At 39.4% G+C, this 72,089-nt stretch overlaps 2 protein-coding genes across 2 annotated transcripts in view; one reads left to right on the top strand and one right to left on the bottom strand.

The window, feature by feature from the left end:
- Positions 1–13,516, top strand: part of OPN3 (opsin 3) — a 19,443-nt gene extending 5,927 nt beyond the window's left edge. Inside the window, exons 2-4 of the mRNA XM_026044799.1 lie at positions 8,709–9,028; positions 10,411–10,662; positions 12,575–13,516. Of these exons, the coding sequence (XP_025900584.1) occupies positions 8,709–9,028; positions 10,411–10,662; positions 12,575–12,838 (836 nt within the window). The 3' untranslated portion in view covers positions 12,839–13,516. The remainder of the gene's footprint in view (positions 1–8,708; positions 9,029–10,410; positions 10,663–12,574) is intronic.
- Positions 13,517–46,273: 32,757 nt separating this feature from the next.
- PIGM (phosphatidylinositol glycan anchor biosynthesis class M) lies at positions 46,274–48,087 on the bottom strand. Its single transcript, XM_026044800.1, has one exon. The coding sequence runs from the start codon at positions 48,085–48,087 to the stop codon at positions 46,492–46,494; it is 1,596 nt and encodes a 531-aa protein (XP_025900585.1). The 3' UTR covers positions 46,274–46,491.
- Between the last annotated feature and the right edge of the window lie 24,002 nt (positions 48,088–72,089).

Genomic DNA, 72,089 nt, shown 5'->3' on the forward strand with positions numbered 1-72,089 from the left:
CTAAGTTATATATTGCTTGGAGAAGACTGAAGCAATCGTAGTTCTTATTTTTCGAACTGGTTGAAAACTGTCTTCCAAAGGCTTTGCAATAGATTGTTAGGGATTATAAAGTCAGAATGTGCATATGATGAATGGGACAATATGGTGCAATTCAGATATGTGTGATACTGCCTTCCCTGTTGACTGACACTATGTGGCTGGAAGTAGTTGATAATGTATCAATGCGCATGGGACTTCTCTGTGGAAAAACACTGCCACACCTGAGAGATAATCTAACCGAGTTAAAGTATTTTAATTAGAAAGTAATAAAAAATGACAAAAATTAGATTTTTCTTCCTTTTTTTTTTTTTTTTTTAAGAAAGATATATTTCTTCATCAAATAATAGTTACCCATTCAGCTGTAATGTTGAGTGCTAGGAGAAAGAACTGCAACATAGAAACAGAAGACATTTTTTATTTTGCTTACACTTGACCTACACAGTTTAATTGGGAGTGACCCCATCCATGGTAGTGTAATTGCTGAGGCTTAAATCAGAACTAAAATTGGCATCTGTATTTCCTAAACAGTGAAACCCCAAGAGTATTTCTAATCAGTACTCTTGAAAGAAAGATGATTCTCTGAGATGAAATTCTATAGATCAGATGAGCATTATCTGTAAATTCAGATCAAGCAAGTCTTTCAAAAGGAGTTTCGAAGTCTTTGATTTGGTAATAGGTTAAAGCACGCCTCAAAACTTTGAAACTTTTCTTGAATCAAAATATCTAGATCTCAAGAATAAATAGCTTTAAGCTTAACAAAATCCATTTCAGATAAAATACTAAAAAAAGTTTTGAAATGCGTATTTTTCCTCAGAGAATCAAAGTAATGAATTCCCATATTTGCCTCACATTTATGAAAAGTATAGTTTGTCATACCAGGGGCTAATACCCAAACAAAAACCATAATGGCCTTCTGTAGCTGGTATTTTTAAAATCTGTGCATATTTAGTCATTCTAAACCACACAACTCATTCAGAATGAAATTTATATTATTTACAGAAAAAAAGCACGTGTAAAATTGTGTGCTTTCCTCTGTTTTAAGCCAAACAAGACTGAATTATATCAGGAAGATGAATGAAGTCGTTCATGTACCAAAACCTCATATATAAGGCTATCGGAAGCAGCCCAGGAACGTAAATGACATGCATACCTACTGGCCAAAGCTGGCAGGGGTTTTGCAGGTTAGAATTGCCACTGTTGCTCCTGAGCAAAGTCTGGCATTATGCAAGGCACTGCATTTCTCTAGGGACAGCACAAGAAACCTCCAATCATTGTGTTCATAGAAGGTCCTAAGCAAATCTCCACCAAGGCTCAGCTTACCTCTAGTAACACTGCCAGTTTCCCTGGGTGTGATTGTCCTGACCTGTTGCTCACCGGACACTCAAGCCTCACCCCCAAATCTATGTATTTTGGTAGTGAAAGAAGGGAGAAAGGTAGAAACCTCTGTTTACCTTAGAACTGCGTCAAACCAAAGATTTGTGGTTACTTCTTAGAGACTGTAATAGATTAATTTGTTGAAAGGACTGGTCTCCAGGAAGTGGCACTTAGAAGTAGTGAGAGAGTAGCAATAGAGACATCTCACTCAGCATATGTATTATTATATAGATGCTTTGGGGATTCGTTATCCTTGGACAGATGGACAGTATTCTTGCATATTTAACAGCAGGACAAAACTTAGAAAAACTGTGACTTAAGACCCTTATTATCCTAGATTTGACTTTCCAGTTTGATTTCTGAGCATGCAAATAAGAAAATGAGCAGATGTACTTTTCTGACTGCCATGCAATTCCATGTCATCCTTTCCTGCAAGATGTGAAATATGAAAGAACATATTTATAGGCAGCAGGATTGAAAAAGAAACATAGAAGATGGAGAATTCAGAAGATGAGGCAGGTTACATTTATTGAAGTATGGAAAAAGGACAGAAATAGCTCTAAGAACAGACTCTAGAGAAATTTTGAAAAAAATATTCCATATTTTATGAGTTGTTGTTGTTGTTGTCTAGTTTGAGGTACTCCAAGTCTAAGATTCCTTTACTTACCTGCAGTGCAATCTCAAAATTTTAGGAGTTAATTTTCAACTCCTACTGCTCAAGAGAGATGTTATTCCACCTAGAAAGTGCCTGCTCAGTGCTTATGAGGGAATTATGGCATCAGAAGATTGACATCGCAGATGTATTCAGCACAGAGGAATCAATATTAACTATTTCTAACAGTATTATTCAGTGTTAAATAATCCCTACTGCAAAATATAGCTATGTTTTTGTCTATGAGATCCAAAGCCAGGAGTTTATCTTCTGACTCTTGTTAGCAGGTGTTTTTCAGCTCTTAGCTTCTCTGTAGTACAAACTGCTAATACAAACTTCAACCTTGTCTTCATCTCTGTTTTAACATGAATTAGCTGAGATTAGCCATGCTGAATTCATTATAAATTTTACAGTAGAAGCAGACTTTCAAATCTCTGTGTAATCTTGAATCTGAATACACAACGGTCACTCTTACAACTGTGCAGTCCTGTACTACTACTGCTTAAATTTGCCTACAGTTGAATTAATGACGAAGCAATAGTGGGATTTGTTTATAAACCTTTGGGTAAAGTAAGTGGTGCTGCTTTTAGGTGTTTTGTTTTGATTTCCAAATATAGCGGGACATGTCAATTTTTCTCTAATTTAAAAGTTCAAACAGCCTCTAAACTAGATTAAGATCTTTATGGAGGTTTACATTCTGTTTAAAAATCAAGGTAGCTACAATTAATAATTAATAATTAATAATTAATAATTAATAATTAATAATTAATAATTAATAATTAATAATTAATTATATTACGCTTGACTGTTTTTAAATAGAAGATATCCCTACATTAGAATAAGGTCTAATGAAAAAAAATGCTGAGATTCTTTGATGCACAGAGTGGATTTCTCATCAGATCTGCCATATGTACAGTTATTTGATCGTCCCACTACTTAGTTCAGTGTCATATTTTGGAGAGACTTCATTTCTCTTTACGATGAATTTAACAGGTTTCTCTGAACTACAAATAACCAACGTCTTTTATTGCTTCATACACAATCCTGCATTTAAGCTTCTTAACTGTGACCTTCCATCCCCTCTATACATCCTTCCTGACATAAGGATTTAGTGGTAATATTGGGCAAAGATACAGAACTCCGAACTCACCATAAAGAGTGATCTCTTATGATACAATATAACTCTTGTGGACAAGAAGAGTTATAAATTTGTTTCAGGCTTTAACTGTATATCTGAACCCCCTTTTATTATCTTGCAGGAAAAATATCAAATTGAGTGTATTTATAGAAATTATTTTGATATAACAGCTTTGGATTCAAGGGCAAACTGTTCAGTGTATATATTGTAGGGTTCCGTAATAGTGATTGATTCAAAAATAGTTTTCTCTACAGATGGAAGGCTTGCTATCTGATTACAGACTGTCTTGCAGACCTCTGCAAATATATCTGTTTGGGATATTCAGGAATTCCTTAGAAGCAGCTCCCTTAATAAAGTGAGAGCTTGAGTCCGTTTGTGAGCTCTTTCAAGAGAAGTTACAGCTAAACAGTTCTTGAGAAAATAAATGATCTATTGGACAAAAGCTACAACTTCTCTTTTTTTTTTTAATATATGCAGAATTAGTAATTCATCTTTAGCTGTATTTTTAGATGTCATATTTTCTGGTTATCTTGTTCTTTGCATTAATAGGTTAGTAGTGTAGATTTGTAGGAGCCTAGATTAGCATGAAAAGAAGTCAATAACTTGAGATATTGGCAATAGTTTAAAATCTCAAAAGGAAATACATCCATCTTATTTGTTGATCATAATCAAGAGCTATAGAAGTTTAAGCAGTACTTTATTTCTAGTATGTTGAATATACTATAGCAGCTGCTTGAAACCTTCCCTTGATATCAGAGCTAATTTCCATTTGTGTTAATTTCACTTGCCAAAATATAGATGTTCCCATGCCCACTTCAATTTAATTCCACTTTCCTCATTTGAGAAGAAGTCGCACATGCAACATAGCTGACATTCCCAACAGTTGGGACACTCAGATAAGGTACAATATTTCCAGAGTTTGCTTAAGGTTAGTCACAGATAAGAACGTTAAGTTCCCAGTTACTTTAAGAGTATATCCTGGAGGCTCTTAGAAAGTTACATGAGCTCCTCTGTGCTCTGTCTTTCTCAAAGTTTATGTTGATGTTTGTGTTCATGTTAGTTTGTGTTTGCTTCCATATTGATGCAGTTTATGAAAAAAATATGTAATGGTGATTTTTTTTTTTTTTTGACTATACTCTTGCTATTATGTATGGAAGACCTATTTAATAATGAGGAAAATCTCACAAAATGGCAACCAGTTTGGACCTCATGACTCAATGGCTTTGAGTGGAACATAAGCTCCAGAGTAGTTTTGATACGTTTGAAAACTGTACTCATTGAACATTATTTATACTTTAACGTTAGCCATAAAAGAAATATTTGAAATGTTTACAAGCTGGAAGGCTATTGCCAAGAATGAGCCATCATTCCTACTGAAAGCAACAACTCCTCAGTTTGTGGTGTAACTGTGAGCTGTGCAGCTGCTTGTATTTTGAAGAGGCAAAGAGCTTGTGATAATAACATCAGAAAACTTGAAATCATGGATCTAAACTTAAAATTGCTTAGACTTGGCAAAACCAAAAAAAAAAAGCTGTGTTCTATGCAGATTTTTCTAACCTTTATTACTCTTCTATAATGAAAATAGACCGATTAACTTATTAGCTTGTATGTTATATGTATATTGGATCAGTTCTGAAAAAAGAAGAAAGATCTTTATAGAGTAATGACTAAGTCACAAAAAAATATTGTATTTTTATACATAAATATGGGCAAGCAAACTTACAGTTGTAGTGAAGTTTTATACATTTTATGGAATTGCATTAGTGTTTCGTACGCTTATAATCTTCTCCAGTCTGATGTGATTTCATGCTGCATATATAGCAAACATTGCATAGGCTTAATGTTAATAAGATAAAGATGATGGTTGCCTTCAAAACCTTTGAAGCTGTATCGCTTTGAAATCTCTTTATGACTGTGTTCTTTCTCCTGTAAATTCTTCTAACTGAGGTAGTCAGTGACTGACACTCAGTTTCATTTTGGCCATCCAGATGCTCCTAATTGTGTTTACTTGTTTATTTTAAGTTGTGTTGACACCCATCCATCCTGTTCATCTACTGCTGTTAATGACGACAGGAAATATTTTTTTTGTAACATTAAAAAGGAGAAGGCAAAAAGGCAGTACACTAAAAAGATTCCTGTTCCTGTGAGTTAAATTGCTTCTGAAATGCTCATGATATTACCCAGAAGTTGTCCCTTTGGCTGTTTTTGTTCCACTCAGTGGTGTCTTAATGTTGAGAGAGGCTGCCTGTAGTTCAGTTCAGTTCATTTGGTGGGACTAGCTCCTTGGTATCCCTTATCTGAGATAAAAACAGATTTTTTGACTGTTTAAAAAAACATTCAGTTAGATGCAATGCAGAGTCTCGAGGTAGCTTCTGCCCTTTGAACACACTGAGTGTTTTCTTACAAACTCATCTGTAGTGTAACAGAAATGGCACCGAAATAACAAGAACAGCAAAGCCCAAATAAGTCCTGAACAGCACCATCCCACAGCACCCTCCACCAGAACTGATGTGTTGCCTCCTCCCATCAAGATAAAGCTTGTGGGCTTTATCTTTCTAATACGTATGTTATGACTCACTCCCCTGTGACCGATRTCAGTGTTGCTGTTCTTACAGGTACTTCTGCATGTCGTCTCTCATAGGCAGGTAGCCATGGAGCCACAGCAGCCAAGGGGCTTCTTTTGGACACCCCCACACAGATACAATTTATATTATCCCATGGTGCATTTTGTATTTCTTCACTTAACTACTACAAGCTCTCTTCGTAGAGCTACAGCCTAGTACAGCGGAGACCCTGCACCTTAGAGAGGAATTTATTGTAATATGCAGTGACCTTCATTTCTTGCCTCATGCCTGCTTGATAGCAGGCATTTCCTGGTATTCAACAGAACAAGTATTTGCATTTTAATACAAACTGCCCAACTGGCCGACCAAGGTCCATCTTAGGATTCAAGCAGAAAACTCAAGTACCTCTTTTAAGCATTTTAACTGCAGATTGCAAGGGACTGCACACCTGGTTTGCCAGTGTGTAAGTGCCAATATTGAGAGGTGCTGTGCTCCCACTGACTTCCTTGAGAATGCCAGTGACTCAGTTGGTTGCCAGCAACTGTGGGTCCTGCACACCTGCGCTTTCAGACTGTTCAACCAAAACACATGCTTTTGATTATTTTGTACAGCCAGAACTTAGTACTCCATGTACAAAAATAGATGTGAAATACTAAGAGTACATGGAGATGTTGTTTTTTAAATACAGCTGTAGAATCTCATTTACCTGGTTAGTCCTCTCAGCCCCCACTAGGAAGGAAAGAATTATTCAGAGAGTGGTAAGAACAAGGGATCCACTTAGGAATTTTGACTTTGGCGAGGAGCTCATCTTTCTCTCCACTGATCACAAAGCCTCAGTAAACTGAGCGGTGTGAATATGCCCCCCATATTCCAATGCCCCCACATCCCAAACATGTCTGTGGATGATTTTAACACCCATCAGGTAAAATTTTGTAATCACTTGTTTATGTATATAGACCAACAAGAGGTAAATTTCTTTACTTACTTGGTGTTCAGGAAGTAGATAGAATTGAGTTTTACAAAACATTTAGATAAACTAGTATAACAGCATAGAATATTATACATATAATTCTGTAAACCTCTTCTAGTTCCTGCTAAGATCTTGCTCAACTTCAGTGTATTAGGTTCTTAAAAAGGATGCTACCTTGAAGGGCTTTTTGCTAGCGTGATATAAAAGGCCCTCAAGTCTTTTAGAAACTCTCAAACCCTAATTCATCAGTCCTGTTTCTTAGGCCATGAAAAATAAAGTCTTACAGCAGTGACTTATGCCCCAAAAGAGAAATCTATACAAAACTCATTGTGAAAACATCCCTGCCTTATTTTCTGCCTATCTAGCAATATCCACTTCTCTTGTGATGAACAATTTAAGATAACAGATGCCAAAAATGTACATTTTAAAAAAGAATGTCTGTAGTTTCATTTCAAAGGGCCATGACAACAGAATGGCACATTGTCCATCCAAGTGGGAAATCTTTCTGTTTGATAAAGTTAATCAAGAAAGCTTTATAAACTCTTCAAAGAAGATGCTATTTTAATACTTGCAGAATGAAGCAAGTTTCTTACGGTGATCCTGTGAGGAATGCTGTTAATATTATGTTGACTTTGCTAATGAGTACATTGACACAGGGACTGAAGTACTGAAGTTAAGTGGTTCTTTAGATTTTGTTATTCTCAGCTGCCTCCCTAAAATTCTTATTACTGCTGCCTGAGGATATTACTGTTAATTTGTCTTCTTTAATGCTTATCCTTTTTCAAAGTGAAACAGAGTTTCATGTATCTGTGATATCCTTTGGGGGTGTCTACCAGGTAGAAAGGATATTTTCTTTTCAACAAGATCTGCATGTTTAACCTTCTTACAGCTGTGCAAATGCAGGTTATGACAAATACCTATCTACCTGAGTAAATGAAATGCCATATATATGTACGATAAAATATTTATACTTTTTAGCACAAATATACACTAATATAGAGACAGATGTTTGCGTAACCTCACAGAGTGCTGAGAAACAAACCCAGTGGTATTTAGGATATGTTATTTAAGAGATAATGTATATGAGCTTGATTACTGAATCACAGCAGAGATTTTAGTTGACTGACACATGCATGATGGGCAGATTAGTTCTTGATCATTAACTTTCACAGACCATTGAAACTAAAATCTCTATGTCCTAATTAAGACAGAATTGCCTTGACTTCATTAACTTATAAAAGTGACTAGCTAGGGCAATGATGAGAGCTGACAATAACCTGAAATTTCTGTCATAACATATTAATGTGTCAAGTGGGATTGAGAGGAAAGAAAAAAAAAGAATACAGAAATAATTGAAATGAAGACTATAGTATTGATATGATAGCAGGAAGATTAAAAAAAAAAAAAAGCTAGCTGATACCTTCCAGATGGGATTTGTTTAGCAATATAAAATATTGCTTTATCAGTCATTATTTGAAGCACAAACCTTTCAGTAACTTGTAAGAGAAGTCAAAATTCTACTAGTCATTGTGTTTGTATTAAAAGTGCATTTCTGCACTTTTAATTGTTGAAGGCTTTCTTTGACCTCAGTCTCAATTCTGAATTCCGTAGGTTCCCTAACAAGTTTGAACCATGTCATCTTTATATGGCAACTTGGAACACAAACTCTCATTTAACTGAGTAATACTTAGAAAGAAGTATTAATTAGGTTATTCTTTCATGTCTGCCATCATACACCATAGGTCAGATTCCATTACCAAATGTGGAGTAGGTGTGCAGTCAGTCTTACTGCTTGAGTTAGTACTTTACAGAGTACTGAGATATCTCCCAGGAAGCTCATCTGTATTAGATTCATAATGTGTGCTAGTTGTTTTAGAGTTATTTCCTCTGCTGACAGATTATTAAAAGGACTTCAGTCAGATATGCAATATTTGTGAATGATTAAATTAGTTTTCTCTCTTTTCTTCGCAGGAATTGTTTCAATCATGACTCTCACTGTTCTTGCTTATGAGCGCTACATTCGAGTGGTCCATGCAAAAGTGATCAATTTCTCTTGGTCTTGGCGAGCTATCACGTACATCTGGCTATATTCATTAGCCTGGACTGGAGCACCTCTTTTGGGATGGAACAGATACACACTGGAAATACATGGATTAGGTTGTTCAATGGACTGGAAGTCAAAAGACCCCAATGATATCTCCTTCATTCTATTTTTTTTCCTTGGCTGTCTAGTAGCACCTGTTGGGATCATGGCCTATTGCTATGGCCATATTCTATATGCAGTGAGGATGGTAAGTTGATACAAGTGAGAGACTTCTCTTATTGAATATTTTCAGTGAAAAATAAAATACATATTAGTCCTTGAGTGTTGATGTAAAATAGGGTGATGCTGTATATTAAGCATGGAGCAGAGCCTAAATGTAGATCCTTGCTTGCCGTTCGAACTTTTCAGCCTTTAATATTCATCCACATCTGGAAATACTAGAAAGGATGTAGGCTTGTAGTTGAAGCAATGTAGAATTACCAAGAACTGTTTATTGTATAATTTTATTGGGAGGTGAGTCACAGATAAAAGGCAAGTTGGGGAGCTGCCTCTACCCAGTGCTCAACAGGGAAGAGAACCTTCCTTAAATCAGTAAAAAAGGAAACTGCTTGTTGTTGTCACTGGAAAAGAACTACATCTTCCTGAGAAGCAGAATTTTCTCACATCTGAGCAGTTGCATCTAATGGCACCCCAATGTGATGTGAGAAAAGAGGAATATAGAAAACTCTTTAGTCAGGCTCCATTTCAGCTGGAGGGCATTGCTGTTCGCCTTGCTGAGATGTAGTCTTCCCCATGGACACGACAGCAGCCATCAGTTGGCCTCTTAGGCCAAAAAACAGTGCCTAATGTAAACACAGTCAGAACTGTAAAAATTGCATGATATTATATCCTTGAACTAATCTGAAAGGCAAAGAGCTTCTTGGCTGGCTCCCACTGCCTTTTAATGAAAATTGGACATCAAAAACCCTCGGGTGCTACTTACTATTTCAACCAAAATTAGTTATCTTTATTAATGCAATATCCTGTTTTCCATTTGTGTGACTCACTTTTGCCTCAGTATGTCTTAAAAGAAGATGTCGTTGGAGAAGTTATTTTGGTGATACTCATTCTATAATGATTCACACTGTGATTCTGTTTTGTTTTCAGTGACAAAAAACACAATAGAACACTGAATAGTGAGGCATTTATTCTGTATACTGTGTGTTTTGTGAATTTGTCTTGAGAAAATAATCATGTAAAATTCTTCTGAAGGGAGATTAAGTCCAATTAAATCAGGACTGCCTACACATTCAGACAAAGTCTGAGAAAACACTGGATCAAAGTTGTTTATATTGATGGACAAGGACAGATTAGTTTTCTAAACTACTTGGAATGAAAGGGCAATATATTTTGATATATCAATGGATTAGCTGTTTTCTAATGACTTTACTTCTCTGCTTCTCCTGAGATTATATTTTTACATTATTTACTATATCCAGTAAAAATTTGGGAGGCATGATGCAAGCTTTCGGAAGAACTGTAGTTTTTAAAATAAGGTCCCCAGTCTGTGTTCTAAAACTAAGAAATTAATTATTACAAATAAATATAAAATTGTTTGACATTTACCCCTTTTTCCGTTTTCTTGTACAGCTTCGCTGTGTAGAAGATTTTCAGACTGTTCAAGTGATTAAACTTCTAAAATATGAAAAGAAGGTGGCTAAAATGTGTTTCTTAATGATTTCCACATTCCTTATTTGTTGGATGCCTTATGCAGTGGTCTCCCTGCTGGTAACATATGGTTATGGCAACCTGGTAACTCCAACAGTAGCTATCATCCCATCTTTCTTTGCCAAGTCAAGTACTGCTTATAATCCAGTCATCTACATCTTCATGAGTAGAAAGGTAGGTACATCACAGACTTTTTTATTTTAACAGATGTATTTGAACTGTTGTTTATGGCAGAGTTTTGGAGTTGAGATTTGATTTACTTTAATCTCAGTTGCCCAGATTTTTATTTGAACAGCTAGGATAAAGGGGAAAGATTTAGTAGAATTCAAATTCCATACGGTAGTTAAAGTACTGCACTATCAGAAATTAACTTTTATGTTGCTGAGTGACTCAGTAGTACTCATGTGTCCTCATGTGAAAAGGAAAGGACAGAGTATCCAAAATTTGTGTCCGTTTTTGGTAGTTTACCAGTGAAGTGGATTACAACTGGAAAACCTGATCTGAATCACTCCCATATTACACGAGAAATTTGTTAGATAAAATTCAGACTATCCTAAATCTGTTTTCAGTAATATCTTGCTTCTTTGATTTTTCCATTGTAGCAACATGAGGATTGTGCAGCTCAGCTTAGTCTTTGAAATAAGCATATTTGCTTACAAAATACATGAGAGACAACCTGTTTAGGATTTTATAAAGACTAGGATTTTGCTAGGAAAAGATATATATATATATATATATATATATATATATAGGTGGCATTTTGAAATTTTGCTAAATTACAAATGGAGACAAGTGTGTATGGACACTGCTGCAGTGTAGCTCAGGCAAGGGCCAAGCGCAGTCTATATGCTGTTCCTGAGGGAAGGCAGGAGGCCACTGAGGTGCCTGCTCACAGCTTTGTCTCAGGCAGCTCATTTCACGGCAGCCTGATCCTATTACAGCTGTGCCATTTCAGAGCTGGCCTTAAGTACGGAGAGCTAAACCCCAGGGATGGAAGGGGAAGGAAGAGGTTACAAAACATCTCCACCTCAACCAGAGCCCTGATAATGATCATATTTAAAAAGTGCATATTTTAACAGAGTGATTTTGTCTGGCTTTGTCTCTAGATGTCAGACTGATTAGTTTAATCTGGAAGGGATTTGGTAGATTTTGATACCCACAAGCAAATTGAACTGGTATCAAGTACAAGGCCAGTAAAGCCATAGCCATGATAGGAATGGATCAGCTAAGTATGATGACTGCAGATGCATCATTAACTGCTTTTCAGTAGCTGTTTATTCCAGATGAAGACCAAAACATATTTTTGCCAATCTTCTAGATTGTTTTGTCCTCAAGGGAAATCCTAAAGCTTATTCTTCAGTGTTATTCTAGCTGATGTGATGCTTCTGTCTCTAGCCTATTCCAACATGCTTGTGCTTTCTCATGTCTGTGTGCATCGAAAGTACCACCTCATCTCTGACATCTGCAAGGCCTCCACTTGGCCATTCTGTAGAGTTTTCACTTAGCACCAGATGACCTTTCTCTGTCATCTTGTAACTTTCTAAGTCCCCTTCCAACTGAACCTGCTGTCTCTCCGCTGTCAGAATAGGACTGGTTTGTTATAATAAAACCAACCTTGTGCGAACTGTCATGCCAGAGCTTCTTCCATAACAGCCAGAAAAAACAGTCAGTGACCATGTGGGATATTACAAGGTAATCCTTAAAATCACTAAWTGTCAGACTGTCAGAGAAAAATGTTTTACTATCTTCTTATGCAAAAGTATTTTGGTTTTGTTTTTCCTGATTTTTTTCCCAAGCATTCCAATCTTCTTTTGTTTCTAGATTGTAAAGCCTCCTCTTGGTAAAATATTAAAATTGCATTTTAGTGCCCTCCACTGGTCAGGCGACCCTATTGTACTGTCCCAGTGGGGAAAAAAATCATTCCCTGAAAAGCCAACACATTCATTACAGCACTAAGGTAACTCAGAACAAGTGGGAGATAGATRGAAATTGATTATTTTGAGATATTTTCTGTACTTCTTTCTTCACTGAATCACACCAGAGTGATCAGAAGTTGAAATTTCATTCTCTTTATTCTGTTCTGCAGTTTCGACGATGCCTCTTGCAACTCCTGTGCTTTCGCCTGATGAGATTCCAAARGACTGTGAAAGAGACACCAGCAACAGAGAGCGACAAACCAATAAGACCAATCGTTATGTCACAGAAAGTAGGGGACAGACCAAAGAAAAAAGTGACTTTCAGCTCCTCCTCTATAATTTTTATTATCACCAGTGATGACACTCAGCAAACAGAGGAAAACAGTAAACACGGTGGGACAAAAGTAAATGTTATCCAAGTAAAGCCACTATAGAGATGAGCTAAAGAGACTCTAGGCTCTGATGCTCTTCAGCCAGTGGACTCTTTGGACTAAAACTGGTTTGAGATATAGTAACTGTGGGCTACCAATAGAAACCATTTTGAAGAAGTTCATCTGAAGCCCTGCAGGCAGTTGTGGTCACAATACTGAAATCTTTACCTCTGTACCTATCTTGTTGATGGATGTTTTGAACTGTATTTTCTGAAAATGTATCGTAGTGGTTAATGGGTTGGGAGGCCAGTAACCAGTAGAGTACCACAGCAGTGTGTCCTGAGACCTGCCCTTTTTAACATCTTTATCAATGACCTGGAGAAGCTGGCAGTGTATAATTGTCGTTTGAAGATGACACCAAAGTGGGAGGGACCAGTTCRTAGGCTGGAGAGCAGGGCTGATCTTTACAAGGATCTGAATCAAAATGAATGGGCTAACAGAAACTTTATGAAACTCAACAAGGACAAGGTGAAGTTTTGCCTCTGGGAAGGAAACACCCTGTGCAACAATATAGCTTAGGGGCCTGACTGCCTGGAACAGCTCTGCAGAAAAGGACCTCTGGTCATGTTGGACAAGGAGCTGAGYATGAGCCCAGTGTGCCTCAGCAGCAAAGAAGGGCAAGAACAGCACCTGGACTGCACTAACAGGAGTGTAGCCAGCAGAGCAAGAGAAGTGATTATCCCCCTTGATCCAGCACTTGTTAGACCACATCTAGATAGTTCCTTCAGTTTTGGGCTCCCCAGTACAGGACAGACATTTGCAGACTGGAGTGGGTTCAACATAGGCCATCAAGATGATGGGGGCAGGAGCATATGTCCTGTGAGAAGAGTCTGGGGAAATCAGGCTTGGTCAGCCTGGAGAAGAAGAGCCTTCARAAGAACCTAATGGCAGGCTTCCAGTACTATGAAGAGATTTAAAGATGATGGAACCAGGCTCTTGAGGGTGATGCWTGGTGGAAAGACAAGAGACAGCAGGCATAAACTGAAACAAGAGAAGTTCAGATGTAAGGAAAAGCCTTTTCACTGTGAGRACAGCCAAGCAGAGAAACAGGCTGCTCAGGATGTTGTGCCATCTTCACACCTGTAGAGTTTCAAGACCTGACTGGATAAAGCTGACCTCTGAGCTGACCTTATTTTGAGGAATCGGTTAGACTAGGTATTCCTTGAGGTCCCTTCCTACCTAGGTTATCCTATGATTCTCTGTTCTGCAAGCACTCCTGGTGCACAGAGTTACTAGGAAAGAGGGAGGAGTGTTTTGAGTTTGAGTTGTCCGGAGTTTACTCAGCCTGAATCTGAGCTTTGCAGGAGAAAAAAAAAAAAAAAAGAAGTGATATCCATGAGAAAGCTGCCCCTGTGTACTCTGCAGGCCATTATCTTGGTGAGAACCCTCAGCCTTGTTGTGAGAAAAAACATAGAAATCAAAGCATCAGTGGAAAAAGATCAGTGGAAAAGAAAAAGGAGATACCTTTTTATCTTACAATATAGTGCTTTATGCATCTTCTTTTTACATCTTTTGTTTTTCTTTCTGCCTATGCAGCAGGAACCTTGTCTGATACTGATTGTGGGTGTGTTAAATATGCTGTGGCACTTTGGCAAAGCTAACAGAGAAGAGCAGGGTAACTTTTTCCTAAGTTGCAGGAAGAGTAATAATTGTCCTGCKTGGAGCTTAGGCAGAACAGATACAGAATGTTTTCTCACTTTTTTAAGTTTTGCTGTTAGAAAATGACAGCACAATTCTGCCTCAGACACAGCTACCTGCCAGCGTTGGATTAGTGAGTTAGAGAACTACTTTGAATTATGGTGCTTCATTCTCTTGCACATCCATTACACTGATGTTATTCCTCTGTCTGCTAACAGGGCTGTGTGCGTCTGTAACTACAGCTTTTCCATCTTGGTGAAAGCTGTGAAAAAAGCAACTAAAAATGATTTGCTTTTGCTATAAAACAAACTTTATAAGAGAAACAGGGGAGACATGCTAAATAACAGCACCAACAATTTACAAAGTGGCCAAGAATAAAATTTTTTAAAAATAACAGCCCAAACACAGAAGCTTTCAGCTAGTTCCTGGGAGTACTGAGTGACTTCAGCTGAGAACAAGTAAATGACTATGTTTGTGCCTGTGTTTTTGAAGAGGGTAATTCCTTATACATGTGTCTGTCTAGAGTATCAGCATTGGTAACTTGGCTCTTTGTGTCATCTTTAAAAAAACATATAGAGTCCAGTCTGTTTTCTAGACAGAATTATATCTGTATAGATGGATAGATAAACACTTGTCTGTGTTTCTTTCATGTTTGTTATTTTTGTTTTCCTACGGATGCATAAGTAAATTGTCTTAGGATTTCAAATAATCTTCCTTTACAAAGCTTACTTATTTCAATGTAAAGAAYCAAATCTTCAACCATTTATATTAATGTGTTTTCAGTGTAAAATTTTTTCCCAGTAAGAGGGAGATGCTTTAGTATCACCACCTGCTGGAGACAGCTTGGAGAKTATCATTAGGTACTGGGAAAAATAGCATTGCAAGATTCCATTTAATTTTTGTAAAGAAAATATGAGAATCTCTTTCAATAAAATCTAAGAAGATATGTTTCTTTCAGGTAAGAAAAATATAAATTATTGCTTTAATGGAAAAAATATATATAATCTGTATATAACAGAGTGAAACTCCAAGACGAATGGACAGGTTGGACAATATAATTTGCCTTAGTGGTATTCCGTGACATTTATTTAAGGTGTGCTGAGAAGTAATGTACTCTATTTCACTGCAGTTAATGAGCCTATACAATACAACACTGATTTTTTTTTAATCTGATGAAGGGAAAGATGAGGAGGAGGGGTTAGGCTAAAGCTGAGAAGAGTCCCAGATGGTGTGGATGACTGTTCCTGCAGCTATTAAAGGTTGTGAGCTCACTGCCCCTTTTGAATTGCACTGATACTTCCACATGCCTTCCTCCTGTGGCAGCAATAACAAGGTCAAAAGTGGGAGCAGATGCAGCTGTTTAAATTGCAATAGCTAATCTGTTTTTCTTCTGACAGGAGCAAATAGAGCAGCCTTTCATTCCCAGTTGTCTGACACTGAGTGCCACTTTGCCTGCTGCTTTGACCTGGCGCTGCGTGTAATTTATCTAGCCAGAGCTGAACATTATGAATGCTTCCCTCATTTAACAGGTTAGCATCGAAGAACTGCTTGTATTGAATAAAGCTTAACGGGAAGTGAAACTGATTTTCATTACAAGTCAGAATGCAGGTTATTAGCTACAGATTCAAACTCTTCCTCCAATGTGGCTGTCCTACCAGTCGCAATTCACTGTTTTTCTATGGTGTTTGTCCACCCTCTTGTGGTTAGTTCAGCTCCTAGAGACAGGAAAGCCTGTTTCATAAAAGCCTATTTTCATTACACATTGCTGCTGCATGTGTGAGAAGTGAGAAGATTGACTGTTTCACATCTGATTCTATTTTATTTATATTGCATATATACTGATGTGTTTGACAGATGATGGAATAATATATRTGGACTTACATAGGAAATATAGCATCTATCACTGTTATAATTCCAGGAGTTTATGTACATATTCCAAAAATATATCCAGACAGAAGGTTGCTATCTTCTTTATGTTCACAAAATTTATGCTACTTTAACAAACTTCCAGGATAGATAAAATGGAATTTTTGTTTCTGTGATGAATGGATTTCAGATCACAAATGGGGAAGTACTCCTCTAAGTCTCCATGGCTTAGCTAAGTGACTGGCAGCAATGCACACTCAATACACCTCAACACGGGCCTTTCATTTGGCTTGCTCTGCTAGGTGAGTTGAGTACTAAGTACCTATGTGGTACTCGGGCCGTGACTGAGATCATGAATTGTATCTCTGCTGATTCCATTTGCAGGTACCTTTTTCTAAGGCATGCTGAAAGCTCCAGGGAGAGGACCTTACAAAATCAGGCAACATCTTCCTCCCATACACCAGATATTAGTAAATATGCTGCCTAGATAGTAAAAACTTGTTTCATTACCGTTTTAGTATCATATCTGGTAGCTGGGTCTGAGGAGCGCTTGAGGTATGTTTTGTGGGCTATTGAATCTGAACTCTGACTATCCTCCATGGGGCAAAATTTAGAAGAGGATTTTGTCCRCTTCCAAGGCCTCTTTCAGCACTGAATTCATATTGTGTTTTGGATAGACAATGTTGGCATTTGTCTCCCATGTTGGGCAGCATATCCTGCATCGTGGCACGCAAGACCATTCTACACCTCTGATTCATAAGGCAGGTTCTATTAATCATGACGCAACCACTTCTACAGATGGTTGAAAAGTAAATGTTTTCTGTGTACTACTAAGAAAACAATGAAAATGACTGTACAAATAATGGAAATATGCTTATTTTACAGTTTTTCGGTTATCTGAAAGCTTTTGCAKTACAGGATAGTAGAACAGGAGAGGAATATGATAAAGGAAATAACAGAAGAAAAAATATATAGGAAAATGTTCTTTACATAAATTCTAAAATAAAGAATGACCTATTTTTCTGTTGTGATGAAAAGATGATAGACATATGACTAGTAGGATATTAGTATTTAGGATATTTGGAGTGTAAAATAACATCTAAAAATACTCAGTAAGTAGTTCCACTAATGTAGCTATCTATGGCTACACAAAACAGTTCATGATTTTTACATGTGTTTAAGATTTTAACTAAAAGCTTAGATATAACTGTCTTCCTCCTGGACTGATGTTGCTTCCATTAAAGTTAATAGCATGCCTTGTTTGAAGACAATTGCTATGAATTGTACTGACAGTTGGAAACATTTGCTTCAATAACTGTATTATAACAGCTTTTTGGTGCCTATTGTTGCAATAATGTGCAATAGAATAATATTTATATTTACTTTGAGTTTTCTCTAACTACATTTCAAACATCCAGATTAGGGTATTATTGTAAGAGATACTCAACTTTTAAAAGTAATCTGGGTGAACATACACTCTCCATTTCCAAGGTGAAATGAGAAATCAGTGATTAGAAGTGGACATATTGCTGCTTCAAGTGGGCAGAATCTTTCCCAGTTAACAGTATGTCCCAAGTTTTACKTTTTAAATGTCTTAATGACTGGTCCTTGAGACATTACAAAACAGAATATAAATGCTTCAGAACTGTATTTTTAGACTAACAAGGCATGTTTTTTCTGAGTGAAGGTCTTTTTATGCTCCTATTTTTCTATTATTTAGCCATAATATTCTCTAGAAAATAATGAAACCTTGTCAAACAAAATATCTGAAATGAATGGAGAGTAAAGAGGGAAACACAGCGTACATGAGATCTCTATTTTAAGGAGGCATGCAAAGATTGTCATAAGCTTGGCAGTGGACAAGAAGATTAGAAAGTTTAGAGAGTGATGTAAAGTGAGATAGCAGTTTAAATCCAATATGCATGTAGGATATCCTTGTATATCCATTTTGCACATAATTCATATTTATGTCCAAACATAAAGAATTCACGGATCCCAGGAATATATCAGTTTTCTTCCTTGAAAACACCTTGAGAAATGCGTCAGTTAAAAAGCAATACATTTTATCTGAATAAATTGTCATCCTGCAGAGGGAGCCATTGGGTTATCAAGCCAAACATAACTATAATATTTTACAGTATTTTTATTGTTGGACTTAGGCTTTATTTATTTATTTATATAGTGAATTTGCACAAATGCTTATGGTTTAGGTTTTTTTTTTTTTTTTGTAGGCTTTGCTACATTTTGCAGAAACCCTTCTCTTAAGCTGCATATCCTATCCTACGTGTAGCAACTTCATGATCGCTGCTTTCTCTGCAATGAAACAGGATAGGAAATAGGAAAAGAGGTCCATCCTACCAGAAGCAGTACTCTTCCACACTACCATGCATCTTACAAGGGTACAAGCTGCTCAAACATCATACCTCAAAGAAACTGTTCCATAAAGTGGATAACAATGCTTTGATATCTCCAGGCAACTAGTTTCTCAGATCTTATAACCATGGTCAGCAAGTTTCTGTGTAGTGACTGATGGGAAAACAGGGGTTGTGGCTAGAATGGGTATTCTGTTTTCTGTCCTCACTAGATTTATGTTGCTGAGTGAAAAGGCTCATATTTACAGAGTTGCCCAACATATTTCTGAAACAGGAATGCTTCTTCAGACAGCAGTTGAGGCTGCTATGGCCATCATTAAGCCACTGATAGCCATGTGTGCACATGGACCTACCCTAACTAACTACTTCATGATTTTTGGAGTCTAGAGAGATATTCAGCTCATCTTGAAGCAGATTTGTACATCTGATCAAGTGGCAAGTTYTCTGGTTTCCTCTGTCTCTATCAGTTGAGAACTGTATTGACTGTGATCCCTTCTTGTCACAACTGCCTGTCCTGAAATTGCTGTTCTGCAAGGTTTCAGGTTGGTCCTAGATCAAATTTATCAACTACCTATGGCTGTCTTAATGCTATAGGGCATCTCAGATGGTAGTAGGTGACTATCTAGGTGTAAGTGTGGAAGTCCACACCTCCACTGACTAGAGCAAAAGCTCTTGTCAGATAATATTTAGTTCACATGTAGATATCTATATTTTATATATCCGAATACAGACTTCTCCATCTGGATATGAAACTTCAAGTTCTTAACGAGAATGACTCTGTCACTTTGCTTTGTACATCAGTCTGGTTGAGGACTCTTACTACCTTCCCCTTTCTCTCTTTAATTTTCTCATTCATTCGTTTGTCTCTTCCTTTGTGAGTGGTTGGAAGACTCTGAACTTTATCTGTACAGCTCAGTTCCATGGCAGCTAATTACCTAACATTCAGGGTGTCAGATGTAATAATCCTTTATCCAGATGCATGATATGGCCCAGTTCTTTATGATTATGCCAGATGACTGGCAGTTTGAGGCAAGCTGTTGTGTGGAATGTGCTCTGTGTAGCATGATCATTGCTAATTTCTCATAAAAGAGTTTGACACTAATGAACACAATTCCACTAAGCAGCGTGATTTTCTTGGAATCATGTTTTCTGACTGAAAAGCATTCTATTGAAATATTTTTGGCTAGCACTACTTGAGAGGAATGAGGCAAAGAAAGGTCTTTCAGTCTTTTCTATAAATAAAAACTGCCTGTCTTTGAACATATTTATGTCAACCCAAGTCTGTAAGGGTTTTTGTCATTTCAAAGTGAGCAGCTGCTGAAGTATTAYGGGCTTGATCCAGAGACAGTTAATGCTACTATAAAAGCAGCAGAAGAGAGAGAGTGAAACTGTTGAAAATGATAGCTCTGAAAGCCATGCTCTAAGCTATATCACTTTCCTTAGGAACAGATCATTAGTCGAAAAGACAACTTTGACTTGTGAGAAAGAAGTGAAGCACTGCCAATTGACAAACATACTATTCCTGTATATCTTTCAGTCCGGTGCTGTTTGTTCCTTCAAAATTTTTGCAGTGATCTGAATATAAAATAGTTTTCAACCTTTTTTTTTTTTATCAGTTCTTTGGTGACTAGTGAAAAGGAGAAGCAAAATGCTGCCAAATCAAGATAGCAAGGATTTGCAAACATTTGGCATTTGGGGGAAACTGACTACATAGGTGCAAGGCAGCCTAAACCTTTACAACAGAATCCAGGTTGAGAACTGAAATTCTTCATTTGGATCCTCCATCACCGTACTGCCTGGTCACCCCAAGTCATCCTCATGTTTCTCTGCAGTAGGACAGTATTTTATCTCCTCCAAGTAACCAAGGTGCAAAATGGTCACACAGGAGAGTCTGCAGCTGCAGAAGGAATGCTTCCATGTAGGTTAGTRCTCACTGGTCTCTCCGGCTTTGAAAAGACAACCTTTTCAACAGATATTTCAATGACTTTTATTGCCTAGGAAGAAGATGTATTTACCGCAGTTAACAAGGAAGAAGAAGAAAGCAGTTCCTGCACAGAGAGCCACAGGGGGGTGATTTTTCTGGTGGTGAAAGTAATTGTCTTTCATTAAATAATCTGCAATTCCAACCATCAGCACCGCTTTCTTAGCAGCTATTTGGGGATTCAAGAACATTTGAAAGTTACATTTAATTCCAGTGTCTAATTATTTTTTAATCTACATTTTAAAAGGCCATTGAAATAAAGGTCACAAAATGCTATCTGTAAATTTCCCAGGTCACTGCCTTTCATTGGCCATGGCTAGAATGAGTAAAAATAATTACAGTATTATGGATTAAATATTCCCAAATGCATTTTTGCTCTTACTATCCTGCTAAACATGAACATGATAGGGCATACCGTTTTTGTAGACATTTTCTGTATTTTAGTGTAACCATCAAACTGATTAAAAAATCCTTTACAAATACTGTTGGCTAGCAATAATAGTGATGCTAGACATTTTTTTTTTTATCAGCTAATGAGTTAGTTCCAGGGGACACTGGCAAACACAGTAGCTGTCTTTTTTCATAGGGAAATGCAAAATAAGTCATTATTAGAAAATCTGATCCTTTAAAGTGCTGAAGAGAGAGAGATATCTTTGTCTATCTCAGAGACAGACATTCCCTTAAATTTTATGAAAACAGAACACAGAGTCTGAGTGCCTTCCCAGCTCATAGTCTTAGTCAAACTTCACCGTTTGTCAGATTTCCCTGCAGTCACTCACACACAGCTGTCCGTGTTATACTGCACCTCCAGCAGCAGTAAAATGGCAAAAAGTACTAGTAAGATAAAAAGTTTAAGTTGTCTGGGCCTGAATGTTTTGTTTTGGGTTCATGTTATGCCTCTCCTGACCAGCAGTGACCATAAGCGTATGACAGCCTACATTACAGACCACTATATCTCATGTGGGAGGGAACAGTGTTAGCACTCGCATAATCCTCTATGTAAGCATTGCACATGGAAGGTGCAACCCAGAAAACGCRGAGGAGATCTCCGTGGCAGAGATCTGGACGTAAGGTGCACAGAAGTTTAAAGAATCTGGCAGGAACCAGATCTGCAGAAAGAAGTGTCTTTTTCTCAGGTGATACCCTTGAAAGATAGGATAACTGCTTACAATATGGCTCTTCTATTGATGAAAAGAGAAGAAGTATTTCAGAGGCTGATATTCCAGAGCTGTCACTGAAAAAAAAAAAGAAAAGAAAAGAAAAAAAAGAAATCTCTGCCAAAAATAGGTAAGAAACTCTATTTAATGTGGGCTGAATGACAATTACTTGGTACAGTTGAGTTTGCTGAGTCAGAAGAGAGCACATCTTGGGTTAGTTTGTTGATAACAGCAATGCTTGCTCAGAGCAGAAGAGGTTGAAGTCAGTAGGTGGTGAGGATAGTCAGTGCTCTTTAGATTTGAGCATAAATGTTTAACAGATGATATGACCTTAATTATCTTTTTTTTTTTTTTTAAATTAATGTATATCATTCCTCCTGTGTCTCTTACATTGGGCCTAACAGCTGCTGTGGTKTATGGGAAGTTTAAGAAAGAAGCCAGGCTATAAACCCCATAGAGCTCCTCAAGGTCAGCTACTGTGCAGCAGTTGTCTATTAAACAGCATCATGTAGTGCATCAAGATTCATGCCTGTTTCTTCATAGCAACTACCACTTTCTCCTAAGGGTAACTGGGAGGTGAATTGAGGCCTTATCAAGACACAAAACCAGAGCTTGACTTCTGCTACTACCTTGGTTTGCACAAGCACTGTAAAGCAGTTAATATAAAACTCAAACTAGTAWATAAGTATGCTGGGATATCACAAAGAAGCACCCAAATTCAAAAGTAGAGTAAAACTACAGCATGAACAGAGCAACCCCACATATTTTGGATCCATATTTGGATCCATCAATTAAACGAAATTTGTGGATTTTATTAAAGATAGAAGTAGCAATGAGAAAACCCAGTGAGAGACAGGTATATGAAATATGGTGGGCTGGTTGTAACAATGTCAGTAGAACAAATTTAAAAGGATTAAACTCCTCAGAGCAATCTGTAACTCCAAGGTCTAATCCAAACTGGAATAATTTTGCATTAGCATTAAGGAAAATTAGGCTGCTCCACTGATGCCATTTCCTGCTCCTTCTAGTGCTGAGCCGATTTGGACACAGGACAATCCCATGCCTAAATCTAATGCAGTGATCTCACTTGTAAATGCTAAATCACTGCCAGACTATGATGACACAGGAGATGAGAAAAAAAGAAGTGTCAACAGTTTTCTTGCTGTTACGGGCCATAAGCCTTCACAGCAGACTGGGTAATTCACCCACAAGGAAATACAAAACTAGCTGTGCTCCATGTTTACTTCTGGCATTGTACGTGAGCATTTTATTTCCTTTCATCTTCCTTTCAAACTCATTAGGCAGAAATGAACCTGGCTTTTTTTTTCTTCTTTTTTTTTTTTTTTTTTTTTTTTTTTTTGTTTCTACCAAGAAACCAGCAGTACATGCATAGGCATCTTACTCCTGTGAGATTTTCTGTGAAAAAGTATGTTTGAGTGATTGGGCCTGCAGCATCTGACATGTGAAGGAAGGTTTGGGGGAAATAGTCAAATAAACCTTGTATTTTCTTTCAACCTATTTCTTCTTCAATGGAGATAGTATGTTGCTGTGCATGAATGTCCTCTGACTGAATCAGAAACTTCTGGAAGATAGGGGTCTGGAGAGCAGGGATGGGGCCATCGTGTGCGCAGGCAGTATCTTGGAGAGGACCTGTCAGACCAAGAGAGGCAGTATCTGCGCAGCCCTGCTAAGTGGTGCCCTCTTTCCTTTGCAGTGTGCAGTGGTGCCCTCTTTCCTTTGCATCTGATGCTGCTGGCTCGAAATGTGAAAGGACATATATCTCTGTGTCATATATCTCTTTTGCACTAGGACTAACATATGCTGTTCCTGGGCTTCCTTCTCCCACTGCAAAGTCAGGAAAGACTTTGCTTTCACACCATAGCTACCATAACAGTCAAAAGTATGAAATTTGTAAGCTGAAAAGGAATTTAATAAGTAAGGAGTGTCTTCAGTTAGGAAACTTTAATAACTTTTGGCACTCCTGATTGTCTTTTTCTGCCTGCAAAAGCTGAAATGAAACATCTTGTCTTTAAGGCCAGGTTTCCTTTTTGAGCTCTTGCTGAGAGCTTAGCTTGTTATACATGAAAATATATTCTTCTGAGTGGAACAGAACGATGGCCTTTGCAGAAGTGAAAATTGGGCAGGCATGTACCCGATGGCAATCTTTGAAGATACACCGGGGCTGAATTCTGTATTTAAAAAAACGTATCCTAGAAGATCAAATAATACATCTGATTCTTCATGTCTGAGGGTTGTTCTTCATGTCAAAGTCATTTTACATTCACTCTAGATTGTGCTTGCTTAGGGTCATCTTCAGGTGCAAATGACTGATGAGGATGCCAGCATTTTGTTGCAGGAAAGGTACACTTCAGGTTCAGTGACAAAACAACAGTCAGTGTCAGCCTGTTTCTGTGCTCCCAGCTGCAAATATATCCTGTGGGGAAAAAGCACTGGCTGACTCTGGGTAATAGAACTGAGAAACTGTTCTTTCGCTTTCTAATGCCTTAAGTCTGAGGTAGACTGGTATTCCCTCAACTCTTTTCTGTCAAGCATATGTGTCCCAGCTAAGCCCATATRAATGAGTTGTCAGCTGTCAGTGGAGAGATGTTAAAAAGCCTTCACAGATAACTTGTTGCTGGCAGCTGCATCAGAGATGTCAGAAACTGAAGTGGCCTGCAGGCGGAGCTTTCCTCCCTGGCAGAGGTGGAGCACAGGGCTGCTCAGCAGCAGAGCTGAAACTGTGTTTGAAAATCCTAAGTGTTGTTTGCCAGAGGAAAGGTGAGGAGAGGCCTCACTTTGAGGATGGACTTTGAACGCTGAGAGCTTTTCCTGCCAGGAAGTTGGGAGGATCAGCAGCAACCAGAGGGCACTTGTGTTCCCTTTCCTTCTCCTCCTCCATTCCCCTCTCCCTCTTCTCTTGTGCTATATTACCCTTTGGCGGCAAGTGGCCTTAATGATAGGCCTGACTTTTCATGGAGTTGGTGAGGCAAAACAGTCAGTAGGACCACAGATTTGTGAGGGTCTCCAAGCAGTTATGCTGCCTCTCTGTTACCTTAGGCCTCAACCTAGCCCCCATGTTGATAAAGTGAGGGAACTCATCATGTTCCTTCATGGTGAGAGTCCATTTGTGTCTGCTTGGCAGCTTCCATGAGTTCCAATACATACTTAAAACCAGATACTCTTAATAAAATGTCCAATACATTGCAGCCTGTCCCAGAGCAACAACTTCCTCTGCAGTGCCTATGCAGCAGCTGATGACTGCCTGCAAGTCACCAAGCTGCCAAGGTTTACTCAGAAATTTCATCTTAGGAATAGAGACACCAAATACAATCAGATGAACAGTCAGGTACTGATTCTAGTCATTCTTCATGACTGGGGTGACCTAATTCACCTTCAGTAAAAAGATCTCACTTCATTAAGGAACTTTTAGTTGGAAGAAAGCTAGCACAGCYTCAAGGGCACGGAAAGTCTTTAATGGCATCCTCAATTTAATAACATTTGCAGACCTGATTTAAAACACGATTGTTCAATCACTTCCACATTTTCCCCTCTTCTTTGCCCTGAATCAGAGGCATGTTGTGCAAAAACAGGTTCTATGGTCTTCATTTTGTGGGTGATCTTGGTGAATCAGGAAAATAATTTTTAGAGAAAAGAGCAGGAAAAAGAGGGGGAGCTTTTTTGCTTTACATCTGCTTATTTTCTGCACTTGAGCCTGTGGGGAGGCATAGAACTGTCAAGAACATGAAAGGTAGATTTCAGAGATAGAATTGGAATGTTTCTTGCAGCAAAAAATCTTCCAGTAGCAATTATTAAGAAAGCTCCTCCCCTTAGAAATACTAYACACTATGATAGCTGCAGGCACACTAGTGCCAGGAAAGGAAAGAGAGAGCAGGAAATGCTGCTTGAAGGTTTCATTAATATGCAGATCTGTTTAATAAATCGGTACATGTATCTATCTAACAACTTGACAGCTCCTTCTCTTGTCTCCATCCCACTGTTTGTTGACATCATGTCTATTTTTTTTTAATTTCCAAGAATTTAGCATAGAAGCAGTAAAAACTGGTGCAAAATGTAACAGATATTGGGAACAATGGAGCTAGTGAAAATGAAATCTCTCATTGATTTTTCTTGAAAGGAAAGGTGACCCTACTCTGTGTGAATCTGTAACCATGGCAGCAGAACTAGTCACTGGAAAAAAGAAATGCTGCTCTTACAGTAGGAGATGGAAATGGACACTCGGAGTTTTCAAGTCCACGACTGAAAGCTTGGGCCTTTTTCATTTAATAAGCTTTGACTTTGGAGATGAATTGTGTTACTGTATTTCCCACAGAACAAATGTCATGGAGAAAAGAGCATGCTTGGTAATTGGGCTGCACCAACACCAGAGAAGCTGGGAGACCCTTGTGCTAGAAGAAAGCCAAGTTCCTGATGGTAACAGTTAACAAATATAACAGGCATCAATGATACAGCAGGGTGTCCCAGCTATATAGACCCCAACTGTCACCTAGATGAAGAACCTTTACCTCACTGGCTGCATAAAGGGTTCTTGAAACATGAAAGATGGGTCTTGTTGTAACAAGGAATCCAGTGCATAGTGCTTATGGGGCACTTAAAATCTCTGAAGTGCTTTACAAAGAGCTAATTCTCATTATCATCGGCGAAAGGGAGGAACACACACTGAGCCAGCAAGGTCAGCTTGCTTGCCTAAAGCCAGAGAGGGAACCTGTGGCCAAACTAGTGCTGGAAAGAATGATTTTCAAGCCTCTGCTCAGAGCACAGGCTCTTGCACTTCTTGCCCCCACAGCTCCCAAAGTACCTTGCCAAATCATCCAGGCAACGTCACATTAGCCAGGGACGCACCTTGTCCTGAAGAAGCTGCAGTTTCCTTCTAAATGTTGGAGAGACTCCCACACATGAAGACCAGTGAGGACTTCTGAGCCAGCAGCTGGGCACTTCCTCCACTATGGCCACAGGCAAGCACAGCATAACTTGGTGCTTTTGGTACATGCTCTCCTTTTCCTTTGCATCTATGGTGAGCATTAGCTAAAACTGACAGATTCCCATTTGCTCTGTGTCTTCCCAGGCATGCTTCAATTGGATCTCAGGGACTTTGCTGAGTGCTAGTGAGTAAACAAAGTTGGCTGAAGTACCTGTTATCCTTTTAACAGGGGGAAAAAAAGTATGTATTATTACCTTTTATATGAGATGTAGCTGGTATGCAATTTGCACAGTATAACTGATTCCTTTGGTTTAACATAACTCAACACTAAAGTCATGGCTGTTTGATATACTGGCGCACTTAATGGGAAACAACAGACATTAAGGCAAATTTTTCAGAGAAAAACTTTTAATTAAAATAAATGTACCTCTGTATGAACATCAGTGAAGGCGCCATAAACTGGTGTACAGTCCTGTAGCTCAAAAAAATGCTGTTGATTATGCTAAATTTCTAAGACTCTGAGGCACTGTGTGTCTAATTTAGGATCTCGATCTGTCTTTGTAATTACATGAAGAAAAGTTGGCTTGAACTTCAAAAAACAGAATGCTTTCTTTTTCCCATAGCAATACTTTGATTCAAAAACCATTTTATAATCTCTGATGTGCTAAATAACCACTCTAAAATTAAAACCACTTGTAATGCCATGCGAGAGAGTGGCATATGTATAAGCCAGTTGTCCTGCTTGTTTTTCATGAAGGTTGCCCTTCAGAAGTAATTTGTGAGGTAATGCATGTTGAACTGAAATCCATAGGAAAAACAAAAGCAATATGCAACTACAAAAGTAGGCTTTAAAATACAGAAGTACCAGCAGCTGTCATAGTTGGCACGCTGAATGCTCTCCCCAATGAGCTGGATGCTTTTTGTACCTAATATTACAGGTTTCTCTTTTTAAACTCAAGCACGTGATCCCAAACTTTCTTCTTGGTTTTCCAAAAGACTGTGGCCTTGTTGGAACATCCTGAAGACAGGAGAGCTGTAAGACTTGCTACAAAGAAGCCAGTCAAATAGAGCCATTAAGAAGTCAGTTGCTTAGCAGGCGTCTCTTATTGCAAACCTATTCATATTCCCAAAAGGACATCCACCAAGATTTATATCTCCTGCATCACATGGACTAGCCCAGGCTGTTGATTGCAGTGAAACTGTGGTATCCTAATCTTTAGGATGCATTACAGAAGCCTGCTCTGGGCTCAAGTCATATCCTCACTATGGTTTTTACCAGATTGAGCCTGAGTGGGTTTTTGTGGACCTTCCCATGCTCTCCCTGAAGGAAGACCACACTTACCATAGTGAGCACCAGTTTGGTCAAGCCCATGTAAAGGACACAGCTGCACTGTCTGAGTCTTTCTTTATCATGTGACTTTCAGTAGGCAATAGGAAGAAAGATGAAATTGCTTAAGCAAGCACTGAGGAATGAAAGAGCCTTCAAGGCAGATTTGGTTTCAAGGTAAAGATAAAAAGGAGAGAAGTAGAGGTCAGAGAAAGGGCAAGCATGAAAGCTAGAGAATCAAAGGATGGCAGAAAAATCAATTAAAAATTTGGAGAAAAGTCTAATGATCTTGCTTGTGGATTCCAAAGGAGGAGAAGGATCAGATTTCCTTCAGTTCTGGGTCACTGCTGGAAGGCTTCAATCAAATCCTCAGAACGCTGCACTTCCCATCTAACAAATTTTGACATCCAACTAATGATGATACAGATTGACTGGCAAACCTTCTTTTGAACAAACTGATATGTTCCTAGGCACCTTCTGGCACCATTTTTTTYTTTTTGAGTAGAAATTGGAAGAGAAATGGAAAGAGGAAAAAGCAGATCTACACTTTTCCCACTTCCCTTTTCATATCAAATCCTCTTCTTCCACCTCACAAATAATTCTGGTTCTGTGTAGGGAATATGTGTCTTGATTCTGGTAAACAGAAGTGGGCACAGGAAGAACAAGCTTCAGAAAAGGAGAATAGAACAAAACAGTTGGTGAGAGAAGAATATCCAGACAAAGGAGGACAATGAGAAAAAAAAAAAAAATGAAGTAATGTGATTTTTAAGGGAAAAAAAGCGATGAAAATGGAAAGAATTAAAAAAAAAAAAAAAAAAAAAAAAAAAAAAGAAAAGAACAGAGACTGGAACCATTTGAACAGTAAAAGGATAGAAAAAGTCAAGCAGGATTTTGTCCTAATCATCTATCTGATTGGTAGGCAATACTTCTAATACTATTTCAGTTTGATCACTTGTTAAAAACAAAACACGATACCTCTCAAGTAAAAAGCTTTAGAAGTATATGTATGTTGCTGTTGCGTATCTTAAGTGGAATTAACAAAGCACATTTCTAAATGGATAAAGAAGCCTCTTAAAAGTATTTGGCAAGACTAACTTTGTATGAGTCAGATTAACATACAGAAAAGGCACAATCGTATTCTGTAAATGAGATGAAAATGTCCATTTTTGCAGAAATCTTTGATTTTTCTTTACAGTCATCAGCTGCACATTGTAGCCATATTGTGCCAGAAGTGCATTAAATGTGAACTTAAAAAATGCAAAAATGCCTTCTGGTGGTACATATAGCCTGAATATCATGCATAAAATCTTTAGTTTACTTACCAAGGGCAGTAACAATAGTGTCTCATGGAATGATTTCATGCAGAGAGTTCAGAACAGTTCACAAAGTTCTCTAATGCATGCTGATCTGGATAGCCTTTCTTTTAAAAACTTAGGTTTTGATAGGGCCCAGTTTGAGAAGACATGGTAAGCAGTACTGAGTATATGCCTATGGGTGTGTGTATATGTGCAGAGAGAAAGGAGAAACACACACGGAGMAAGGGGAAAAGGGTGATGTAGAACATGGCCCCAAGTTAAGGAGTTGTATTTGTTGAGTTACTGTACTGTGTTGGGCTTTTTTTATCAGAACTGATGCTTTGAAACCTGAAAATGCTAACCACTGCTTCTGATAACATACACGTTCTTTAGATTAAAAATGCATTAAACTCCTACAAGCTCTTAGGAGATGTCTGCATTTCCCTCCTTGACAGCTGTGTGGTCAGAATCTAAGCCAGCGGGGGATCAAGAAACTAATGCGAAAGTCTTTGATAGGGGTGATGGAGCTGAACGCCCACGTAGGTAAAAGCCTGAGGCAGGTGCCTGTTAGTCTGAGTGTACATCATGCATCTGCTTCAAAAAAAAGATATACCATGAGTGAACTAAATAAAAAATTACTTCTAAATTGGCCTTTGTTACAAACTTTTTCTCATATCCCCCCTTTTTCCTTCTCTATTCCCTTCCCCTATACAATGTGTTTATTTGGACAGGGGATTCATGACAGTACGTAACCAGTGATTAGTTTCATTGTGTTTAAAATCAGGTTAGATCACAACAGGGATAATATTTTTTTTTTTTTGCCAGTTGCTTCCCTATTTGTGATTCATGTTGGAGCTCTCTAAGGCTAATTTACAGTATGCAAAAAAAAATGTGTATGATACAGATTACAGGGCGAACAGCATCAGTAGGAGTAGGACCCTAAAAAGAGCTGTAGATCCAGTCTTTTAGAGGCGCAAGACACCTATTCACTGCTTAGGCTAAAGGGATTATGGAAAAATAATAAACTACAGCTGATGGACCAATGAATTACATTGCATATCAGAACACCTAAATCACAGTTTTACCTTTTTATTAGATATCTGCTTTTTCTTCCATACAACTGAGCTGGGGTGCTGTTTATGAAGCTTGTATTTTATCAAACACACTATTGAGTTCATCATTTTGGCTCAGGAACATCAGTTCCCCAAGAAAACCTTTTCTAGTCACTGCCTTTCTCGTATGAATGCGTGCCTTGAATGCTGCTGAGCTTTTTTTGTCCAGTTACCTTTATTCCAGGTCAAATTAGAAAAGTGGGCAAACGTCAGAGAGGTAAAAGTGGTTTTGAATAACGTCAGACAGGGAGTATTACTCAGGGTCCACTGGTTTCCTTCAGCCCCGTCTTTCACCTGACAGAGAAGTGAATTCCTTCACAGACAAAGCCAGCTCCTAGAGATGTCATGCAGAGATACAGGACGTATTCTCTTCATGTTGGGGTGGGGATAAAAATACCTATTGACGTACTGCAAGATGTATTTTTAAAATGCCAAGGTGTTCTAGTTCATGTTTTCTTACGCTCTATGATTTCTGCCTGCAGACCTCTTCATTATTTGGACAGTGTTAAATGCCACTATATTACTAGGAAAAATAATAAGGATTATGCTGTGTCTAGATCTGAGATGAACCGTGTCCTTTATTTTGTATAATCATAAAAACTAGAATAAGTAATTTTTCAGTATTTCTCTTTATAGACCTTCTGTTTCTTGCCATTTTTTGCTGCACAATCAGATGCAGTTTATAGTTTTACAGGGGATGAGAAGAGGATGAAATTAAATAAATTAGTTTACATTAAGATTTCTGCCCTTCAGCATTTATTTAAAATTATGCAGTTGCAATAAGCCTGTAGCTGTGCTGCCCAGCTGCCCCCCCGGCCAGCTGCCGTTCTCCTCTGGATGCATCTAGCAGGACAGAGGATTGCACAGAGTAAGGGGGAAGGAGAAGCTCAAGAAGAGGGTTTGGAAGCACACTACCACTGATTTTCCATTCTTACGTCTTGTTCAATAACCCTTTAGTTTATGTATGTATGTTTTTACTTTAAATTCTAATCTCAAATGAAGGAAATTGAAGAATAACCAGCATAAAGAATGAAGGATGAGCCTCCCTGAGACCAAGAGCTGATGTGATGCTAGATGCTGGGTGCAACCTCTGGGATGTTACTTGTGCAGAGACTAAAGAGCTGCTGGGCTRTCTGTGTCAGGGATCTTGCCAAGAAAGAGGAGCACGCAGCCTGTGTGGAGCTAATATAGGCAGTTTTCATCTCTGCCACCTTCTCAGCATCTTATTTAGGGTGCCTTGAAACTCAAGTACAGAGCCCCTCAGCTGACAGAAGTGTCTTATGAGTAGTAAGCGGATGTAGGTCATAAAACTCCTCAGATTGCTCTCTAAATTCAACTGTTCTGGATTCCCAAAGTAGCTGTCATGAAAAAAAAAAAAAAAAAAAAAAAAAAAGGAGAAAAAGAAAGAAAACAGCACTAGAATCAGCAGGGTTACTTACTGTTCTCCTTGAGAACATCTGATACAGCTGAAAATCTGTCTCTTCTTCCCTTAATCCTGTCTGCCCTCTTTTTTTGTAATTCATTGTCAGGGAATCAAAATGCCATGCAGAATATTCAGCAGCTAATAGGTGGAAGGATCAGCAAAATAAAATAACTAGGATCAGCAGGAGCAAGCTAACCTTATTCTGTGAGGAGACATGTGAGTAGATGTATTAGTAGACAAAATAATGTTTGGCTTTGGATTAGGTGTACTGCACTGAACTTACTGCAGTCATTATGGTGGAAAACAATACAGAATTATTAAAAACATATCCATGGCAGGAAGAACACTTTGTTTCTCCCCATGGCAAACTGGAGGGAAAGTTTGAATGTACCTTCCTATACTGAATTTTCTTTCCATGTCTGGAAAAGTATAGAAATGAAAATGTTCATAACAAATACAATAAAAAAAAAGGAGGACTACTACCCAGGTGTCCTTGGATGCCAGTGCAGTAGTATTGACACCAAGGGGTGTCAATAAATAAAAACTTCTTTTTCAAGAGAATCATAAATTAATCAGATAATTCTACTAGATACTTGCCATTCTCATTTAATAGAATACACCCCTCAAATTGTCATGGTTAAAAATTGTGAGCCAGACACAGAAAAAAATTGATTTACTATGTAACAAATTGCCCTAGAAACCTTTCTAGGAGGTAAATAAAAAGGCAATGTTCTCCAGAATCTCTTGAAACAAATCTATATTTCAACAATTAAGGAATTTTTAATATGATCAATGAAATTATGAAGGTCCAATTGAGAAAAAGAGAACTGCTCTTTATGCAGTTAGAAAGCTCTAGTTCATTTGGCCTAGAAATGCTGTGTGTTTTCCAAAATGCTGTTCAGTGAGACAAACGTGATCTTTCATAAAGAAAGGACATTGCCACAGATGATTACAAAGCCAGTCTGGCTCTACTAAACTCTGTTTTTCCCTTGTAAGATAGAAGAACTTCTTTTTTGAGGGGGGAGTATAGCAGAGGGAGAATAAAGACAGATATGAGCAGACTGAGGGGCTTTGGCACAGGGTCTAGCCCAGGGTGGGAACAGGCATCCAAACTCATCAGTGTGCCACAGGAAGTTAGAAAGTGAAAAACAGTAGTTTCTGACTTGAGAAACAAAGATCCAAGAGTAAGCTTTGCAGAAGAGTGTATTCAGAAGTGTTCCCTTGCAGCAAGGCAGTATAGAAATACCAATATTTGGCCCAAAGACTGAATGTAGCTAAGTCATATGTGTGATGGCCCACCTACATTTGACCTTCCAAATTAGCCAAGTTGGAATATCACAGTATAAAGGCTTTATTTTTTCCTCTCTCTTAAATAGCTTGAGGTCTCGCACTGGGACACAATGGTTCCCAATAGGTGGCTCAGGAGACTTCAAGCCAATTCTCAATAACAACTTAAGAAATCAGGACATGGTAAGACTTATTATTTACTTTGGGAATAGGATTTTAAATCCCCTAAATGACCACACTTCTTCCAAATGTTTAACTCAAAACTAGTTCTATCAAAGAAACCTGAGTGAGCAAAAAGCCACTCAGTTTAATTGCATAGGTGTATAACAATTCCCACTTTGCACAGGGTTGAGGCTACCTAATTTATTGGAGCAAGTGCTGTGCATCTGTTTCCCTTGTGCTTAGAGCTTATGGATCTGAAGCCAAATACAACATTTCGAGGTAAGAGCTGTTGAATCTGATAAGCAGAACTTAGTGACAGATAAAGTCTATAAAAACACTGCAAAGCAAGTTAATTTGGCCAAGATACAAAATGGTTTTAGAAGAAAATCTACAGAAATTGAGTTTTCAAATTACTGTGAAGAAGCTTCAGAGGGAATCCAGTAGGTTATTTTTATCTGGAATTTTATTTCCATGCTCAAAGCTAGGAGAATCAATATACTAGAAGAGGAGAAACAAAAGTGAACTTTGAGGAAACAAAGGCAGACTCCACCTGACCCATCGCACCACTGGCAGCCACAGAAAAATTGTCCAGGATAGCACACAGGTAAACCCTCCCAAACGCCAAACACGTGGTAATACCCTGTTGCTGACCATCCCCATCCCAGACAGGTGGGAAAACACCGAGTGCCAGCTGCTGGGAAATTGTTCTGTAGCAATAGGAATGGGCATTTTGTGTTTATCATCTGTTATCTTTGAAATCCCCAGGAAAGGGCCACTATAGATAATGTGGAAAGAGAGTCCTGATTCCATGTGTCAGAAGCTATGCAGGAACCAAACTGTTTTTGTAACTGTTTTTATTTGACTTATTTTCACATCCTATGAGGGAAGTAATTTTATTTTGAACAGAATTTGTGCCTACAGCAAAGAATCTTGCTAGGGTGCTGCCCCCATGTTAATAGAATGATAGCTTGGAAGACACAGAGATAGGTAGTTTGAATTATTATCATCAAGAATCTTCCCTGAATTGCACCAAACACATCTTTCTGTAGCTTATTAAGCATTACAGAAACATAAAACCTTCACTTCCATCATCTACTTTTTCACTGCTCTGAACCCAGGCAATAAAGATCAATGGAATGAGTTTATATTTTTCATTACTGCTAGTGATATTATATTTGTTTGAAAACAAATACATCTGATTCTAATTTACATGTTAGGACTTTTGCATAGTATAAAGGGGCCTTAAAGAGTGTCATTTGCATTCACATACACTTCAAGGGACTTTTAGATTGCCTCAGTGCCAGAGAGCACAGTGACATATGACCTCCATATAAGTGAAAAGCAGGTATGGCTACTTTAAAAGTTAACTTTATCTGGGAAGATCTGGATCCAGATGGAGCTGTAGATCACCTGGACAGCTTCAGAGATACTCCTGTGTCATATGACAAGAAGCCTAAGTTTTATACAGAGCTATGTCAGTGAGGCTGTACTCTTTAGTGCATACCCTTCCCCACTCTTCATGGCTTTTGTCTCCCCTGTTAAAAAATCTGCCCAGTACATAGCTCTCCCCTCTCATAGATAGTGAGGGAAGAAAATTTGTTTAATTATCTGATTACCTGGATAAGTAAAAACCAAAACTGCTAAGCTGGTGATCACGCATGAATTTCAGAGATGTGGCAGCATGGGTCCTTCATGTTTTTCTTGTGTAGTGGACCTAAAAATAGTCAAAAGAATAGCTTAGCTTTTATAGGAGTATGTTTATATGACTCCATTGACTAAGAAATGACCTGGCCACACCCTTGCAAATGCCAGGTCAGGATATGGCATGGAAGGATTTATATCAGAACAACTAGAAGAGACCAGGAGTTTTTCAGCAACACTTCTGGAAGAGAAGGTATCTCCAGGGAGAACAAGAGCATGAGAGGGACATAGGTTAGCATGGTTAGCATGAGCCCAGGACTGGGAGGATGTAGTAAATCAATGTCCCAAGAGGAGAGCAGGCAGTCCCTTTCTTCCCTTCCACCCATGAGAAAGCTCAGCTAATTTTTTACTCTCAGTTCTGAATCTGATATCCAAGAAACCTCTGCTTTCAAGGCTAATGAATTTCTCAAGACAGCACTAACGGACTATCTTGTCTGCCTTTCTCCTCTCACCTTCCCAGATATTCCAAATATCTCTTGGAACAGATCTTTTGGTTTCACAATAGCATCAAAACTTTTACATTTGTCATGAAACAGAATTTTTCACACTCAGATCAATGCTCATGAGAGAAAAAAATATCACAGTGAAGAAGAGATCTGTGTAGCATCAATTGTGTTTGAAAGTAACTCTAAATTATTTTTCAAAACAAGCTTCAGCAACAAAAAGACTAAAGGAAGCAAGAAGAACAGCTCACATTCAGGAAAGAAAGAACTCCCTTCTGTTGAGAATCACATCTCTGCATCCTTATTGTCTCTTCAGGGGTTTCACAAGCCTGGTTGGTAGCAAAACTGACCCAAGCGGACCTTCAACCAAGTGTTAGCAGTAGCGTCTAATAGATGGATCATGCAAAAGCACTTTGCACCTGCTATCTCTTTTCTAGCTCAAAGTAATGAGTAATTTCTTGGTTCCTTCCTCCTTTCTTCTACAGGATATTACAAAGCAGAGCAGTTTGCCAAGAGACCAAATGGAGACATGGCACCAAAGGCAGCTGTCAAGTTTGGATGCTTAGATAGGAACAGTCTGATCAGCAGCAGAGTCCAAAGAAATATTTGGCTCTGAGCCATTTTCTCCAGCACCATGAGGAGGGTTAGAGCAGTGATAGAGTTATAAATTATTTTCTTGCCTGTTAATTTTGCTTTGCATACACTTAATTGTGAGGTTGAGCTCTTTTATGAATGGTACATATAGGAGTTGCCCAATATGACCAGTATAGACCATATATTTATGAAAGGCTCAGAGAATACAACCATTGCTTATAATGAGAATACTATTACCTGGTTATGACCAGGCCATGACTGTCTTTCTTAGTTTCAGTGGGCAGCAGAATGAATGAAAAGTGAAATTAATCCAGTGACAGATGAAAGCTGGGGCATTCATCTTGGCTTGACCAGCCTATCCATACAGAAAATCTAGCTGCTTGGCTCAGGATCGGATTTCCTACTTTCTTTTGGTGCCTCTCACCTACACAATTGTTCGTTCCTTTCAGTTTTCATCTTTGATAATTTGTTTTGCATTTCCTTACGATTCTCAAGGGATCAGTGTATTCTCATTTGTTATCTAAGGTTCTCAGTGGTCTTCTGCACTAGACAGACAGAAGAGGCACTTCCAGTGATCTTTTCAACAGCAATATAAATTGCTTTGTATGACACTAACGTGTGTGGAGCGGCAACCTTCCAGATTTTGCAAGAGCTTGTCATAGAATTTCTATGGGAGCTTGCTCTAGAGCCTTATTTAGGAGAAAAATCACAATAAAATATTTATCATCTTGTTTTAGTTTTATCTTTTATGCCTGTCAATGCTTTTGTCCCTGCTGCAACAACAACAACAAAAAAGGTATTTTAAGTAGTTGTAATGCTTTTGAAGGTGCTTGGTCAACAGAACTAGAGATTGGGTTTCTCTACCTAAAGCAGGTATGCAGAATACACACATGGTAGTGATGAGTCCTTGAACATGGAAAGATCAGTTCTCATGAAAAGCAATAATTCATTTTGCTGCTGCATCAAGTTTCGATTTCTATTGTATAAGAGCAAGTGCCATTTATCACAGCTATTCTGTATATCTTACTGTTCCTTTGGAGGATAAATATACTCATTATTTCTGTCTCTTATAAACTACTAAAAAGCCACCAGCCTAAAGTTACTTTCATCCCATTCAACTGACTGGTATTGATGATCTAGATGTGACAACTTCTAGGTACCAACCTCTTTGCCATCTGGTGCCTCACAAGAGCAAACCCCTGCATTTGTTCTGAAAGCAGCTATAACATATGGTACCACAGTACCTATTTAAACTCTSAAGGCTGAAGCATACCCTGTATTTTTGAGTGAGTGTCCTTGAAATCTATTTCCAGTCATTTAGTCCAGGAACAGCCTTCACATTGCCCTTTTAAATGAGAGCTACGGGATTTTCTGATTCTGATCCTCTTCTCATACTTTCTTCATATTAATTTTCCAAACATGCATAAGATTACATGTCCTCATGAATATATTTGACCTTTATCATGCTGACCAATATGCATATTCAGTGACTCATGTAGCACGATTCCTTTTTAGTGTTTCAATTTTGTCTGCAGTCAAAGCACCTGAATTAGTTTTAACACTTTAACACTTCGGCTTGACAAGAAGATGTAATTACATTAGTTCTTCTTTTTACTTTTTTTTCTTTTATTTAGCTCCAAATAATGCTCAAATTCCAAGCAGATAAATCTCCAGATGAGACTATATCATCCTGAGGATTAAGTTTAGAGAGAATGTCAGCTATTAATCAACACTAAAGATCAAATTGTAATTTGCTAGACTGCTAAATTAATATAGTGTTAACCTTGATAAATAGTGATGAAAATACATTTTTATACAGTACTGTAAATTGTCTGTAGTGACTCTGTAACAAAAGTTCCCTTCTGTTTCTAGAGGCTTAATCAAAGCAAACTTCAGAAAAAAAACTACGGTAGTGTGAGGAGGCAAAGTGCAGCAAATGTCATCAATAACTCGTGTTTTTCAAGAAAACAGTTTCAAACATCTTGTGAGACAGAGTATTTGCCTTTGATGTCTCTTGTTGGGTTTCCAACCTCCYCATGCAGAATCTGGAAGGAAGTGTCTCTTAGAAGCCCAGAGCAAACTCTGCTCCCACTGGGATGAAAGTGTCCCGTGTGGCACCCAGATGTTCTTAGAATTAGCCTGCCTGCAAGAAATCTCCTCCTACCTCTCCTCCCCCCCAAAAAAGCATGTAGCAAATGCTGATGTAAGAATAATTAAACTGAAAATTTTGATATAGAAAAAATCAGACACTTTCCTAACACTAATGTATTCCAGATTGCAACTACGCTTTCAATAGCTTTTGCCTTCTTTGAATTCTCAGGGGACCATCATAAAATCAGCAGCAATGAATGATAAAAAAAGAAAGACGACAGTCTTTCAGAGTGAGTTCAGAGTACATGGGCATCTAGAGTCAAAGACCTCAGGACCAGAACTACACAGAGCCACCAGATACAAGAAATATCTACCTAACTTTGGGTAGGATTTGGGTAGGAATTGCATCACTGGTAGAGAGCAAGTCTGGACAGCAAGAACAAATAGCTGTAAGAATTAATTTAGTGGTTGCAGCCATACATTAGGTCTGTGATATTTGAATATTTCTGATTTATAATGGGTATAATGGGTTTTCTTTCCTCATCACTGGTTATACCACAGAACCTTCTGTACCTAGTACAGTTACTACTTTAACTGTAGTAATCTGTATAATTTTTGTTTTCTGATTGAAGGTCACAGTTTTGTTTTCTATATAGGCTATTACTAATTTTTTACCTCTAATGAAGACTCCCTAAGTTGGTATTCATCACAAAGAGCAGCACATCTAATTCAAAAGCTGAAAGCAAAGCATTATGAAGACAGAAAGCTTTAGTAAAAGCAGTTTCAGCTGCCTAAATACTAACAGTACAGCTCTAAAGGTGCATCTTTTTTTTGTATTTTACAGTGAGATAAATTGCATCAGTACTGATGGTTGGAGTTGTGCCTATTTGTCTCTCTTTTCTTCCTTTCTCCCATAGAAAACTATAGTTTGCTTTAAGGAGAGAAGGAGGCCAAGCTCCAGGGAACGCATGAATTGACCTGGGCAAATAAACTGCCTGGCTCTACCTAGTTTTTAATTGCCTAGACAGCTGAAAACATCTCTCTGATCAAGCAAGTCTATTTTGTCAGCTTTGATTGTCTCTTTTCTCACCTTCTCACCTATCAATCTGTCACCAGCTGCTAACTGTCACTTGTGAAATGCCAACGAAAGGAGCAATTGGGGCTTACAGGCACAATCTGGTAGTATCCACTCTCAAAAAAAAGAGCAAGCAGATGCACAAGCCCAGAACTGAGACAGAGCCTGACGCCTAACTACAAACGGTATAAAAGAAAGGGCACAGCCAAGAATACTAAATTATGCCATGAATGCTCTGCTAGGGACTTTTCTGTGGTTAAAACCTGAGAACAGCTGGGTCAGACCAAAAGCTCCACCTCCAAAGGTGGCCAGTGACAGATGCAGAGGCAATCTAAACAGAGGAGAGATTTTCCCACAACACCTCCTAGTTGGCAGTGATTTTTAGAGGATTCTTGAGGCCAGAGCGTGAATGCTGTTGTATTTAATAGGCTGTGACAAATTTGTCTTCTGCATATTTGTCCAGTAGTCCTCGGTGCATCCTCAGTACCTTGAGGCTCCTAAATGTACCCACTGCCATTCCTAAGTAACCTGCTAAGGCCTAGTTCTTTTTAGCACAGAGCTAAGGATGTCACCCTTTCCTTTCAAAGAGAGTTCAGCCCTGAAAATTCAAACTTTTGATTGATCTGAAGTGTATTCTGAGTGTAATGACATCCACAAAATACTTTGTGTAAGCTTTTATTTTTCTTAACTTCAGTAAAAATGGAAACATGGGCCTGTATCAAATCCAAGTTACGTCTTGCCTTGAAGGACCAGCCATTGCTCATTCAGTCTTCACATCTGTTTTCTCTACTGACACCTAATCTGACACTTTTCTAACTTTCTCTACCTGATAATTAGAACTATAATAAGAGCAACTGCTTGCTCTGAGTCATATTTATTTGCATGCTTCATATTTTGTATACAGTCATACCTGCCTCCACAAATAAAAAGCTTTTGCTATCCGGTATCATCAAGTTACATATCCCTGGCAGTCGTGATCCGTTTTATTATTAAACAGTAAATCCAGTCACTTGCTCTCAGGCTATGAATACGCCCTGCAACCCGAGAAGGGCCCTTCCTACACCCTTAGCAGATGCTTATCTGCCTGAAGTGGGCATGAAGTTCCTGTGTTTGCTGCCATACTATTATAGCTGGGGAGCTTTGGGAAACATCTTATTGCCTTATGAACCACAAATCTATTTTGGGCAAGCTGTGGGGGAGTCTGCATCTTGCATCCATCCCCACCACCTGCATGCTCCAGCACAAGGAGCTTCTTATAGGAGTTTGGGAGGCTTGGAAGCAAATTCAGAACTCCCTGTAACACCATATCTGCTCAGGATTTCATTTTAGTAGCCTGTGCATGTTTTCATGAAAGCATTAAAGGAAGGCCGATGGGAAATAATTAATTGTTTCACCTGTACCTGAGTGTAGTATTAAAATTTGCCTTCGTAGTGCGGTACAATATTCAGCAGTTCTTCAGCTKCTATCTGTCACAATTCCTGCAGTGAGGATACCAGATGCAAAGCTGTCTGTGGTTTAATTTCTCTAATATACTTTCAATTTCCAGTAAAATCTAAGAGGACCAGTAATAATAAAATCTTATTTACTTGTGGTATCAACTGCCCTGTAAATTTTCTATTTTTTTAAAAAATGTCCAGCTTTTTTTCATGAGTGCTATTAAGCTGCTTCTAGATCTTCATGTAGCTTTAGCACCCATCTGCCCTCTTACTCTAATGCAATGCTGGAATGTCTRGGAGCCTAACACATCCCACAGAGAAGGTTTAAACCTATGCTTTAGAAAAAAAAAATGAAGAGTCAAAATGTCTTCTGGTAGATATTTACATTTGCCTAACAATCAGCCTTGCAACTGCTTCAAAGCAGACAGCAATCATTACTTCATGGGAACCGTGGTGTTGACGGTGTGGATTAGGAGACAYGGTAGGGCTGGAATTGTCATTTCAAATGATAAAACAATCCTAAGTGGCAGAGGAAGACAGCACAACAAGCTGAAATCACTTGCTAACAGTAAATTAGTGGCAGTAGCAAGACAATGGCAAAGGTCTTCCAGATCCCATCCTAGTTTCCTCATCACTTTGCCCTATCCTATGCTCATCATTTTGGCCCTAGACACACAGTACTTCTTTCCAGTGAACAAACATTTGGTTCACTTCCAGCAACCAACTTTCCTATACTTAATCAACCAGTTTATCAGAGCATGAAGGAAAATTGGTCATGACTTCAGTTCCTGTGCTGCTGGAATTAACAAGCTGGCTGTTGCCAACACTAAACTTGGAAGTGCTAATGGTAATTAAAATCTATTTTCAAATGCATCTCACAGTTTTAAGGTGGAGAAGCACTTGTCACTCATGTGAATCGCCAAACTGTTTTTAAGTGCTACTTTCTTCAGGAAGATGTCAGCTGTGGGACAGAAATAATTATTAATGAATTATTAATGCTAGGCGGTATGGCATTTATTCTCCTTTGGTGTGTTTATGGCTAGGTAAGTCTTCTGATATCATTGAGGAAAAAAAGTTGCAAACTAGAATTTAAGCATTTTACTATTTTTGGTTAACTTTCTGGTTGTTGTATAGTTATGATAGAAAAATATAGTGAAACAGTAATAATTTAGCAACTGACATACAATATGGTGCTATTACTGGCTTTATTGCCATTTGGCAGGAGTCCATGCAGGCGTTCAGTCAATTTTCCCTCAGGTGCACTTGGGTGAAATATCTTATTTTAACGAAGTACTCCAACCCCAGGCTCAAGTGGGACTCTGTTCCAAATGGTAATCTTCTTAACAGTTCAACATATTCACACCATACAGTGAAGAAAATAAAGGAAGGGTAATCATACTTTGTTTTTCACTTCATTTTCTGTGCCTGTTTCCAGGCTAATTCAATCTATTGGATCAGTGGGAGGGACAAGGGATAGTTTCAAAACGTTTCCTGTCAGAACAACAGAGGATTTAAATCAATGTTCTTCCACACAAGATGGAAGCATATGGGCCACAGAGTGCAGCCCTCTTCAGAAAAATCCTGTCAAAACAGCACCATGTTTACTAGCTTCTGAGGCATAAATCAGTTTTTACTTGAGCTGACCTTCAAAAATTGACTGCTCAGTAATGTCCTGTCATGCTACCCCAGCAATATTGCCTATTAACACCCTATTACAACTCACACCTATACAACAGCATAGGTGCCACTTTGGCGGTAACACCCTATAGCCCATTTAGGATGATGTGAAGGAGTCCAAGTTACGTTCGCCTGACAGTTGTAACCGAGATCTCATTTTCCCCTTGTAAGAAGGGAGAGCACACGTCTTCAATGGAATACTTTTCAAACAAGTAATGTAGATTCCACTGTGTGAGCTTACTCTTTAATTCACCTACATTTCAGCTCATTTCCAAGGCAAAAGTCCTATCTTCATATATAATCAGATACACACATTTCCTTTAAGTATTTCTTCCACAGAAGGAATATCACCACTTTCCATATGAAAAACTGAGGATTATTTATCTGTCATTTCTTTACGTGCAAGCTGCTGTTGCAGTATATACAAAGTACTTCATTTCTCATATGAAACGTTTTATCTGAAGAGGTTAAAGGTTCAAAATAAGATTTTGAAGAGTTAGAAAAGGCWGGAGCTATGTTTACTTATGCTTTAAAGTTACCTTCAATAAGCATTCACTTGTTTCCGCAGAGGCCTCTGCTTCAGTCAATGCCTGTGCCAGACAGAAGAGTCGTGCCAGGATAGTGCCATAATGAGAATCTGAGGATTTGGGGTTTTCTATTACTGCTTCTGATAACGTTTGCTGCGTTTCATCTTATACAAATTACTTAATCCTTCTGTGCTTCATGTCTCTCGTTGTAAAATAAAGATAACACCATTTTCCACTGACATGGAAAATTGTCTGGGCAAACTTGTATCTTTTGAGCAATTTAATAGTCTGGTGATTGAAGCTACCAGTTCAGGGACTCGATATTGCCCGGTTAGCAGGAGGTGCAGAGACTGAACAGATGATCAGCAGGAATTCCACTGACATAGAGTTAACTATTGACTTATGCTGTTAACATAGGAAAAGAATCGGTCTTTCCTGTACACACTGGACAGCATGCAATGAAAAGGGCCTTCAAATGTGTTACCAAATGCCTAAATAACAAATATAACTTTTAAAATGAATGTATGTATTAAACTCCTTACAGAAGGCTGACTTAAATTTCCATACATAACAATTAAAGTTTAAAAAAGTCACTAGTGACTGTTGGATGCAGAGTACAAAAAACCCTTAAGAAACCCACTCCGCAGAGGTAAAGCCACCCGTTATTTCAAGGAGTCTTGACTGGGATGAGTTACCTTTATATCTGTGCACATGCAAATAAATRTTTAGGTGTGTCCATATGGTACATTTAAATATACTCCCGAGCAAGAATGTTGCATTAGTCACTGAGTTTCAATTTGMATAAATGCTTTGTCAGGATAAAACTATTCAGTGATAAAGCTAATATAAGGATATGCATTCTGAAGCCCTGAGTGAGAATTATGTGAAGTATACACTTTTTGAGTTCTACTTATTTACTCTGCATGCTTGCAGCCTTTTTAAATAGATGTCTCTTTCTCAGCTAAAAAGAAGAAATGATTTCCTGATGGTTTATTGTCTTCAGCATTTCCTTTCTCTATAAAATCTTGGGAAAAATCCTGGAATTTCCTCTTTCTATTAAATATAAAAGAACACTGACAAACTGAGTTTGGAGCAGGTAATGACAGCTCTTACTACTGAAGGAATCAGYGCAGCACTAGTGACACTGATAGGGCAGTTATTCAATACAGAACAAGGTAGATAATTACTATGTCAGAGATACTAATTAGCAGGCTCACACTAAAACAATGAAACACTAATTATTGGATTTTGGTTAGCCTTTTTATTTTAATAACCCCATTTATGAATGTAACAGAAATCAATGCTCAATGCTGAACCCAGTCATGGGCCTTTGGACCATACGCTATGTTCTGAAAGGTAAAATATTGTTTGTCTTGATATTTTTTCTCTGTTCACTTCCACTTTCCATACCTTCCACTTCCACTACAGGGCTAGTTTCAGTGCAATCTGTTCAGATCTGTTGCGCATTTTCACTATTTTTTTAAATAGCATTACAGTTTTGAAGACCATGATAGGAAGTGAAAAATAGCATTCAGTCCCTTTCATTCCTAATTACCATGATGAAAAATAGACAGACAATCACCAAGCAAGAGTTTGAATGTCAACAAAAATAGCAAATGTTTATAGGAAATAATTTGGTGAATTTGGAGGGTATTGTAATTAATCACCATGACTCGGTCATGAATTATAACTTGTTCTGCACTTGGTTACAAATATTTTGATTTAATGCTTTTTATCAGTGAACAAAGTTATTCAATTTTCTTTGTCTATCAAAAGGGATTTGCAAGACATAAACTTTTAAGTATCTCTGATGTTGATCTCTTTCTGTTCTCCCACCCAACTTCTTATGAGTCACTGGATTATTGCTAAATCCCAAGCACACTTTGGTGACTAGCTGCCTTACAAAACAACAGTTGTAGAAAGTGGGAATCATATTGGATTATTAAACTGATGACTGTGAATCTATTTTTTTTTCTGAAAGCCTTTTTATAGTTTACTTAGGCACGACTTTCTCAAGCCATCAGTGAAGGGTGGGTACTGACCCTTCAGGGAAAAGTCCTCTTTAGTTTATATTGTGATAAAGCTTCCATCTGGAGACTGCAAAATGATTTAACTTCTAATGAATCAAGCAYCTATTTGTCATAAAGTAATTCTTCCCTAAAAAAAGTTACTGTCATTCACAGAGCAGCTCTAGATACCGCATGTCTTTTGAAACTTGAAATGCTTTTGGAGACCATTTAATTTATTTTCGAATGGGGGAATTTTACTTCAATAGGGGAAAGGTGTAGGAACAGGGCAAAATGTGGCCTAATAAACATTTGCAAAGTATTGTTTTAAGGGAAGAAAAATACCCCACTTGCAACAGAGGTGCCGTGTGCACCAGGTAGTAGGGGGCTGCTGCAACTGCAGACCACGGTGCTGCTGCAGGTACCCAGCGGGCGCAGGCCGGGCGCTCGGGGCCCTGGGCTCCTAACGGCAGCCTGGGTGCTGTGGGAAGGGCCTCTCYGTCTCACACACACTGCGTGCACTGCAATCCTCACCAACGGTAAGGTAGGGTGGGTCTACAAGCTGAAGCCAGTATGAAGGTTTTTAGGTTAGATTTGACATATGCCAATTTAAATATAAGGTTTTACTTGAAAAAATATTGATGATTTCTGCTTTGGGCTATGCAGAACTGACTGCACTTACGATAAATTTAAGGACATTGACCCAAAATGGCTCCCAGCCCTCTTGTTACACCCCAGCACTCCATCCAATTCTTCTCATGTCTCAYCTAGAAATAAGTATCTTACTCTGTCAGACTGTAGGCCTTGTTATTTTAAAACTTTCAAATGTCCTGCCTCCTCAATCGCTTTCACTTTCATTTTAATAGCAGAGATACTGAACTATTGAAAAAATGTATTTTCAATTTCCCTCTGGTGTAACTCTTGTATTGCAGGGGACAGTGGCCTTTCAAGCTGTACTGTGACTCTATTGCCTTGGCTGTTAAAATCCCCAGCAACTGCCACCCTGCAATTTAAAGCAGTGCAGCAAAAAAACACAAATATTTTATACATTTATGTCATCCAAGGCAGCTATGGGGAATGAATGGTAAGGTGAAAAAGTCTGTTCAAAAATTCAAACAGAACTGAAGAGTATGGTTTTCAAAACATCAAATAATTTTGCTAAGTTTTGCAAAGTTATTTTTTAATTTCTCTGAAGACAGAGTACAATGCCAAACACTGTGTAACCAAGATATCAGCACAAGAAAAAAGATCTCAGTGTATAAATTGTCTTTTATTAGCTTAACACCTGCAAAACAAACCCCCTTGCTTAACCCTTGAAACGCACTCAAAACCCATCTGCTAGCACACAAGACTGCTGAACTCCACTTTACAATGTTTTTTACCTAAACAGTCCTCAAAAAACAAAGGAAAATAATAAGACGAGAGGTATGAAAGCCTAACGCCAGAGAGAAGCAGGAAGAGGAAGGCTGCTCCATGGCATGAGACACTGGTGGTACAAAGAGCCTCCTTAAACACTGCTGCTGTTTCTGGATTTTGGTGCATGTTTATTACTGTTCCTTGGGTTTTTCCACCATTTGACCTTGTCTTTGGTAATGGGAAGTAATCTGAACAAGTACAAAGGTATTAATAAAAAGGAAAAGCAAGCCTGCCATCCATATCAGTAAGAAAGTGTTGCATCCTTTGAACTCCAGGAAGTAGGCAGGAGCGAGCCACAGGCCTTGTCCGAGGAACCACAGGGAGAGCAGCAGCGCCCCGCGCTGCCAGGACATCCTGACCTTGGGGATTACRAGGGGCAACAGGCAGAGATACCAGACAAAATACTGGGAGGTGCACACTTTGTTAAAGCTCACGAAAATGGCGGTGTGGAGGAAACAGCAGAAAGCAAGGTCTCTGTAAAATGCTACGGAAACAACCAGGAGCAGCAGCAGCTGGGGCAGGAAGGCTGCGAGCCCAAGGGCAAAACTCCATCTGCTCTCTGCAGTTAAATACAACATGTAGAAATAGGGAGAGAAGTTGTGCCGGGTGTCCCTCCTGGTCAGGTGGTAGAGGTAGGCGTGCTCCAAAAACTCCCAGCCGTAGAGGCAGTAGAAGGCGACCGTGAGGCTGCCCAGCACYGATCCTGCGACGGCTCCGAACAGCAGCACGTCGCGGCTTGTCGAGAGTTGCGAGAGCTGCGGGAGCAGGGGGAGCCTCCCTTTTGCAGGGCGCCCCGCGGGCAGGGCCGYGCTGCYGCYGGGCCGCCTGCCCTGCAGGTGCAGCGCGAGGGGCAGCGCGTAGGTCAGCGGGTAGATTTTCATGTGCACGGCRAGCCCGTAGCAGGCGGCGGCCCTGGCCACGCGGCCGCCCTCCGCGTAGTACAGGGTGGCCAGCACCAGYAGGGCCACGAGGGCCTCGGCGTTGCCCCGCGTGGACACGGCCATGGGCAGCGGGTTGAAGAGCCAGGCGGCGGCGCAGCAGGCGCAGGCCGGGCCGGCGGCCACGCCGCGCTGCAGCAGAGCCCCGTAGGCCACGGCGGCGGCCGCCAGGTCGGCGGCCACGAAGAGCAGCTTCCCGAAGGGCTCGGCCAGGCGGGCGTTGGGCGTGAGGAGCCAGGCGAGCAGCGGCGTGTAGCGGTAGGTGGCCCGCGCGTAGGGCGAGCGCCCGGCCGCCACGAGCCGCGCCGCGTCCGTGAACACGCCGTAGTCGAGGTCGGTGTAGCGCACGCGGAGCGCCGCGTCCTGCCGCGCCGCGCACAGCAGCAGCGCCAGCCGCGCCGCCAGCGCCGCGCACAGCGCCGCGCGCAGCCCCGCGCGCCGCGACACCCACACCGACACGGCCACGGGCGCCGCCATCGCCCCGCGAGCCCCAACGGCCGCCCCGCGGAGGCGGCGCGCGCAAATGCCGCTTCCGCGTGCGGGCGGGAGGCCGCCCCGCGCCTGCGCGCTGCCGTTGCAGCCGTTGCTGCGGAGGTTGGGGCGCGCGTTGGGGAGGAGCTCAGCCGTGTGGCCGCCTCGTCTGTTCCCCTGAGCACCCCTGGCTGCCCACGGCCCGAGAGGCGGCCGCGTTGCCTTTCTGCCGCCTCCATTAATGCGGCTGCGGTGCGGCGCCGGGAGCCGGGATCGCGCGGCCGAGAAGCGGCTCCGCGCGGCCCGGCCCGGCTCCATTTCGGAGTCCTGCGCGGGGGAGGCAGCCGGCGCAGCGCTCCTTAACTAAGAAGAAACAAAAAACAACCCCCAACAACCCCTAATTTTTTAATGTTTTTAGCGTTCTGCCACTTGCCATATTTTGTCTTGGCTTGTGAGTGCACTCTAAAGCACTTATATCAGCTTCCTTACACGTAAAATTCCACATTTGCCCACAGCAGGAATATGGTACAATGAAAATCAGAGTTTAGGAAGAGGAAATTGCCATAGAGAAATTAATTTCCTGGTATTTACACTTTTACTGGATGTCTTTCCAAAAATTCTGCTATTGGATTTTGGCTGCATATTGTATTTCAAGCTTCAATTGTGGCTGATTGAAAAGTACATACTTGCTGCTTCCCAGCATTACGTGCTTCATGTTAAAACCGAGTATTTTTGAGGGGGAGATATTCACCAAAAACTGCGCACTTGCATATTTAGCAGTTACTTGCCCTGCAGTCTGTTTGCTGAATTTGCCAGTTTCAGCTGGAAGCATTGCAGGGGTTGCAGGGTGTCCGGCTCGTGCCAATCCCAGGCAGGAATCTGCTTTAGGAGCACTCAGTTATTAGCAAAATGGGAGCAGATCTTGGCACACAGAAGCCTTGGAGAGCCGTTAAACTGGTGGGCTGTTTGAGAGACAAAAGAAATTTCTGTTTGTGTGCACACTGCAACTCTTTTAATTTCCATTAAGACTGCTTCACTTTGCATAATAATACAGTGGCATATAGGAGGAGGAGCCCAGTTGCAGAAGCCARCTGGATGTCAGAGCTGGATAATCAGTTTTTCTTTATCACTACAGGTCATTTTTGAGACTTTATATAATAAGCTGGACTTCTTGAACAGAAGGGAAAAGAGCTTTCTCCCTTAACTTTGCACATAACAGCATTAAGTCTTAAAAATGCTGTTTAAGATATATGCGAGATGGGGTATGAGGATGCCAGTTGCCACTCTAATAATTTCATGCTCCCTCTTCTGCTGTTCTACTCTAAAACAGGAAAGATTGATAACCTGATCCTTTTTTTTTTTTTTTTTTTTTTTAATATTCTTTAGTATCTAGGGCACTTTCTAAGAAGGTTATATCAGTTTATCCTGTGTTGGGCCCAAGATACCTTCTGGAAACAATAGGGATGGAAACTGATAAAATCACTTAGACTGAGACAAAAGTGTAAAAAAGAAATAATAATAAAAAAGCATGTGTGGAGATGTTCACTTCTAAGTTCAGGGGCTAGAAATGTTTTTAGTTGTGAGGACCTGTTGTGATACACTCTCAGTTTTCCTCTCAAGATTATTTGAGAATCTTCTGTAAATTCTTTCGGTGGAATGTATTCTTCTATCTCAGATTCRTTAAGGAAACTGTTTATTATCAGAACAGAATTAATTGCATTTTATTTCACAGCATCACAGAACGGTTAAGGTTGGAAGGGACCTTTACAGATCACCTAGTCCAACCSCCCTGCTCCAGCAGGGACACCCAGAGCACRGGGCACAGGGCGACATCCAGGTGGGTTTGGAAGACCTCCAGAGAAGGAAACCCTATAGCCTCTCTGGGCAGCCTGTTCCAGGGCTCTGTCACCCTCACAGTGAAGAAGAAGAAGAAGATCCTCACATGCAGATGGAACTGCCTGTGTTTCSACTTGTACCATTACATCTTGTCCTATCACTGGCCACCAGGGGGAGGGGTCTGGCCCCATCCTCCCTGCATTCTCCCCTCAGGTACTTACACATATTGATCAGATCCCCTCTCAATCTTCTCTAGGCTAAACAGGCCCAGTTCGCTTAGTCTTTCCTCATACGATAGATACTTCAGTCCCTTAAAGATCTTTGTTAGTTTAAAAACATTAGCTAAAAAAAAAGCAATTTGTTGGTCTATTAAATTCTTTTCTTTGTCTGCTTTGACAGCCTATTTATGGACCAATCTTTTATTCCCTTCTGAAGTCCATAGAAGCTGCATGGCTGACCCTAATGACTGTCTGCATTCTTAAGAATGAAAGGTGGGTAATGCAATTCTAAAGGGTCATGAAATTAATAAAAGAGAAAAGCTGCCTTAGCTRTTGTTATATACAACATGACTGTATGACATTGCCTGAACTGGAAAAGGAATTGATTTTTCATATCCATAATTTAACATCTTGAAACTAAGTGCAAAGTTCTTTAGAGAATTAAAGTTTTCTTCAAAAAATGTGTTTGGCTTCAGATTTGATAAGTAGGTTGCTTAACCTGATTTATTATGCACTGTAGACTCTCATGCAGGAAAGAAGCAGTCTTATTAAAGTTGTAAATCTGTTGTTCCTGTAAAATGCTGCTTTTATTTATACTAGCTATCAGGAGACACTTTTAGAAAATGTTAGGAGATAAAAACTAATAGAACTACTGGGACTGAAGCTGCTTGAATCTGTTACACATGAAGATACAAATAGCATAAAGAAGAGTGTGGAGTGAGGCATAATCATGCATAAAATATGAATTAATTAGAAATAGGTATTTGCATATGTGCATATATATACAGACACATATATAAGCACTTTTTTCCATTACTTGCCATGCATTAGGTTTACAGAGTCTCTAAGACAGTATAAACTGGGGTCAGAAGATGTATATGTGTATCTTTCATATTCATGGTGTTACCCTGATCTCAAATATAACTTCACCACGTCTTCATCTTCAGTAGCAGGGAGTTATTTCAAGAATTTCATTGTTACTTAATATTTGCACAGCAGCAACAATGACAGGCAGTGAATCTAGGGTCTTTTTATCTAACATGCTGTGTAGCCCAACAGATGGCCTTACCAGCTGAAAACTAATAGCAAAGTGGAGAACAAAGCTAGGGACTGAGAGGGACAGTGGCAAGCTAGTCTTGGTCAGGCAGGAACAGTCCTGTGCTCTGCTGTCAGTGGGTTAMTGACACTATGGCACATGATGAGTTTTGAGATGGGATAAGCAAGCCTCTGAGGTGTTGACTAAATGAAGAAGAGTGTACTGCTAAAAAGTAGATCTGATGGACATAGTAGGGCTAACTATTGAAGGGACTAATAGATTTAAGTATGAGAAGTTGGAGCAAAACAATGGGGATTGTGAAGGGGTGTGAGGGAGTCAGCAGTCAACTAGATGATGGCTCTGCCAGCAGTGCTTTATAATAAGGCAAGAAAGCCTTGGTGGTTGGCATCAGTGCCAGGAAAGAGAGGAYAAGAGTTTGATTGCACAGTGGTGGGAACCTTACCAAGATGCAGGTAGCCTTAGAAAGCTAAAGTCAAATACCTGAAAATTCTTGGAAGAAAGGGCAATAAGAGGCACTGCCTGCAGAAGGCAGTCGGAGGACCCCTTCACATGCCACGTTTGTAGCTCATTGGACTAAAATTTTGAGGTGAAACACTTCTCATGCAAGTCTCTTCTGCAATTACCTGGTCTTAACTGTAAGCTATACCTTTGAGATTTTCTTGTTGAGTTGGAAGGTAAAATTTAATTTTAACTATTACTAATAATGTCAGTAATATTAGTAATTATAAYAATGATACTGTGTGTGACATTAAATGCATTATATTTGTAAGATTAAATGCATTAAGTGTGTAAGATGTCAGAGATGCTGATTTTTTTAAAGTACACAGGAGAAAGACTTTAGAATATAGCTAATATATGGTGTTCAAACTCTGAAAAAGGAAGCCTGCTTGACTTGTAATATATGAGAACTCTTTTTTGTCTGTTGTTTTGTTATCTTGCTCTTTTTTAAACAGTATCTTTTTTTGATGTCTTTTTTTTTTTGATTGTTGTTATCTTGATTTTTGAGTCTAGAATGTTTCCTTACATGAAAAGTAATTCTGGTTAATATATTTATTAGCAGACAAGAAATTCTGGCTGGAGATTTGCCAGCGAAGTAGAACTCCTGAGAGCTCCTGTGAGTTTCGTGAGAAGGATCTGTCACCCTTCTCACAAAACTCACCCTTGCAGATGTTGTTTGCAGTCCCCCAAGATGCAGGACTGCACTAGGAGGAACTGCCTATTGYTCTGTGCATCCTGCTTGCAAGTGGTGTGGTCAGAACCTGCCCCATCTTCCAGAAGGTGCAAGGGGTACAGCCGTGTTGCGCAGAGCCACTAAATACCAGGCTTCGCTCTTCTGTGGCTGTGTTTATGTTTTCAGTTATTTATACAGGCATGAATCTTTGCTCCAAAGTTGCTCCAAATCTTTGCTCCATAGCTGTAGTCTTCAAACTAAGTCTCGCAGAGTTGGTTGAGATRTACATTAGGGACAGTACTCAGCCTCAGCATCAGTTATCATGCTTTTAGGCATCAAATGGAACTCCAAGAATGCTTTTTTGCTTCCAGTAAATACAAAGATTAGTTCTTACACCTTTGCCTCGGTAGAACAGTTATGCTATTTTATGTAGCACTAAAAGGTTTCTAAAATTACTTAATAAAATCAATGATGCAGTTTCCTGCTTTTGTCTTTATGGTCAAAACTAATCAACACATCAGAGAAGTTAATACCTTCATTTCTTTTATGTTGTGTGACAAAAAAAGGGTAAAAACCGAAAAGCCCTCACCTTGTCAACAATAAACGCCTTAATGCTTCTTCTATCAATAATCCTGATAGGATTGTTGCTTTTATTTTCAGTACTGGCTGCAACTACTGAAAAATAATAATATCAAAAAAAAAAAAAAAAAGAAAAAAACCTCTCTAACTTTTTACCTTCTTTCCACTGTCTTCCTGATCTTTTTTGGTCTGGTCACAGTTTCATAACGCAGACAGGATGTGGAGTCAGTGGAAGTACCTGCTTCCCACTGAATGATGTCAGCTTTCCTTGAGGAAACCGCAGAGGATGGGCTTGGGTCAAGGAGTCTTTACTCTCCTACCACCTACTCTTCTGAGCTGGCAGAATGCCTTGGGGAAGCACTTCTCAGAAGAAATGAAGAATGAAACAGTATGTTWTAAGAAAATTTTGAGGAAATTCATGTCTGTAAACACTGCCTTGGACAATACAAACTAATAAAATGAGCTGGATTTTAGATCATTATGGAGTTTCTTGTTACTCTATGGTACAGCCTAACTATTTCCCCGCTGTTGCTGTGCAGCTTATTAGAAACAGATGACAGAAAGGGTGGTCCCTAGTTGCTGGAGTTGGCTGTTGTGGAAGGGCTCTGGAGCTGCCTTTTCTGAAGAGCTGGAACAAGTAAGAAAGAGTTTATGTGTGTGCGCACGTGTGTGCTGGGATGGTAGGGCTTTCCTTTGGGAGTGATGAAGGATGAGAAGGAATGGTTCAGTGTTACATGGTTTCCTGTAATGGGGTGGAGGTGTATCATTTCAAGGTGCAAGTAGGATTTCCTAACTACTGACCTGGAAAGGAGAAGCAGCCTGAAGGTGAGAGGTAAAAAAGGGGGCCCTATCAAATGGAGAAAGAGGTAATCCTCTGGCTTTGCTTTCATGTGTAGCTAATCTCTATCTAAGTAGGAAAGATATGGATTCAGGAATGACCCTYATGTTGGCTTTTCTCATAAAAGAGTATTTTGGACAGTGCTTGGCTCTACTAGCTATGTGTACAGTGTGTGAAAAGTTGTGAGTAAAAATAAGCTGGGTTTCTATGCCTGGCTTAACCCTCTAAAACTTTGGCAAAGCTAGTTGTTCTCTGCGTGTGCAGCATRGGAAAGGGCATGAAGCGTTCCTCCCATGCTGTGCTTTTGGCCTTAACTAATTAAGGGGATTCCTTGCATTATGTTAGGACTATTTTTAAATTGGTTAAGTATCTTTGAGGACTAAACAACTACATGACCACCCTCTTGTTTCTCATATTAGGGTCCCCCAAATACATTATTGTCTCCTAAATATTACTGGAGAATAAATGTGAAAAAAAAAATCTGCAGTTTTTTGAACGAGTATCAAATGCATTTTATAGAGAGACAAGCATCTGTATTTTTAATGCTTTCCTTGTCTTTTTTTAGCAGTCATATTGATCTCTTTGAAAAATTGTCCTTGAGTAACAATTCCACTTTATTATTCCTTTTGTGGTCTCATTCTATTGTGCATAGAGGCTGAGCTGTGATTATACTTGGCTGGAAAATGCAAGATAGTAAAGAGACTCTGCTCAGAGACTTAGTTGTAGAGGGTATGTCCTTCAGTATCTCTCTGTGGAAATTCACTTTATTTAGTAACTGGGGGTGGAAAAAAAAGAAGTATTCTTCATCTCCCAAAGGTTTTTGTAGCTGCTTGTCATTCAGGCTCTTTCTGATAATTACTTGGCCAAGTTAGTTGCTTATGGAAGCACTCTGTTCTGCTTCTTGACATCTTCCGATGTCATAAGCTTACGCTTCTGTGGAGTGTAGTTACCTGGTAGTGAAGTTGATAGTGTCTTTGCTGYTGAGCAGGTATTGTTCTCTCTGTGCTTCTTACACTTCTTTGTTCTTTAGGAAGATGCTGTCTCCTAATTTTATACGGATCCATCTAACCCAAGTCTGCAGAGCTTTTTTTGTTCACTGTTGATTCAAAGTGACATTTGTTCCATCAGTCTGTTCTTCTGGTTTCCCTCTTGGTGCTCGGGAGCACGTTCTCCTTYGTGCATGTGCTCAAGGATACTGTCTGGCCCCAGATGCTCTGCAGGTGGCCGTGCATGTATCAGAAGTTAAAGGCAGGCTCCGTTCCTGCTCAGTGTTTCAGCACTAAAACTCCTAACATAGAAAAGTACTAATACCATCACAGTGAACACAGATGTTTTTAAACATAATACTGTATGCCATATTCTATAACTGCAATAAATGATGGAACTGGCAACAAACATATTGCTTTTTCCAGTGTTGCTTGGCTTAACTTCATTCTGTTTATTGCTTAGTTCCAGGATTCGTCCTGACTGGTGGTCACATTGCTGAATTTGAAAAGTTGTTGCCAGAATTTGAGTTAGCTGATGTTAACTTAGTATGCGTGTAGGTAGAAATTCAGCCAAACATTATTCAACCAATCATTATCTGTGTAAGACAGATCTTGCTTTATTTATGTACAGTGGGAGGTTAAGAGAGATTGCATTTTGAAAGAAAGAGGACAGATATATCTGATTCCTATTTGATGAATCTTTCAGCGAGCTGATGGCATTAAAGGAATAACACAATACACAGGGATAGGCATTAAAGGAATAGCACAACAACGTCTGCAAGACAAGGTCTGCATTTGATTGAAATATTGATGCAATGAGAAGTAAGTAATGCTAGCTTCCCTTATTTAGCATGGCTAGTATTTGTACAAATTGTAAAGTAATTATTTCTATAAAAATGGCAAGTCAATCAGCACTTGATACTTATTAAGGACCTACACTATTTTAGGATGATAAAAATCTTCAGAGTTCCCTGGTGGCAAGACTGGAAAAATTCCTGACTGCAACAGTGCAAAATTAGCAGAAAGGAAGGGAGGAGATGACAGAGTAAACCATTCACTGCAAAATGGAAAGTCCAATTTGGAACTGAAACTTTTCCTCCTTCTTGAAATGTGAAGGCTTTTAAAAATATATAAATTAAGCACACATACGTCAGTGTAGAGTGAGCTGAGGATAGACTTGCTYGCTAGAGAGTTCCATTCCAGAGCTCTCGTCCATTTTTGTCCCAGCCTGGATGAGGCTGGTGGTGGTAAGTGCTACGTCTGTCTCTGACTGCAGCCTAATGTTTGTTGAGAAGGCAGCAAATGAACCTCTATGTTCAGAACCAATTGTAAAGCAGAAGTGAAGTATACTCAGTACGTTTGTGTGAGGTGTTTACTTTGAGATAATATTTACTGACATGCTGGTGCGCGCTCCTCTCTTGCATGACTAAAGGGCGTCCGATAAGTCTTCTTTGAAAGGTTCTTTGTTTCCTGAAGGCAAACATTTTGTTGTATGTGGAGGAAGGGGAAAATGAATGAGTGTCTTGCAGTCAAATGTGGGCAAAAATGTGAGGCAAAATGTTGATTATCCTTATTATTCACAGTAGTTTTTGAGTGTACTGACTTTAAGTGCTCTGTGTATGCCACAGCTTATCTCTGATTACATATTAGCATATGATGGTGATGCTACTCTAAATCTCTGAAAGTCCAATGAACAATTACAATGTGAATTACTCATTTTTTTCATAGTGCTTTTTGCTTGAATGCATAGACATATTAAATTGAAAGAAATCAAATTAATCTTGGCAGGCAGTTACTGGTTCAGATTTTGCTCAAAGAAAGGAACTATCAGAAAGAAGGCTGAAAAAAATAACAGCCATCAGTAATATTGAAAGTCTTACATCTTTTTCTAAACTTGGTGTAAAAAGACTTTAGGTCAGCAATAATGATTCCATGCTAGATTCAATTTTGATCTGAGTGTCATTAAAGATAGTCTCCAACCTCTGTTCCCAAAGGGCCTAGATAAATCTATTTGAAGGGGATAATGAGTTAAAGATTAATAGCAATAGAAAGGCAAATATAGAAGGGGTTTTTTTTAAAGCCAACGTCTTGCTCACTTGAATTATTACCTTTAGAGATTAATTTATAACAAAGAATTTTATGAAGTATTATATTTCATGGACTACTTAACTCTGTTCCCATATAAACTTAAGCCTACATTCCTTCCAACTTTGCAGAATACCTGTGGAAGTTTAAATCTATAAATCTAAAACTAGTCTTCAGTTCTTCAGCACAAAATGATTCACTACAACAATATTTTTGTTTTCTTCTTGGAACAAGATAATGGAGAATGAGATTTGTGGGTGTGTAGACAGRCTCTAACAATATTGTAAGTCAAAAGTGAACTCTTCTGTTGAGCTGTAACTGTGGACCATCAACTTGATGAAAGCACTTGAGGGAACGGACTCTCCATCTGCAGCGTGTGGTTCCTTTAGGAAGGCGGCATCTCAGGATCTTAGTGCAGCAAACTTGTTTAAGGTTGTGGGGGTTTTTTGTGTGTGTGCTTTTTTTTTTTTTTTTTTTTCCCTTCCCCCTGCCCTCCTCCCCCTTCCCTCCCCTCCTTCCTTTGCACCCTTTAAATACCGTTAGTTCATAAGCTGAAGCAAGGGAAAAAAAACTCTAGTGTGGATATAAAGGCTAAGCAGTTCTAGTTGAGACCAGTAATTGATGTAAATACCCCATGCTTTTTCCATCTCTTCCAAATTTGTAGAATCACAGAAAGTTGAGGTTGGAAGGGACCTCTAAAGATGATCTAGTCTAATCCCCTGCTCAAGCAGAGTCACCTACAGCATGTTGCCTACCATTGTGTTCAGATGGCTATCGAATATCTCCAAGGATGGAGGCTCCATAACCTCTCTGGGCAACCTGTCCCATTGGTCAGTCACACAGTAAAAAAGCTTTTCCTCATGTTCAGATGGAACTTGCTCTTTTTCAGTTTGTGCCCATTGCCTCTTGTTCTGTTGTTGGGCACCCTGAAAAGAATTTGGTCCCATCCTCTCTACACCTTCTCTTCAGATACTTGTGCATGTTGATAAGATCCTGCATTGGTCTTCTCCAGGCGGAACAGATGCATCTTTCTCTGCCTTTCCTCATAAYAGAGATGCTCCAGTCCCTTAATCCTCTTAGCAGCCCTCTGCTGCAGTTGCTGCAGTAGCTCCATGTGCCTCTTGTGCTGAGGAGCTCAGCAGTGGACACGGCGCTCCAGGTGTGGCCTCGCCAGGACTGGGCACAGGACRAGGATGTCTTACTCGACCTTCTGGCAATGCTCTTCCTAATGCAGCCTTCTTGGCCCCAGGGCCACATTGCTGGCCCGTGATCAGTCTGTAGCCCACCAGCACCTCCAGGTCATTTTCTGCATTTTTTTTTTAAACATGTGGCCAGTTCTGTATATATGTTGAAAAGGTAAAGGGTATTTCTACTYGGAAAATCATTTGGCGTGAGATCATGAGATTCCAGTTGAAACTTCTGAAAAGTGAAGTCTATCTGATAATGTGTGATTGTTCATATAAGGTAGTCTAAGCACCTTTGTGAATCTCYGTTTTAATTTTTACTTTAGTGCTGTATTATGCTAGATGTTGAAATGGCTGATTAATAAGCACTTYTCCTTGCTCAGGGAGGGAAGATAATTCCTTTACACTTCTTTGCCTGTATTTTGCTGTTGGCTTCCTTCCCTGCTCCATGCGTATCCTCCTGGATAACACTTCCCTCAGTTGACCAAAAGGAGTCGTGGTGTTAGGAGTATGTGGCATTCAGATCTGAAACTTGAATGTTGATGTGCATAAACTGAAGAACCTGTAATAGTGAATATTGAATAAAATACTAAAATGTCAGGCATGGTCATTGTGCAAACTGCATTTCTTAGTAAATACAGTTCTTCACTGTGTTTCCTGGCCCTAAGTAATAGGGGGACCTTAAAATAAAAGATGCTGGATTGTGAATATTCCAGTGGTAGAGAATTCAGGGAGGGTTTACAAGAGCTTTTGAAAAATGCCTACATGGCCTCTTCCTAGAGACTGGAGAGGGAGTTAAGTGTCCAGGCTGTCAGGCCTATTTGAAACTTCCCCTAGAGAGTTAGCTGAGCCTTTTAAATAGCTCTCCACTGTTGTGTTTTGGGGGAAGAAGCTTTTATTATTATTATTAATTTTTTTGTGTGTGAATCAAATAGCTTTTCATCTGAACACTGCAGTAGTGAAATTCTAAGTGATGTGAAACTCTAAAATGATGAAAATAGATTTGCAGAACAATACATTTGTTAAGACATAATTAGAACCTTTTTTGTAAAAATCTTTTGCTGGCCTCATATGCAAAATTATAATTCTGCCAGCACATTCAGTTAACTACCTGCCTTTGTAGTCCCTGTCAAGCTGCGGAAGCACTTTGCACCCATTCTCATTTTCATTTTTTCACATCTCCTCCATCTCATCTTTTCTGTAGCCATTTATCCGTGATACTGCCTGTGAGCTCATCTGCCTCTGTTTTGCCTGTATTTCAATTTCTTTTAATGTTTCAAATATAGAACTGTTTAGAATAAAATGTGCTGGCTTTTCAATATGTATAGACTCACACTTTTGCTTTCTTTAGTATCTTTTTGTGTTGCTGCTTAAATCTTGAACTCCATACCCCTGAACTATTGTCAGGGGTAGGTATGTGTAAAGGCTGCTGCAAACAAGTGAATTCGGTGGTCACTGAGTCCTCAACCTGAGAAGGGACCCAAGAGAGGGTTCAGGCTGAGTGCGTAGCCTGGCTTTCACCAACTTTCATCAGAAGTGCTCAAAATCAAACCCAGAAAAGTCTTAGCTTCCTTAATGCTTTAGTGTTTTCTTTGTTTTCTAAGAAGGAATTTGATCTTTTTAGCATATAATTCATTGTGTTTGCTTTACTTAYACACTTTTTTTTTCTTTCTCCCTTCATTTCCAGCTTGTGAGCTGAGCATGGGGGATATCTCACTGGGGAATGTGAGAGATCTTCATCTTCAGCCAAAGCATCCTGGAAGGGCTTGTAGGATTCTGTACCAGGTTAAAGGCTTTGATTCTTAGTGCGGATAGCCCAAGCATGTGGAAAGTCGCTCTTCTCTCTTCCTTATTCTTAGACCTGTCATCCTTTATCCATATGTCTAAAACGTTTGTACCACTGAGAAGGGTACCTCTGTGGACAAGTGACTTCAGGATTACTCAGCAGCAAAAAACAGTATCTGTCCTCCTTCAGATCCATGTGCAATCTGTTTTTCTGCCTACACACCAGCTCTTAGCCTCCTTGTAGCTTCTTTCCCTCTTCCAGTGTTTACTGTCCTGTATTCCCAGTTCATGTCCCTCTGTTAAGACCACAGGGTTCTAGTTCCATTTTTCCCTTTAAACTCCCATGAATTTTTGACTTCTCCTTTGCAGAAGCAGAGTCCTGAGCTCTGCCCCTCTCCATCTCTTGTCATCCCCATTTTAAATAGACAGCTTCCTTTTCCCAAATAGGTGACTGTTCAGAACGTAGAACATAGGATCTCAGGCCTCCAACTTGGCTTGCAGCAGTCCAAAAAAGCTCTAAGCAACTTCAGCAGCCTTTTTCCCTAGTGCTAATATGGGCCGTGTGCTGGTTGTGTGTGTGTGATGTGATGGGGTTTTTTTGTTTTATTTTTTGGTTTTTTTTTTTTTGTTTGTTTGCTGGCTTGTTAGTTATAGCACTGCATGCATTATTTTATTGGCAAATGAATCTTTATCACCACCACCTCAGCATGCTGTGTAAATCAGGAGGTTTCCTAGCATGTTAGAATTTAACCAAGACAGACCTGATTGTGAGTTCATGCAAAAATGAAGTTCCAGGGTGAAACAGTCAATTCTTGCAGATTAACCAGGAATGACAAGGCACTAAGRCACTGAGCATGCGCACTTCAGGAGATCCCAGGACTTCTCAACATGACTGTGCTTGCTGAGCAGCACATAAGGAGGATAACTGCCTAAATCCACGCATGAGAAATATGCTAAACATGTTATTCTATGTATTCTCTTGCACATATTTTTTTTCAATACTAGATGTGTTAATTTGACAAACTGTTCCAGTTCAGCTTCTTTCTTTGCCACCTTTTTTTTTTGTGTGTGTTTAAAGGTGTGGGAAGGAGTCGCACATGTTTAGTATGGTAGTCTTTGAAAATAATTCTAAGAGGAATATTCACAGTAACCACAATGAAGAGAGAAGGGTATTATCTTTTGCAAGCCTTGTTACTGACATGCTAGATCACAAGGCATGATATCACTGTCTCGGAGAGAGCTCATGGAAAGTTGAGTACAGGCTTGTTCAAAAGACCTTGCCTCCAGAGGCACGGATTGCTTGTCCCAACAACCGCCTGAAGAGATCCTTCTCTCCTTGTGCACTGATTAAATGGGGGCAGAGGGGAACAATAACCAGCGGAGTCATTAAGACTGTGTCTGCATTCGGAAGCCTGACAGGGCCAGGCACGTGTTGCACCATTGTCCGTGTTCACTCTGTTCCTTGGCATGGTTTGAACCCGTGTCAATCATCACGTTTGCCGTCAATGCCTAAGGCCGGAGCAAGTGACTGTTCCTGGCAGAGAGGAGGGAAGAAGCACCCCYGTTGACAGGGAGGACAGGGTATTCCTATGGATGCTATTTGTTGCACCATCCTTCTTCACACTAAGAGAGTGGGCCTGGCCTGTTTCATTCCCTGTTGTAAAATCAGAGGAGATCGATAATCTCATAAGTCCATAAGTGTATCTGAATATTGTAGGAAATAAATATTTTTAATATTTAATTTCTTCCAGAATAAGGGTTGCAAGCCAGTTGATTTTTGGTCAGAAACAAAACAGAAACGATTTGAGGGATGAATAGAGACTGCAGTGTTTGTTGTCTACAGCTTTTGAACTCAAAGTTCAGGAAAATTGGTGAAGGTTGTGTGTCTGAAGTTGCTAAAGCAGCATGAAAAGCAGCTGTACATATAAGGATTCCTTTATCAAGCACTGATATTCAAGTGCTCATTAGTGTTCAGAAGTAACAGAAAATAATGTATTCCTTAGAGTTCTCACTTTTCCCTCTAAAGCGTGCTAATTACCTACACTTGAATTGAGTCAGAGCATCAGGAGCTACCTTTCCATCTTATTAAAAGTCCAGAATTAAATAATGGAAAGAATCGTTAGATTAAAAGATCAAGTATCCTTTGCTGAAACACTCTCCTGTACTGGAACAGTGCCCACTAGTCCTATGATAGGGTTTGTATTGAGTAGTAATTGTTCTAAAGCCAATACTGTTTCCTGTAGAAGCAGCATTTTCCTGACAGCCTTCAGAAAATCCAGGTCTACTTAGCTTGTGATATATGTGTAAGCCTTTGCCTTCCATGTAAAACATACTGGTGGTCTTAAGAATGGCAGCCCAAGCATTCCTGAAGAAAGAGCAGCTCCAAAGATAAATACCTTTCTGTGTGCCAAAGCTGTTTGCTCCAATTGTGTTTCCACCTTCCTTTTCTTTTGGCAACAAAATACTCTTTTAGATCCTTTTTGTTCCATTTTTTTTGATCCAACCATACTTGCCTTACAGGCACGGGAAGGTTCTTACTACTCTTTCTTCCTTTTGGAATTCATCCTTAAATTCTGTGTCTCTAGTCCTCGACCAGCTTGCTTCCTAGCTGCAAATTTGAGTGTCGTTTCTTTTGGTCCCTGTGCAATAGTGTCTTTCTCGCTGGTATCATCAGGTAACATTCCTGATACAACTCTGTATTGCTCCCGCTTGCGACCCTGGTTTCCTCTCTTCCCTGAGTTACCTCCATATTCATGTTAAATACTGGAGTTGTGCCATGTCTCAGATATAAGGTCCCCATGAAAATGCTCCCTGAACTCTTAGRGAGCTGCAGGGTTTCCCAGAAGACTTGTCAACTGGAATTCCTCAGGATAAGGAGGCCAAAGTGATTTTCTGTAGTGAACCTCAGGTAGCTGTGATTGCTCTGATTTACTGAGGTAAAAATCAGTTGTAGTTTTCCTGGGCCTAAAATCTAGGATTTTTCCATGCCTGGKGGAGATGCACCTTGCTTGCTGCCCYGTGCTGCTGCTCTCAGTGCCAGCCTGGCCAGGCACCTCAGAAAGTCTCAGGATGCAGCGGAGCCCTTTGCCTTGAGCAACGTTAACGTCCCATCGCAGCTATAGGAAACACTAGCAGTATTTGAATGCACTCTTTCAAATGCTTTAAGTGAAGACAAAATATAAGACAGGAAATAATAATAGTGATTAAAACAAAAACTCAACCTTTTTATCATCCATTAAACTGGGATAAAACTATTTTTTTTTCTCTTGTGAGGTTTTGTTAAGAGCACTTGAGGAGAAATCTTTATTTGTGAAGTTCTTCAGTACCGACAGAGCTTCTGATGCCAATGCGAGGGCAGACTTGGTCATTTCTCTGTCCTAATCAAAAACCTGCTGAGACCGAATTACACTTACTATTGTTGGCTGTTTCCTCTATGTTCCTTCCTACTGCTTCACGTGTTGTCCTGCTCCCCCAGTAAATTTCTGAGCAATTCAGAAATGCTTCAACCTGTACAGGTCTCCCTAAGGAGACAGCTGTTTAATTTCTCCTGCTGTTTTGGATACTGTGCTAATTAACCATTGTTTACCACCTTTTATTTCTGAAACCGGTTGCCTTAATGAATGCAGTTCTGTCTTAAACAGTCTTAAACAAATTGCTGGGGTTTTATTTTGTTGTTGTTGTTGATGGTTTGTTTGTTTTCCCTCATAGGAATATTAGCATAGTCTCTGTATTTACATATAGCTGTATAATCTTGAGCAACCTGGCATTATAGAAATGACTTTTATGCTATAATCGGTGAATATAATAAATGTGAAAGTATGGCGAGCTCTTGGAGAATAGAGGGAACTTTATTGTGCAGAACAAATAGGTCAATACAAGTTAAAAATGCTAACACTTCTCAGAAAGGGGGGGGAAAAAATTCATCGCTTTGCCAGCACTTTGATTATTAATTGTTCAAAAGCTATTTAGTTATCTGTGGAGATTAACTAAAAACAAACAAAATGATTTATGTGTTTTTTAAAGGTAATTTTTTCTTTTAAACATGGTTGCAAAGGAAGATGCTATTTATCCAATTTTCTTTCTCACAGCCTGCAAAGGTCACTGAAAAGGTACTGGCTAGATGTGCTGGGCATTGTTTATGGTGTTGGATCCNAAAAAAAAAAAAAAAAAAAAAAAAAAAAAAAAAAAAAAAAAAAAAAGGTGCCAGATTGTCATGGAAGTAAATGTCTTAATTTTCTCCTCCTTGTTTCTCTGCCCACTCTCTCTCCCTCTCTCTATTCTCTTCCCCCAATAAGCCGTAGTAATAAAGGACAGAAAAACACTTCCTGAAAAGATGTGATGTTCTCTTAGACACCTCTTTGTAATGTTTCTCTTTCCCTTGGCTCACCAGGCATTTATGTGAAATTCAAAAAAGAATAGTGCAGGATGGAGGAAAAGGACAGCGAAAGGAAGGGGTTGTTGCTATCCCAGTGCTAGAACACTCTGTAGCTGAAGGGTGAAATTCAGGCCCCAGTGAGCAAGTTGGACTTTGAATTCACTGCACAAGAAATGAGTTTTTCCAGGTCAGTTAACGTCTCGCTTTCTGAAGCCAGTCTGTTCCTGACGAGGGAGAACGACACAGGAAAGGAAGAGGGTAGTTTCTCAGCAACCCAGAACTGAGTCATGCTGCCAGAGCCGTAGCTAGGAGTTACAGCCCTGCACGCTCGCTAATGGACRTGTTTCTCTGGTAGCATCGTTGCATCATGATCTCTCCCTCATCTTTCAGAAATAAGTCAGATAAGGCAATCTGCTTGTCCCAGGTCTAGCTTAGCTGCAGTACAGCAAGGCATCGGAAAAGGAACTCCATCTCATCTTGCCTTCCTTAAGGGGACTTTATGACAGCAGCCTCATAATTCCAGAAAGTGAATCCTTTGCCTCAAAAAAGAGTAAGAAAAAACAAGCAGCTCCCCACACTCTAAGTCTTGCACACTAACTCTAGGGCTAATAGGACTGGTACAGACAATCAGAACCAGATAAGATGACTTGCACCTAAGGGTGGATGCAGTASTTTTTATTTGCTTAAAAAGTCCATTAATGAGATATTTGACATTTTGTCTTCTTTTAAAAGTAATTTAATTTACGTAGGTGAAATATTAAAATATTGTGGTTAAAAATATTTATAACTAAAATACAGAGCATTTGGTGATTGCAGCAACAATAACCCTGCCATCCTGCATACTTTTTTTTTTTTTTTTGTCCCCTAATGTTTAGTTGTAATGTTTTAGATCCTTTTTCAAGAAAACCTGCAAAGATACTTAAAGTCACCATAAAGTGAAGCCAGCTGGACATGCATCGGGTTCTGTGGTTGGTAGGGATGCTTTATTGGTTTGGGGCTCTAGGGTTCTTTAAAGACTTGTCACCTTCAAATGGCTCTTTGCAATTTTGAAGATCATACCTGGGGTGTGTGTGTACATATATATTTAACTTTTGACTCATTACATTTTTGTTTTGCTTGGAAATGGTTTCTGGGTTAGATATGTTGTAGAGCTACCTGACTTCCCCTATGACTGTGAATAAATAATAGCTCTTTGTCTAAAGAGGTGGGCAAAGAAAGATCTCAGAAAATCACGGAAAAGACAGTATGTTAAAATAGTAGCACTCATTACTTCCATTTGCTGATGGATGAAGCTATTAAATCTGGTATCATCGAGTACTGGGAAAGCATTCCCACTTTTAGGAGACGGGCCAGGGGCGATGTGAGGAAGGAGGAGGGGACTGTGAGGTGGTCTTATATGTTACCTTGCTAATCTTTTGTCATGCACCATACTTGATATCCTTGGAATTGTAGGACTTTCATTCCAGGATGAAGACTGCAGAGTAAGTTTTGCTCCTTTGGCATATGGGATTGTCAGAGCAGTTTCTTTTTGGCAGCTATGAATTCCACTATTGAATTCTTTATATTTCTGTAAATTGTTGAAAGGAGGAAATGACTTCAGTAGTTCATTTCCCTCTGAACAGCTGGTGTGAAAAGCTTATGCAGGTAGCACTGCTCAAGTGCTGGGAAGTGAAATGGAGAGGCCACACTGAAGAGGAATATTGTGGATATATCCTTATTCCCTCTTTATTCATAGTCAAGAAGCAGATGACACTGGCTAATTTTAAAGACGGGTTGTCCTTGCCCAGTAAGAGCTGACACTTCTGTGGTTGGTTGAGATAACAAACCAAGTGCATTATTTTTCCTATAAAGATCAGCTTTTATTTTTTTTTTTTTTTCTCTCTGTCCTTGGATTAGTTTTCTTTCTTCTAATTTTATTCTGGTAATCTAACCAGTTTGCACAGAAGATGGGATCAATCCTTGCTCCTTGCTTTGTGAGTCATCCTCCTGCTCCCTGTCTCTCATCCTTGCYGATTCTTCACCTTTGACAGCTGCACAGTTTTCGCTTGGGTTAGGAGGTCACTGGATCGCTTCACTTGCCTTCCTTATTAAATAAGTAGTAGTCTCCTCCCTCAGTGTGAAACCGTTTCGACCTCTTTATTCACTTGGCGCCCTATCTGTTTTGCTTCAATTATTCACAGGCCTAAATAACTTTCTTTCCTCCCTACAAAACTTCTTATTTTCTAAAAATCTATTGCTTTGATACTCGATTCTCTTGCATAAAACTTTAGCTCTCTATCTAGGCACTGCAGAGCTCCTCTATCTTTAGCCACTATTTACTACTTTACTGCTCCTTGAAGCTGTCTCCTTTCTCTTGCCAAAAATAAGGTTTGAACCACAGCATAATTAGGGGGATATATTTTAAATTAGGCATTGTGTCTGTCAGATACCTTATCAGATTTTGCTGCCCACCTCTAGCACAAAGTGGAATCTAGTGACAAAGCTAACTGCCTATATCCTCATGCTTAGCAGCTTGTTACATTARGTAAAGGATGGTACTGTGCAGTGGAATGGAGATCAGACATGCTCACATTTTGGAAACAATATCAGATTTTTTTTTCTATGTCTTGCATTCTAAAACTTCCTTTTAACCTCATAATCTGTCTAATTTAGGCTTGCTTTTCCTKGCCAGAACTGTCTTGATATTATAGTAGTTTAACTGAGGAGCTGTATTTTTTTCTCACCCTCAAATATTATATGCTGGGCCAAGTATTAGACTATCAGTCTTTGTAAGACTTTTCTTAACTATTCATACTGCTTTAGCTAATTTATTATTTTATTCTCTAGGTTTATTCTTTTTCTGAACTCTTCTTCCTGACCTCTTTCACTATAGTTTTGGAGAAAATACAGTGAAGTTGTTTCCACAAACATGTTATTTGSCAGACAATTGACCTGACCTATGGAAAGTTCTTGCAGATGCATTTTGARATCTTAAGGAATTTTCCTGTAGAATTTGCAAACTGTCTAAAAGTTGAAGGTCTGCTAATAATCTCTTAATCGGAGGGAAAGTCTTTGTGAARTGGGGTGAGTTCTGAGAGGGGCTTTGGTTTATACCGTGCAAAAAGGCACCCTGGCTTTCCTTTATATATGAATGCTAGGTAGAATCTCAAAGGAGTGGAAACTCCATGGATTTCTGTGAGGTAATAACTGTATATTTATTGTGTGTACTTGGATATGAATGGAYGCAGATGGGTTTAGTTTGTCATGCACAACCTAGCAGGCAATTTTGGCTGATTTAAACCTCTAGTAAAGGCTGACTGATTAGATTATCTGGGGATGTGAGGTATGGAATGATAGTGGGAACACCTAAAAGAAAGGCGGGGGAAGGAAGGAAAGGTGCTGAACAAASTGTGTTAAGCTGCTCAGTGCCGTTTGTTCCAGTGCATTCAGCCCAGTGGATTAATTAGCTTATATTACCCCAGCCTTGATTGCTGGAGAGATTCGGCAGAGCAGGGAATTTCAGGAGCAGCTGCTGTAGCTGGGCTTAGAGCTTGCAGGATGCCTGTGATGGCAGGGGCTGCCATGGGAGGCCCCTTCCTGGCTTGGCCACTGCCACAGGTTTCAGTGTTTGTGCAGCATATAGAAACTTGGCTTACAGTTACAGTGATGTTAGAGAAATGCAAACATAGGTGTGTATGTATGTGCTTATTACATAGTTAATAAGAGAAACCACCTGTGACAGCTGACAGTCCTTTAAAATGTAGTGGGTACTCTGGTATTCCTGGCATTTACCTGTTGTTGGGACCTTCTAGAAATTCTCCCTTTGTGTAAGCTGGGAGCTGAGTCAGGTGGGCTGAGGAACACTTCTACCTTCCGAAATTTCTCAATTTCTCCCTCATGTCTCCTTGTGATATTCTGAAATGCATCTGCCACATCTTCAAAAGTCACTTCAACTGCTGCTTACACTTTTACCTTTATAGGCAAGGACTAGAAAGGTYCCTGCTAACATGTGACCATGTCTCMTTTTGTGCTTTCTGCCATCTCTTCTGATCCTCTTCTCCTTCCTTGCCTACTTCTTAGTTTATTTTTATTTCTCAGGGCAATTCTTTGCTACACAAATTACTCCTTTAGCTAGTTCTCAGCATCTCCTGTTCATTCTGCTATGATGTCTTTCCAGTTAATTTGTTCTGGTTTGTAACCATGGCATTCTCATACACGGTGCACTCTCTCCTGCCTTTTTAGTGCTTATGAGTCCTCCTTTTTCTCATACTCTCATGACAGAGGAGTCTAAATCAGTGACTTACTCCTAATTGGTCCTTAATCAGTGGCTTATTCTGTTTTATCTGAATAAATGCAGTCCCGGGCATCAGGGCTGAGAGATGTTTGTTTTAGGAGGCAAGTGGAGGGACTTGTTATCTGGTTTGATGGCGAATTTTTTTTGATTTTTATGGTTTTAGTCATAAAGAAATTAACAAAAGACTACATACTTACATGAAACTAATGCCAGACTAATAACATACTTTAGGCTAAAAGAATTATTTATAAAACCACAGTCACTATAATTTCTTTCCCTACTATACAGTTAGTTGTACAGTAGTTAAGATGCTCCTATGAGAGGTGTTGTATCTCCTAAGATATGGATACAAATCTCTCATCACTGCCTACCAGGAGAGTGTTATAAACACCAAGTATCAGGAGAAGCTGAAAGCGATACATCCGTATTTAAAATGTTTTGTCTGGAGTGATATCCCAATCCCCTGACTCCAGGTTCATTCTTTGTCAAAAATGCTTTTACACAAAATTGAAAAGCCTCTCAAAGAACAGTTTGGGGATTTGGGAGATGAACATTCAAAATATTGCTTTAGTTGAAGAGGATTCTGCTATGATCACATCCAAACTAGACTCAAAAATCCATTTTTTTCTGGAGATCAGTTTTTGTTTTCACACATTTACTTGATTTCATATTTCAATAAGTAATAAGTAATTTACACTTACGATCAAGAAAATTTAATCTTCAATTTTTAAGGAATGTAGTACAATGTTTCTCATTCAGTAAGCACGTTTTGAGTAAATGAAGATGTATGGCTGATGGTGCTTATTTCTTTGGAAAATATTAATACTGATTAATATTTCTTGTATATCGAGATCTAATCTAACCTCTTTCTTTGGGACTGAGAAAGGCTGCCCTCTTTTGGATGCAATTATAACTGGTTGATAGCCAAGACTCAAAAGCAGAAGTGCTTGAGAAGTACTTGAGAAGTACTTGAGGCTGGGCTCAGGTCTCTAGTAGGAGCCCTTCAGCCCATGGGTGGCCCTGCTGGGCAGCGCGTTGATGCTCACAGCTGAAGTAATTGACTTCTCCAGTAGGATATAAAGTTAGTTTTGTGTGTACATATAAATCATACTCTGTATCGTACATTTTGTATATGTATATTTGTATGATGCTTTAGAAAAGGATTATAGAAATGTGGGGTGGGTTGCCCTTGTTTCTAATACTTGGCAATTTCTGTGAAATCATGTCTGTCCATGACTGTTTAGCGTTTTTGCTATTCTGTTTTATCTGCTCACTTTAAAGCTTTTTCTTTTTCTACAGGTTGCTATTTAATTACCTTTTCTTTGTCCTCTCTAACTCTACTTCTTGATATTTTGACCTTTTGCTCCAAAAAACAGAATGCCAATAGCTTTGTTCTTCAGCATCATAAATTGGAAGAGGTAATTAAAATTTCAATATAGTTGACAGGTGAGTGACAAACCTAGATGCTTGGGACTTGGTGGAGGGAAAGAAGGACCAGAAAAGAATAATTGAAGTCTGTCAGTCAGTCCTGGATGCAGTTCTAGCAAATATATTTGAAACTATAACTTGTAATCTTTTAAATGTCACTGGAACACCTGTATTAAATGGATTGATTGCAGGTCAGTTCTGTGTTGGAAATCTGTGTTCAAAAAGGTGTTCAAATCTCATCTGAAAGGTCAACGATTGGGCCTGGAATTTTAGCTACTMATTCAATGTCTGGCCTTGAAAGATCTGTGGTATCACAAATACATTTGATTGAAGTAGAAAGATTGACCCTGTGCTTAATAGCCTGGGGGTAAAAAAATCTTGCTTTTATACTTGAAGGCAGCTCAATATTAACTCGCGTCAGGGTCTGGAGCCTCATTCACCTGCATGTCTGGGTTATTTCAATAAATATAAATGTGATTTGTTTATAATTCTATAATGTTTTAGAGACTTGCTTGTGGACCAGRACCATGTTGTGCTAAAAGCTTGCAGAGTGTGTCTTGATTCCAGATAAGTTTTGGCATAAGACTTATCTAGGCCTAAAACAAGAGGAAATGGATGGATGCAGGCAGCATAAGAACAAAATATAGTATTGCTAATTACTAGGGCACTTTTCAAGACTGAAGACTTACACCTCTCTCATTCAGATGGATCATCATACACATCCTGAAACAATATTTCGATTTAGAGCTGCATGCCTGAGTGTTATGTATATCRCATGCTTACGATATTATTGGAATATTTGAGACGTATTGACTATGCAAACTAAATGCAGAAAATGTAGTCATCAGCTTGCTAAATCATGTGTACTTTATGGCCTTGTTAGATAAAAGTGCCCCTTGGCAGCCTTTCCTATCATCTTTGTTTTATTAATGAGTAGTTTTGCTTTGCATTTTGAAACAGGACATTCCCCTTTTGGCAGACTGTGCTTTCTGGGGAAGCTACTACTGGCTGTGTATGAAATGAGTGGCGATTCTCARCATGGGAAAGATGAAATAACTTTATAGACTGCTGTGCAGATTCTTCTAACCATCATAATAAGATTATCCAGTTATATATACATATCTAAAAAGAAATGACAAGTTTTCTTTTCACTTATATTGATGGAAGTGGCCCAGTTTTGCGTTTGTTTTATCACATGGTGATAGAAAGAGAATCAGTGTGAGGTTTTTCTTTTTCTTTTTTTTTTTTTTTTTTTTTCTTTTTTTTTTTTTTTTTTGCTTGCAGAGGTTAGAGCTGCTGTGTCATCTTAATACAGGACATACTGGTAAAAGGGAAGGCTTGTGTGGTGTGCTTAGGTATGGGAGCTCTGTACTTATGGGATACTCCGGGTATAGTTAAGCCTTTGCTTCCAAATACGGTGAATTGAATGTGGTGTGTGCAGCACAGTTCCATCTTATTTATTTATTTTTTAGTGGAAAAACATCCATGAGCCTCTGTAGGTCCAGCTTGTTACTTTGTACTTGACTGAATTTACTTTAGAATTTTATTTGTGATGATTAATAGTGGAAGCTAATTTATTTTCAAAAAAAAAATATAAACCATGCCTATCTAATGTGATATTTTTACTTGTTCTGTGAAAATAATCAGGATATAAAACAAAAATTTAAGATAAGCTTAGAAGCTTGGTAGCTAAGATGCCCCTGCCTTTAGTTTTGAACAGATTCTCAGAAAACAAAAAACTTGGGAACATTGTTACCAAAGTTAGTTAGATTTGCTGGGAGGTTTTTCAAAGACACTTATCCCTGCTAAAATCTACTTGATTTGTAGATTACAATAAATAGCTAGAATGAACGCATCCTGTAAAAACAGAAGCTACTTCGTGTACCTACTCTAAGAACTGCTGTACAAAAGACTTCACTCTTCTTTAATTTTCTGATTTGGATTTGTAGTAAAGTGGTGTAAAGTAAGAAAACAATCATAGGACTGTAATGGAAATTTGCCATCACTTGATTTCTTTAATGCATCTGCCATTTTAASACACAGTCATTTACACTGCCAGCGAGAAATGATTGTATCAATACATTTCATGAGTTTTTTTTCTTTCTACCCCAATTTTAGCGTTACAGGTAAATGAGGCCAGGAGTTTATTCTGCGCTCATAAGGCCGTGCCTCGTGTTCCCGGCCCATCCTTGTGCGTTTCCCTYGCGTTGGCTCCCGCGCTCGGCGCAGTCGCTGCCTCCTGCGCCCTCCTGGGCGGTTCCACCCTTCCCTTCTGCCTCCCTTCACTGCCCCTCCTGTCCCTGCACCTTCCCGCCAGGGCCACCTGTGGGGCTGTTATCAACCTCCACCTTCCTCTGCCACCCGGGAAGGCTGGTCCTTCTGTCWCCTCCTTTTACATGGACCTCTGTGTTTCACCCTCATCAGCTTATCCTGTTTATCACTTCCTCTGGTAAAGGACTGGAAGGCCTCTGCGAAACATGGAAGACTGGCAATCTTCCAGTTACC

This window comes from Nothoprocta perdicaria, unplaced genomic scaffold (genome assembly GCF_003342845.1).
Source record: "Nothoprocta perdicaria isolate Ctin4 unplaced genomic scaffold, notPer1 scaffold_383, whole genome shotgun sequence".
Classification (NCBI taxonomy): Eukaryota; Metazoa; Chordata; class Aves; order Tinamiformes; family Tinamidae; genus Nothoprocta; species Nothoprocta perdicaria.